This window comes from Schistocerca nitens, chromosome 5, assembly GCF_023898315.1.
Source record: "Schistocerca nitens isolate TAMUIC-IGC-003100 chromosome 5, iqSchNite1.1, whole genome shotgun sequence".
Lineage (NCBI taxonomy): Eukaryota > Metazoa > Arthropoda > Insecta > Orthoptera > Acrididae > Schistocerca > Schistocerca nitens.
Window position 1 is genome coordinate 542,611,634 of NC_064618.1, and position 72,089 is coordinate 542,683,722.

Genomic DNA, 72,089 nt, shown 5'->3' on the forward strand with positions numbered 1-72,089 from the left:
AATTGTGAGCTCTGCTTGCACCCCACGAGCGAGGCCAGCAGCCTTCACCACTTCTGTCAACCGTCTGTTGGAATTGAGGGTGTCCTCAGAACCCAAGCGACAGGCCTCATTATTGACGACTTGAGCAACAACCTGCAATACTTTTTACCCTCGATAGCTACAGGTAGCGGCTTCTGCACATATCGGGTTAGGTCCCTCAGCAAACACAGCTAGTGCACAATGTAATTGTTTTTGGCCCTGATTGTTATTTCCCTAAGAGGTTCCATAAGGTATCTAACATGGGAGCTCCTTATAACTAGTAATCCCTGCCGCCTTTTGCGTGCTCGGACTCTGTTGGTGTGTCCACCCGTCCAGTCACAGAGTCTGGGTAAAGGCAGACGACTAGCCTCCACATTGACTCTCCGCCTAGAGCGATGCCAACGTGTAACATCTCACCACTCACCCTCCAGGAGGAGTTGATCCACCCCGCGCTGGATTCACTGCAAGGTGCTTCGACAGCGGAGTCAGTGGGCGAACAAGCAACACTAGCGTTGTCGCATGTCACTCGCCAATTTCTCCGCTGCCGCCACACCCCAAGGCAGTAGGCTGCAGCCGCTGAACGGTGCCGTAAGCGTCTTCATCTGTTCACGAACTGTAGCCAGCACACAGCAGACATACCACGTATCCATCCTACTACTAGTAACATAAGAATTAAACAATGAACACAAAATAAAATTCTAGATTTCGGGTTCACTAGTCTCCTGGTGCTTCACCAAAGGAGGCTGGCGGCTAATTGAGCTAAGGTCAATGGTTACCAGCCGTCCAAAAATAAAGAAACAAATGACGACTGCCTAAATGTACACATTACCGTAACTGAAAGGCGGTTCTATATCTCTCAAATACAGAAATATGCAATGAATTTGTGAATTAGAACTTTGCAAGCCTACAAACAAGCAACACGAGGAGAATTTAGAAATTAAACTGAGAATAGAAACAGAGATGCTAAATATGCTACTTGCTATCATTCTGATGTTTCTCCCATGAAGGCTGACGGCTGACTAGCTGTGAACGAACGTTACTGCCCATCCAAAACAAATAAGCAAATGACCGTTAAAAAATCGAGAGTCTGTACTTCTCTAATACAAATATACGAAATGCAACTGATAATTAAACTTTGCAAGTTCACAAAAAGACGAAAAGTATTTAAGAATTAAACTGAGAACACGAAAAGAGAAGTTAAATATAGTTCTTCACCGACGATGGCTATTGGACAACAATTTTGTTGTAAAATTTCTGCAAACAGTGCACTACGCAATGACTAGCCTTTACACTGTCTGTTGTGCTCCCTGTTATTCTAATGAAACAAGAAAACATTTATAACACAGTTCTGTAAGCTAAACAATGTGCATCAGCCGATAAATTAAAGTTTTTCTAGCGTTATTATAAATGTGTACAACATTTGTGCTACAGAACCACGAGGGCTATTCCGAAAGTAAGGTCCGATAGGTCGCGAAATGGAAACCACGGTAAAAATCAAAAATGTTTTATTTGCAACAGTTAGATACACCTTGCAGCTACTTATCTCCATAGTCGCCGACCCGACTTAGACGTGTATCGTAGCGTTGTACCAACTTTCCCATACCCTCGCTATAGAAGGCAGCCGCCAGTGCTCTCCGCCAATTCTCTACGCTGGCCTACGGCTCGTTGTCTTGTGCCGAAATGTTGTCTTCATAACCAGCGGTTCATGTGACCAGAGCTGAAACTCAGAGGGAGACAATTACGGGCTGTATTGTGTGTACTCTCACATTTACATTTGAAAACGATGCAGGAGCATCTTCATTGCCCCTGCAGAATGCGGCTGAGAATTGTCTTGAAGACGAAACAGCACGACAGTTATGTAATGTTAGCTGCATAGCTTCAGGGGAAATTTCTCACCAGGCCCCCGTACTTGGCGGCAGACACTATTTTCTAGACATCTTTACGCACTCACTGCGAGCTCAGAAATGAGAAGAGCGACGTGATGCTAACTGGGGTTACACTAGAGACACTACCCAACACATCTGTGCAAAGCTTTATCGGATTTTCATAGTCGTTTCCATTTCGTGACCGATCGGACCTTACTTTCGGAATAGCCCTCGTAGAATGATTTTACGACTTTATTGGTTTTAGCTATTGCTTTAAAGGTTTACGTTAGTGACATGCTGATTAGCGGATATACATTAAAATGAAATCATTTCCTGCTTAGGTATTTATTCTGTTTTCGACTGAGAAATCTTTCGTCTGGATTGATTTTGCTCCATGTTCACTTTCATTAATAAGGTGTATCTTACGACTATAACATTGTCTCTGTTCTATTTGTATTACGGATCTGTATATAACTATATGAACAGCTGTGCCCATGACCGTAAGCGAAGCCTGAAATGTCTTCCGAACTCCTACGATGAAAATCTCTTATAACTGTTAAGTTCAACATTGTACAAGCGTTTAAATTAACGTCTTTCCTGTTATGCTTACTGATTTCCAGTTTTCAACACAGATTCGTGAAACTGGCTCAACTTCTGTAAATGATTAAAGTTCACTATTGCTCTTAGTTGTGAAGTGTGTTACACTATAAATTGAAATAATTTTTTTTTAATTTACTTTAAGTTTTCTGTGACCTGGTGCCTAATACTCACCTAAATCCTTGCAAGCAGTTTCATTGATAAACTGCACATGCACGGTCCTCTGAGGGTGCTGTGTTGTGGTCTCTGACGAAACCTTACAGTGACTTTAGACACACACCAAAGTCGTCGTGTACTCAAACCATTTTTATTACGGAGGAACATGTGTTTCCTGTGCTGAAAATAAGCCCTAATCGAAATGGTCATCAGGCATGGGAGACAGGAATATCAGTTTGGCCGCGGAGCACTCTCCATTTCCGTCAGGTAGGATCCTCTAAAATGGAAGTAAATGCCTGGTTGTACGGCTTCCATAAGAGCAGAAGTACTTATAATAATATCACATCGCTTGCTATGGACATTGAAAACAGGTTCTTCAGTAAGGGGTTTTTAATTGCCTTTTTCCTTGGCTTTTCGAGGGCGTACGACAGTCCGGAATTGAACTTGTCAACAAATTGTATCTGCTGCGTCTCCCGGTGGTGATTATATACAATTTGCATGGGTTTCGGTACCGTATATATCCGCGATCAGGACACTGTGTTACATGGACACCGCGTAGTGTGTCGTGGCCTCCCGCAGGGCGCGATACTGTGTCCCTTAATATACGAGCCTGTACGCAGCCGAGCTAGAGGCTTTGTTCAACGCCACTTCGGTATGCGGACACGTCTCACGCTTTTACGTGACACGCATATGGCTTACCGACGCATGTGAAATGTTGGCCGCATGAGATTTCAAAACTGGACTCACTTTGTCAACTGGCAAATCAACTGTTGCGATACTCACGAGGAAACGGCGCAGTAGCTTCTCATCCGAACTTCAGATTGGCCCATACACATTTCCTGTTTGTTACATGCTAAGTTCCTTGCTGTCTACTTCGACAGCAAACTCATGTAGAAGCGACACTGAATAATTCCTCGACAAGGTTGATAACACTGTGAATATGGTGCCCGAGTATGGGGAGGAATGTAACCGATTATGCTCTTGACTCAGTTTCGATCCGTTCTGTCTTATACGCCAGTATTGTCTACTGCACTGCAACGAAATCAACTTGGCGCAAGCTCGATGTCAACCATTATAGGGTGATTCGTCATGTCCTTCGAGCCGCGAAATCAACGCCCACCAACTCCCAGCTAGTGGAAGAATCTGTTACGCCGTTGTCTGTAAGATGACAGATGTTGTCTGATACTTTTCTCCTCAGTCGATCTTCGATATCTGATTGTGCCTCTCTTAAGACGGTGGTTCGATTCTGAAGACTCACACAGTCACATCATGGACGACGAATGCAGAGAACTCTTTTATTAGTTCGCAGTTACGGGAAATTGTGCCGTCTGTTTCTGCTCGTTCTACAGGATATAAAATTCGTTTTCGTTTTCCGTTTAGTCTATCGTTCACTCCGGCCCCAGTGGTAAATCCATCGTCCGATTTCCGAACTGAGACCAACATCACTCGCGACCTGGAGCATTTTCTCAGCATACAGTGGCCACAGTGCGGCCATAGGTAACGGACGATTCTAAATCTGAGGCGGGTACGCCTTCTGTAGCCGTTCTGGTGGCGCCTACCAAATGTTTGCACTCCAACATGAATCTTCCTTCTACATGGTGGAGCTACTGACCATCAGGAAAGCTATTCACTACGCTACACGGACATTCAAGTTCGTCCTGAAGCTTGCGTACTCTCAAAGTATGCTGCAATAGTTGCAACACCCCGCGTTTGGTACACAGACCAAAAGATATGTTCTGGACGTCTTGGCGGCCATTAGAGACACGCAGACCGTGGGCATTGCCGTCCGATTACTCTGGATTAAAGGACATCTTGGCATTCTTCATAATGAAACTGTTTTCTGCCTTGCTAACAGGAGTATTACAGAGGGCCAGTTGCTCCCAATGTCAATTCCTTATACGGATCTCCCATCGACGATTCGAAAGGCTGCTTATCATTGCCTGGAACTGTGAGTGGCACGTGTCTCACCAATCTCTTCTCGACCATGGTTCGCCTCGGTGCAGCTTCGTAGACGTCACGTGACTTCTATCATTCGCATGAGCCTGGGACACGGGTGTTATCCCGCGCACTTACATCGGTTGAAGATTATCGCGTCTGGAAACTGGGATAAGGGCACAACGGCAGTAGAGGATCATAACCACATCATGTGGGCATGTTCCAAGTACACGACTGCACCATCAGACTTGTATAAGAAATTGATTGTGAGATGTTAAGCCCTCCCCACCAGTGATCCTGATTTACTCCACCGTTCTGATAAATATAACTTGCTCACAGTCTATTTGAAAGCCATCGGCATCCCGGTGTAGTTTATGAGTGGCCGATGTCCTCATTTTCACATGGCTTCAGCCCGGTTCGTAATCTGGTGCGTAATTTTGTGTTTTGATTTGCGTACAGACCTCCATTTGTACATTAAATTTCATTGCTCCTCTCTTGTGGATTTTATGTCACTCTTCTACTGGCGCAATTGTACATAGCACTGTTTGTATTTTGTTTGTCATTTTTGGTTTTTCTTTTATTATAAGTACGTCTACCTGTAGGCTACATTTGTGATATTGTTATATGATGTTATTTGCAGTTTTGTTCTTCAGCTATTGCTGTACTCCTAACATGTTGTACGGTGTTTGCCCTTTCATGCTTGTCTTTTACTATAAGAGTGTATGCATTTTTGTCATAATGTTTGTGTGTAGTGCTGTTTGTAATTCTGCTCCAATATCATTGTCATAACTGCCGCCGGCTGCCTGGTCTTAATCTAATTGCGCATATTATTTTACTTTAAGAGTGCGTTCGTATTCTAATATTGTAATTTTGTGCTATTTCGTTTTTTTGCGATTATGTTTCTTTGGCACTTAATAAGCGTTGTTGGCTGTATGGTCCTTGTAACCGAAACCAAAATAAGGAGATTAAAAGAAACAAAAAGTAGCATTGCTAACGACACCCGCAGGACTCTTCGAGGCACTGGGTCGAGCAGTATCGATAAGCTACGATGTACACTACATCAGTAGCTGTAATAGTTGTATCGTTGGTAGTAGTACTATTAGCAGCAGTAGTGATAACAGTATATAATGTTGTAAGAATTCTAATAGCAGTAGGTATATAGAGAACTGTGAAATTAAACAAGGTAATTAGAAATAATGAAAACCTAAAACTCATTTTCTATCTCAAGAAAGGAAGACCCAACTGCTGGTGAAAAAGAATATTGTAGGAAAACTACGCTGGTGCCCAAAATTAAAGCAACAAAGGGAAATTTTGCGAGGTTGCTTTTATTTTCCCACGAAACAGTGAAAATAGGCATTGTAAAGTAGAAACAATTTAAAGAATACAGTACGTAAACAACTGCAACATGCATAACGGTAGAAAAACTGTTCTTCGCTTTTTCCAGCTTTACGGATTTGCACGGACATTCCGAAAACTGGTTAATGTGCTCAGTGTGGGCTGTGACCACCTCTGGCAGCAATACAGACCTGAAAACCACGGGTCATGCTTTGAATTATGTCATGAGTTTCGTGTTGAGGCAGTAACGCCCATTCTTCCTGCAGAGCTGCTCGATCACAGACATGTTGTGTGGGATTTAAATCTGGAGAGCGAGCAGGCCACGCCATTCGTGCAATATCTTCCGTTTCCAAGAAAACGTCAACCACCCGGGCTCTATGAGGTCGAGCATTTTATTGTCCATCAGTACGAAGTCTGGGTCAACAGCACCTCGCGATAACAGCAAATGAGTTCCCAAGATCTCGTCACGATGCCTGACAGCAGTTCAACCTTGCCGATTCACCCGTACAGTCTCATGAAGAGGCGTCGAGTGGTCAACATAACCCCTGGCCACACAATTATGGATCCTCCTCGATATCGGTCTCTTTCTACAGTGTTTCGTTCCCGAAATCGTGTTTCACGTTTGCTCCAGATCCGAATCCTTTGAGAACCAGTCTCTATACTACATCGGAACTCATCTATGAAAAGAACATTGTCCTACAGTTCGACCGCCAAGTGGCACATTGATGACTTCACTCTAGACATTCCCTTCTTATAGACGCGTCAAAGGTAGACATATAACAGGTCTGCTACAATAAAGTCCACTCTGCCGAAGCCTTCTGCACACCGTTTGCCTCGATACAACACGTCCAGTGGATGCTGAGAGCCCACATGTCAGTTGCCGCGCAGTACTAAGGAGGTACTCTCGTGCCCTTACAGTCAAATAACTTTCCTCTCTGCTGAAATCACACGTGGACGGGTCTGCCCTGGTCTTTGGGATATAGTTTCGGTCTGTATACACTGTTACCATACCTGGGGAACAACAGAGCGCTTCACACTATACCATCAGCCCACATCAGCTTGTGACTGTCTTGCTTCCTTTCTTTCTCTGGCCCTCCACTGCAGAGAGTCTGGTAGGCATCTTCTCTGTGCCATATTGCACCGTCAGTGTATACAGCGATTATGGATGTGGCGCTACCCGGCAATCACTACGGTGTTTCATAGGGACCCTGACGTCATCGTCGGACATCTGGTTCACAGTTTGTATGATTATATGGTGAATTAGTCACAGGACGGGGAGACAGTGGTTTGTTGCTAAATGTTACAGCGACCGCCGTAGAAATAAATAGTATTAGGCTGTTCTGTATATTCAGGTTCGTGTGACGGGTGCATAGTGTACAATAGCGGTTCATTATAATGTATCTCATGGTAACCTGTTCTTGAAATGGAAAATCACAGAATAACGCGGAGCACCGGCAACGGCCAGGTCCTTGAGAATGCTGGGATCGTCGAGCCGACACCGGGTGTGGCGACCGCATCGCCCGGCATCGCTGACGCCGCCGCATTCGTCAATGCTGACGTACAAATCGCATGCTCAGTCTTGCACAGATCATCACCGACGATGGCACTGCAGCCGTGTCGACAAAATACAGCAAACTCCAGGGGCGAATGCAAACTGGAGCCATGCTCTGAAAAATCATTATAAGAAGCCGAGAATAGGGCGTGACTGTCAGAACAGAGACTGGTGAAGAAGTCTTAGGAAACGCATTAATCTCAGACTATTTGGAATTCAAGAGAACGACAGGGAGAATACAGACGAATTATTGTCCTTGTCCACGAGAAGCTAGGTCTGCAGGTGACACTAAGTTTGACAGAATTCATGTACTGACATGTAAGACGCCAGGATCTACAAAACATAGACCAATAATAGTGAAGTTGGTGTCGTACGGGAAAAGGTCTAAAATCTTCAGAGCGAAGAAGAAACTCTCGAAATAAGGTCGATCAATATGAGAGGATCTCATTCTGAGATATTAACTATCTTTAGCAACGCATTTTCGATATTTTGGATATAAAACGTGTAGACAAATGATGGAGGGGTAGTGGTGCAGACCGAATATCGGAAAAGATCAGTTTGTAATGCAAATGAACTCGCAAGCCTGTGTTTTAGGAGCTAAAAACTTGTCAAGTCTAGTTTCTTTTTCTATCGCGCGTCGGCTGTTTAACGACAACTTTACACCTTGCTGGTCTTGGCCACAATTCCTACCTTCTCCCTGAGGACACCTGCCGCATTCACTTCCGGGAAGCTCCACTCGTCTACCTCTTTCCTGCATTTCGCTATGCTTTGTTCTCTCGCCAGTGCTGACCCAGCCTCAAGTGACCAGCAGTGGTGTCTTCGTGCGTTTAGCACCTGAACGCACCAAGCTCCACATCACACACGAAAATCTCCTGTCACCGCCAGCTCTTCTCGACAGGTTCCGTCATGTAGTTCAAGGACATGCATGACATGCATGTAATACTACTGTCAGACACCTAGCTCAAGCCAAGTATTGCCACGAGTTCTGTAAATCCGAATGACTACATATTTCTAAGACACGGCAGATGTGGAGTAGGGGTGGCTCTGACTTATCACCTAATGTGCTACATTCATTCAACAGTAGTGAACATAAACAAGTGGAATATACAGTCATAAATATAAAATCTTTTAACAGAAAGTGTCTGATGTGTGTCCTCCACAAACCTCCTAAAGCAGGAGGGTTTTCCCGCTTTGAAACTGTGCTGTTTCAAGTCTGGAATCGGCATACCAGCATATAAATATAGCTGGTGACACTAAAGAAATGGCTCTGAGCACTATGGGACTTAACATCTATGGTCATCAGTCCCCTAGAACTTAGAACTACTTAAACCTAACTGACCTAAGGACATCACACAACACCCAGTCATCACGAGGCAGAGAAAATCCCTGACTCCGCCGGGAATCGAACCCGGGAACCCGGGCGTGGGAAGCGAGAACGCTACCGCACGACCACGAGCTGCGGACGTTGACACTAACATAAATTTTCTATTCAACAGTCCTCCAGGTGTGAAATATAAGAGGATGCTTTCTTCTTAAAAAGTATCACTACTTCAATTAGCTCCTCCCCATCAAACGAACTGTAATCACACTCTCGTAGATATACTTGTAACAAAATACCCTATAAGAGTAATTCAGATCTCTCAAATATCTGCATCTGGCATGTTTGTCTAACACATAATTCTCATGGCATACTCGATAGAATATCGCAGAAAGAAAACACAGCTGTCTACATACCGAGATTTAAACGCCTGATTTTATCTGGACTTTCAACTGAAGCACAAGGAGTAGTTTAAGGGACGTCTTATAAACCCTTCTTCGACATAAAGAAAATGCTTCGTGGATTTACTAACGAACTTACTAAACTATATGGTAAATGTGCTCTCCTAAACACCAGGAAAATAAGGAAACCTGCACCTCACCTTGGCTAACTGAACAGCTGAAACAGCTCATGAATCTGAGAGACACTGCACACTGGGCACACAAACTGCGACCCACGACTAAAAATCATATTGCATACAAGCAGACGCGGAAAAAAGTCGGTTACGCTGAAAGAAATACAAATGGGGCTTAACATCTGAGGTCATCAGTCCCCTAGAACTTAGAACTCTTGAAACCGAACTAACCTAAGGACATCACACACATCTATGCCCGAAGCAGGATTCGAACCTGCGACCGTAGCGGTCGCGCGGTTCCGGACTGAAGCGCCTAGAACCGCTCGCCCACAATGGCCGGCAACCGGGGCTTCACATTACCTGTAACCACAATCGAACCAGAAAAGAAACACAGAATCACTGGTTACTTCACAGGAGTAAATGGCTTAGCCATGAATAATTCTAAAGTATGTTACTTGCACTACCGTCAAAAAGGCCACCATGTGTATCAGATATGCGTGTAGTGCACACGATGGCATCACAGTCCAAATGATGAACCTTGTTATTGAACCACTACTGCCCATTTAACAGGTATCTTCAACCAGTGCTTCACCACAAAAGTTTTCCATGGGGCCTGGTAAGAGGGGCTAGTTAGGTCACTACTACAAAGGGACATTGAACTCTCTGATTACCGATCTATTTGTGTTCTTCGAGCGCTGTCCAAGGGCCTAGGATACATAGTCCACGACAAGCTAACAAACTACCTAACTACAAACAGCTTACTAGAAGAATATCAATCAGTTTCTGTAAACATTGCGGGACATCTGCCTTAAAAAAAGGTAGCCGATGACCTGCAGCTTGCCATACATGCAAAGTACGCGACTATCATGTGCTTCTTAGACTTCAACAAAGCCTTTGACGATGTCGACATCGACATTCAATTTGAGAAACTTAGCTGCCTAAATTCCTCGCCAGGTGAAGTGCAATGGTTTCGCCCACATCTGACGTCTCACCGGTATGCTTCACGTCTAGTACTGTAAGGTGACAATGGGGCCAGGTAGTATCGCATTATTACTCAGTGAGGTTGCGGCATAGTTGCATCCTCCAGGGTTCGGTACTAGGTCCTGAACTCTTTTCATTCTACGTCAGTGATGTGTCATCCGTTTTGTCCTGCTATAAATACCACATGCACGCTGATGGCATCCAAGTGTCTCTAAGTGAAAACCAATAAACCAGGAAAAAGCTACAGAGAATCTCAGTACTGACATGTGTGCACTATCAAAGTTGGTGTGGGATACAGGGTTACAGCTCCACCTTCCCACTGTTTGGTCATTCTAGACTCATTAACCCGAAAAATCGCAATCCCCGCCATCTTTAACCAAAAATGAGACAAATATCGACTTCTGTCCGTCATCAAAGAGTCTAGGAGTAATAACAGTAGAAAATCTTATCTGGACTGAGCACGTAAATGCAGTATACAAGAAAGTATCAGCATCTCTCTAATCCCTAGAAAAACATAAGAAGTTCTTCCCTCTTGACCTGAAAAACAAGCTTGCACAAACACTTATACTTTCACAGAGCTATTACTGAGATTTTATCATGCAAGGCCTTTCTAAGTTCACGGTGCCTGGAACTGGTTATGAATGCCTGTATTCGTTACATCTGCGATGTTCGACTCTTTTTATCATATCTCAGCACCATATGCATAGGTATCCTGGCTGCGTGCAGAGAACTGCAGAGACTTACATACCCTCTTTTTCTATGTCTTATCAAAGTACACTGTCCATCATACCTCTCCTCGGCGTTAAAGTAGTTGTCTAAACAACATGACAGAAACAGCCGTTCCCGTCACAGCAAAATCCTATTTTCTTCCACTCCATCGTTCAGCCAGTTTTTCGAACAGCTTTTCAGTAGCAGGAATCCGACTCTGGATTGACCTCCCGCAGTATATTAGCTAACTGTACCATTTTCTTAGTACGCACTCGTTACCATTGTACATCCATCGTTCCAACAAGGTCTACCCCGTTTCCCTGTATTCTTATCTGGTGCAGTCTTTTCCCAGAACTCACTATATCTGAAGATATCTGTTTTGTACACGTATAAATTCTTTTTATATATTACACTCTCACTGTTGTTATTATTGTCATTATTATAGCATACACGTAATTCTATACGTGACGATCCAGTGTTGTCAAGGATGTGGCGTGTGATAAGTAATTAAACAGTAGCTAAGTGTTTCTTTTGTAATTAGCTCAGTCTTACATTTTGACTAGTCAACAATTATGCGCATTAGTCGTCTCCTAGCAGCAAAGGGAGTGAAAGTGCAGTAGCAGTTCGAAGGTAAGTTCGGAAATAATGCATTGTCTTCCATATTATCGTTATATCTGATCGTATCTCGTACCAGGTAAGTCGATCGCGCATTGCACCTGATAGGCCGTGCGCATTAATGTGGGATACAGTGTTTGCTGACACACACCCGCTGTGTTTACACGGTGATTTGCAAGCTATTAGGCATTGTCACCATGATATGCAATGGCAATTCTGCTACTGAGCCAGCGATTCAATACTGCTCCGACTTCCCATTGTTGACGGTTGACTGTGTTACAACAGGTTCTTCTTTGTATCAATTGTTCCTGCTGTTTCAGTGTTCTAATTCAATAGTTTTGATAGAAACAGCGTTAGGTATGGCTTTACAAAATCATAGCTTCTCTTCATGGACATTAATCCTGTTTCGTTCATATGATTTAGTTTTCCCGACACTTAAGCATTCCACATACAAAGTAAATAAAAGCAGGATTTCAGTATCTACAGAGTTTCTGTGTTTTCTCCCGATGTTATTAAAGTCGAACCAAAGAGATTTTACACAGAACAGACCAAACATTTGTATTCCATAACTTCGCAAAAAATAGCGAGAAAATATCACAGCTTCCAGACCGATACCTGACTGCACCTGGTACAGAATAATTCAGCCTGCTAGGAACTTCTGTGGCGTGCCAAATTTTTCACCTAGGAGTACCTTTTTCACCCTACGTCCTTAATCATTTGTTGGATGTATTCCTTTAGCTGTCTCTCTCTACAGGTTTTTTTTCCGTCTACAGCTATCCCTGGTATCACGGAATTATTTCCTGATGTCTTAACACATGTTCTATCACTCTGTCCCTCATTTTGTCTTCCAAGTGTTTCTTTCCCCTCAAATTCTGCTGAGAACCGTCTCATTTCTTACAGTGTCAGTCCACCTTATTTTTAAAGTTCTTCTACAGCAGCACGTCTCAAAGGCTTCGATTTCCTTTTCCGGTTCTCCCGCAGTCCGTGACTGACTTCCAGACGCATATTCTCGGAATTTTCTTGCTCCAATCATGGCCAACAATTGATACTAATAGTAGTGACCAGGAATACCGTCTTTCCCTGTGCTAGACTGCTTTTTATGTGCTCCTTGTTTTGTCCGTCACTTCGTATTTTGCTTCTGGGTAGAAGAATTCCTTCAGTTCGTCTACTTCGTGGTCCCAAATTCCGAGGTTAAGTTTAGCGCTAATGTCGCCTCTGCTAATACTCACTATTTTCATCTTCCTTCGGTATACTCTAAATACATACGAGTATTCCATGCTCAGTAGACTGTTCATTTCTGTCATTTGTCGTCACTGAATCTTATCACTGATATTATTTCAATCTGAATTTTTATCCCACTCCTGAACATATGTAGCTTTTTTTTCTGTTGCTGCTTTTGCGATATACAAATTGAACAGTAAGGGGAGTGGGGAACAATGCACCTCTATTTTACACCCTTTTTAATTCAAATACCTCGTTCTTGGTCTTCCATTTCTTATTGTTCCTTATTCACCACTTTATGTTGCCGAAAGCTTTGTAACAGTCGACAAATCTTGTGGACATGTCTTAATTTTCTTACGTCCTGTTTTCATTACCAAACGCAACATCAGAATTGCCTCTGCGGTGTCGTCACTAATCCTAGAGCGAAACTGATCTCCTCCAACAGAAATTCAATTTACATTTCAATTTTTTCCTTAATATCATTCTTGCCAGCAATTTGGACGCAAGAGCTGTTGCCTAGATTCTATGACAATTCTCGCACTTATCTTCTCTTGCTATCTTCCGGATAATGTGGTTGATATGTTTCCATTAGTCTGATGATATTTCTCCAGTCTCACATAATCCACACACAAACTTGAATAGTCCTTTGGTCGCCATTTCTCCCAATTGCCTTAGAAATTCTGTGGGGTTATTACCTATACTTTCTGCTTAATTTCATCGCATACCTTCCAAAGCAGTGTCAAATACTGACTCTAATACTCGATCCCATATGTCGTTCAAATACACTGCTATTTCAGTCCGCAGACTGTTCCTCCCACTCCAATGTACTATATTCTTCTATCCCCTCTCTTATATGTACAGAAGTAGGATACCTCTTGCATTGCTACAGTTGAAACATTTGCTTTTAATTTCGTTGAAGGTTGTTTTGACTTTTCTATATTGCAAATCTGTTCTCCCGACTATCATTTCATTCTCGAGTTCGTCACATTTTGCTTGCAACCAATTCGCCTTAGCTCCCTGCACCTTACGTTGTTCCTTAGTGACTTGTATTTCTGTACTCCAGTCTTTGCCTGAGCACTTTTGTACTGCCTTCGATACTACCGCCACTGTCAACTCGACATTTAACTCATCCCTCTGGCTATGACAGGAATTATCGAAGAAGACGTGACACTGGTTACTCTGGAGCGTAATACACCGATTCCGGCAGATACGTAACAGTTGGCTTTCGGTGTCAAAAAGGGAGACTTATGTATAAAAATAGATTTCTCCTATTATGTAGAATACGGTAATTCTCAACAAGTACTAGTCTAATACACTCCGGCTCCTTGAACTGGCTCCTCACGTCAGCTGGAACCTTTGGTCTGATGATAATCTTACAGGCCGAAACCAGTTACCAGAGTAAAATATAAATACGTTATTCGATTTAGACTGATTTTTATTAAAATAAAATGTTTTTGCCCAAATACGCTTCATTACATCTGTGCCATTATTAATAGGTCTTACGTCTACAGAAATTAATAAAATGGTAAGATATCCTATCAGGTTTCATTGTAGTGCTCTTACCCTCTTCCAGGTGTTCCTCACGTGGAGAAAGAGGAAAGACAACACAGCAACTGTGAACAATATTAAAGATGGCGATCCATCTGAAAGGGTTTCCTACGTGATTATGACCGTACGACGGGAATTAAGACTTTGAACGCGGAGTTATAGTTGGAGCTAGACGCATGGGGACTTCCTTTACAGAAATCGTTAGGGAATTCGATACTCCGAGATCCACAGTGTCAAGCGTGTGCTGAGAATACCAAATGCCAGGCATTAATCTCTCACCTCGGACGACGCAGTGACCGATGGCCTTCACTTAACGACAGAGAGCAGCGGCGTTGGCGTAAAGTTGTCAGTGCTAATAGACAAGCAGCACTGCTTGAAACAACCGCAGAAATCAATTTGGGTCGTATGACGAACGTACTCGTTAGGACAGTGCAGTGAAATCTGGCGTTAATGGACTTGGCAGCAGACGACCGACGCGACTGCCTTTGCTAACGGCACGATATCGCCAGCATCGTCTCTCCCAGGCTAGTGACCATACCTGTTGGAGCATAGACAACTGTAAAATAGTGGTCTGGTCAAATAAGACCCGTTTTCAGTTGGTAAGAGCAGATGGTAGGGTTTGACATTAACGCAAACACTACTAAGACATTGACCCAAGCTGTCAACAAAGCACTGTGCAAGCTGGTGATGGCTTCATAATGGTGTGGGCTATATTTACATGGAATACACTGGGTCCTCTGGTCCAAATGAACCGACCATTGATTGTAAGTGTGGAGGGTCTGAATCAGAGGTTCAGACGGTTCTGTGACCGTGGCGGCAGCAGATTCCTCGACTTGCGACGTAGAGTGGTTGTGCTTTCGGGTTCCGCTGAACAGGTCAGGAGTCCACTACACGCAGGAGGCGGCTGCACGTGTAGCAGGGGCGGTGTGGCGTGGACTCGGTGGTTCTTTAGGTTAGAGGTTCTCGGGTAAACACAAAGAAGGGCTTCAGTCTCATTGAAAGCAGGTCGAATACAGGAAGGACGTAGATTCAGGGACCGTCGGCACAACAGTTGTAAATTGCCGTAGCTGTGTTGGGAATGTAGCAGAGCTCCGAGCGCTAATAAAAAGCACTGATGCTCAAATCTTTGTAACCACTGAATGCTGGCTAAAGCCGGAGAAGAGTTCGACCGAAATTTTTGCGAAGGACCTAACGGCGTTCAGAAAGGATTGACTAAACGCAGTTGGCGGTGGCGTGTTTGTTGCTGTTAGTGGTAGTTTATCTTGCAGCGAAATTGAACGAGATAGTTACTGTGAGCTATCACGGAGAGATGTCATTCCTGGCAACAGGAATAAAATGATAATTGGATCCTTTTACCGACATTCCTACTCAGATGATACATTGCAGAGAGATTCAAAGAAAATTTGAGTTTAATTTCGAACTCTTACAGTTATAGTTAGTTGGCGGTGACTTTAAATTACCCTCGATATGTTGGCAAAAATACCGCTTAAAATCCAGAGATACGTATAAAACATCATCCGAAATTGTGCTAAGCGCATTCTCTGAAAATTATTTCTAGCAGTTAGTTCATAAGCCAACGTGAATAATAAACGGTTGCGAAAACACACTTGACCTCTTAGTAACAAATAATTCAGAGCTAATAGCGAGCATCAAAACGGATACAGGGATGAGTCAACACAGGGTTGTCGCAGCGAGACTGAATATTGTAACCCCCAAACCCTCTAAAAATAGACGAGAAATACGACTATTCAAAAACAAATAAAAATTCACTTTACGCCTTCCTGAGAGACAATCTCCACTCCTTCCAAATTAACAACGTATGTGTAGACCAGATGTGGCTTGAATTCAGAGAAGTAGTATCAACGCAATTGAGAGATTTGTACCCTATAAATTAAGAATCGACGGAGTTGATCCTCCTTGGTACACAAATCAGGTCAGAACACTGTTGCAGAAACAACGAAAAAAGCATGCCAAATCCAATCGAACGCAAAAGCTCCGATATTGGCGACGTTCTACAGAAGCTCGAAATTTACCGCGGACTTCAATACGATATACTTATAATTGTCTCCACAACGAAACTTTGCCTCGAAATCTAGCAGAAAATCCAAAGAGATTCTGGTCCTATGTAAAGTATGCTAGTGGCAAAACACAATAGATGACCTCTGTGTGATAGTAACGGAAATACTATCGACGACGATGCTGCTAAAACAGACTTACTTAACCCAGCGTTTCGAAATTCCTTTACCAAAGAAGACGAAGTAAATATTCCAGAATTCGAATCAACAATAGCTGCTGCCATGATTAACTTAGAGGTAGATATCCTTGGAGTAGTGGATCAACTTAAACCACTTAATAAAAGCAAGTCATCCGGTCCACACTGTATACCAATTACCTTCAGAGTATGCTGATACAAAAGCTCCAAACTTAACAATCATACAACCGTTCGCTAGACGAAAGGTCTGTACCCAGAGACTGGAAAGTTGCACAGGTCACACTAATATTCAAGAAGGGTGGTAAGAATAATCCGCTAAGTTACAGGCCCATGGCTTGTACGTCAATACGCAGCCGGATTTTGAAACATATGTTGTGTTCGAATATTATGAATTATCTCGAAGAGAACGGTCTATAGGCATACATTCAGCATGGATTTAGAAAGTATCGTTCTTGTTAGACACAAATAGCTCGTTACTCACACAAAGTTCTGAACGCTATTGGCAAGGAATTTCATACTGATTCTTTATTTATATATTCCCGGAAGGCTTTTGACACTGTGCCACACAAATGGCTTGTAGTGAAATTGCGTGCTTATCGAATATCATCTCAGTTATGTGGCTGGATCCATAATTTCCTGCCAGAGGGGTCACACTTCGTAGTAACTGACCGAAAGTTATCGAATAGAATTCTGGCTTTCCACGAGGTAGTGTCATAGGCCCACCGCTGTTCCTTATCTACTGAAACGCGTACGTATTCAGTACCAGCGATGGCGAGGCATGACAGAATCTCTGACCAGAGAGTTATTTATCGTTGCTAGTCTGCACTTGACTGCGCGAGAGTTCAGCTGCACTCTGTCTGCAGCAGTAGCCAGTCGGCAGTTGTGTGTGTGGAGTCGGCAGAACGAGTAGTCAGTTGCGAGTGGACGGTTGTACTGAGCGGGCGTCGGCATGCGTCGGCGGCGTGCTCTCCTTGCATCTCTGGTCACGATTCAGGACGAGGTATATTGTTACAGAAGGTAATGAAGCAGCATTGCGCTCAGCTAATAACATATGTTAATTGTAATTAATTTGTTCAAGAATTGCCCCAATAATAATTTTCTTTTAAAGTAACTGTTTTTAAAGAAAAAGATTCATTTCACGTTAAATAATACTTCCCATGCATTCCCTCCAAGAATCAAAATTAAATGTGGGCCAGCATTGCACTGAGCTGTGCCGAAATATAAGAGCAGATATAGATGCAGTTTACTGAGGTAAGAATTTTGGTTTCTCTATTCATGTTTAATTATTTCACAGGGCCGAAGGTCAGCGCAGCTGCCCTTATAAAATTTATCAGGTTCATCTTAACGTTAATTTTGTGGGGACTTAACATTTTTGCACATTTTTATTATCATTGAGTTTTATTACTGTGGGAAGCTAACATTTGGCTCTATTTGCATTTTCATTCAATTCTTTTCATTTAAAATTTTTGCGGGGAGGTTACACTACATAAACAATTTCGGAGAAAATCTGAGCATCCGTTTTAGGTTATTTGCAGATGATGCTGTCATTTATCGCCTTTTAAAGTCATCGGCAGATTTAAAAAAAATTTGCAAAACTATTTAGAAGAGATGTGTGTAACGTGCAAAAATAACCAGTTGACCCTAAATAATAAAAAGTGTGAAGTCATCCACATGAGTGCTAAAAGGAATTCGTTGATCTTCTACATGATAAATCAGTCAAATCTCAAACGCAATAAATTCAATTACTGCCTAGGAATTAGAATTACGAACAACATAAATTGGGAAGAACACATAGAAAATATTGAGTGGAAGGCAAACCAAGACTGCGTTCTATTGGCAGAACACTTAGTAAATGTAACAGTTCCACTAAAGAGACTACCTACACTAGACCTGTCCGTCCTCTTTTACAATACTGCTGCACGGTGTGGGATCCTTACCAGGTAGGATCAACGGAGTGCATCGAGGAATTTGACAGAAGAGCAGCACGTTTTGTATTATCCCGAAATAAGGGAGAGAATGTCACGGACATGATACAGGAGATACGAGATTTGGGGTGGACATAACTAAAACAAAAACGTTTTTCGTTGTGGCGCAATCTGCTCACGAAATTTCAATCACCAACTTTCTTTCCGAATGATAAAACATTTTGTTCACGCCGTCCTACGTAGGGAGAAACGATCATTGTAATAAAATAAGGGAAATCAGAGCTCGCACGGAAAGGCATAATTGTTCGTTGTTTCCACGACAGGGTGGCGACACGAAAGACATCCCGCCGCCTCTTACACTAACCTCACCGACCCTGCGCCGAGGCGTTGCAAACGTTCAATAAAAAAAATCTAAACTGAGTTAGTAATAAAGGAAACCAAAGAGAAATTTAAAAAATGGGAATTAACCTCCAGGGAGAGGAAATAAAAACTTACTGTTTTCCCGGTAATGTTGTAATGCTTCGAGAGACATCAAAGGACTTGCAAGATCAGGTAGAATGTATATGTCGTGCAGCGAGTTTATAATATGAACGTTAACAAAAGTAAAGCAATAATAATAGACAGTACGCGAATTAAACCAAAGAATTCAAAATGAATAACGTTACGAAATGGGAATCTGAATGTAGTAGATGAAGTTTTCCATCTCAGGAGCAAAGAAACGGAAGCTGACAGAAGAGCGTATAAAATGTAGATTTGCAAAAGTAAGAAAAGCTATCGATAAATGAGCAATTTTTTAACATACAATGTAAGATTTCTGATCTGGTGTGAAGTCTTGCAGGGAAGTAAAACGTTCACGGTAAATGGTACGTACATGAAGAGAATTGAAATTTCTGAAACGTTGTGCTCCAGAAGAAAGGAGAGGAACAGAGGGTTAGATGAAATAGGAGGTATTGACTAGAGTCGAGGAGACTGAAATTGATGGTAAGATCAAAAGAAGCAATTCTGAATAAATTTGATTGGGAGGGACAGAAAAAAATTGCACAGATCACCAAGGCTTGATGACAATGAGGAAATTTAAGTGGATATATGATTGCAGTTCTCCAGTAGACATGAAGGGATCTTCACATGTGAGACCTGCTTAGAGAGATGCATTAAATCCGTCTTCCGACAATGTGTGCTCCCTGCCGCCGTTGGATAAGCAGCTGCAGCAGCAAGTCGTTTACTCCTAGCTAACTCATTTGTTACATAGTTTAATTGTTAACTTCTTTGCGTGTTTTTGGTACTTCCATTGTTTAATTCATAAATTTCGGGCGTATTATAGTATTTGAGAGTTGTAGCATCGCGTTTTTGTACCTGAATAGTGTAAAATCGCGTAGTCTCCTTCCGCCGCCGAGCAGTGTGTCAGCAGTGCGCAAGTAGCAGCATTACTGCATTTACTAGGCGATCTTGTATTTTAATAACCGTTTAAATTTTGTGTCGATTTGTTTGCGCTCTCTGTAGATTAGTTCAGACGTTCTTTGCACAACAGTTTTTAGCATGGATAGGGACTGCAACTGCTGTGTTCGGATGCCGACTGAGCTGGCATCCCTTCGCTCCCAGCTTCAGGCAGTGTTGGCTTCGGTCACACAGCTTGAGGCTGTTGCCAATGGGCATCACTGTGGGGGTCCGGATGGGGGTTTGTCGGGGACGGCCAGCTCGTCCCACACATCCCCCGATCGCACTACGACTGTGGTTGCCCGGGATACTGCCCGCATTGAGGCTGATCCCTCACCTGTGGTAGAGTGGGAAGTCGTCTCAAGGTGTGGCAGGGGGCCAAAGACATTCCGGAGGGCTGAACGGAAGGCCTCTCCAGTTTGTCTGACGAACCGGTTTCAGGCTCTGTCTCAGGCTGATACTGATCTTCGGCCTGACATGGCTGCTTGTCCTGTTCCAGAGGTTGCCCCTCAGTCTGCAAGATCCGGGCGGTCGCAGAGGGTGGGCTTACTGGTAGTTGGGAGCTCCAACGTCAGGCGCGTAATGGGGCCCCTTAGGGATATGGCAGGTAGAGAGGGGAAGAAAACCAATGTGCACTCCGTGTGCATACCAGGGGGGAGTCATTCCAGATGTGGAAAGGGTCCTTCCGGATGCCATGAAGGGTACAGGGTGCACACATCTGCAGGTGGTCGCTCATGTCGCCACCAATGTTGTGTGTCGCTATGGATCGGAGGAAATCCTCTCTGGCTTCCGGCGGCTATCTGATTTGGTGAAGACTGCCAGTCTCGCTAGCGGGATGAAAGCAGAGCTCACCATCTGCAGCATTGTCGACAGGACTGACTGCGGACCTTTGGTACAGAGCCGAGTGGAGGGTCTGAATCAGAGGCTGAGACGGTTCTGCGACCATATGGGCTGCAGATTCCTCGACTTGCGCCATAGGGTGGTGGGGTTTCGGGTTCCGATGGATAGGTCAGGAGTCCACTACACGCAACAAGCGGCTACACGGGTAGCAGGGCTTGTGTGGCGTGGGCTGGGCGTTTTTTTTAGGTTAGATGGCCTTGGCCAAGTACAGAAAGGTCAATAGCCTCTACGGGTGCGGGGCAAAGTCAGGACATGCGGGGACCAAGCAGCAATCGGTATTGTAATTGTAAACTGTCGAAGCTGCGTTGGTAAAGTACCGGAACTTCAAGCGCTGATAGAAAGCACCGAAGCAGAAATCGTTATAGGTACAGAAAGCTGGCTGAAGCCACAGATAAATTCTGCCGAAATTTTTACAAAGGTACAGACGGTGTTTAGAAAGGATAGATTGTATGCAACCGGCGGTGGAGTGTTCGTCGCTGTTAGTAGTAGTTTGTCCTGTAGTGAAGTAGAAGTGGATAGTTCCTGTGAATTATTATGGGTGGAGGTTACACTCAAGAACCGAGCTAGGTTAATAATTGGCTCCTTTTACCGACCTCCCGACTCAGCAGCATTAGTGGCAGAACAACTGGCAGAAAATTTGGAATACATTTCACTTAAATTTACTCTGCATGTTATAGTCTTAGGTGGAGATTTCAATTTACCAGATATAGACTGGGACACTCAGATGTTTAGGACGGGTGGTAGGGACAGAGCATCGAGTGACATTATACTGAGTGCACATTCCGAAAATTACCTCGAGCAATTAAACAGACAACCGACTCGTGGAGATAACATCTTGGACCTACTGATAACAAACAGACCCGAAATTTTCGACTCTGTATGTGCAGAACAGGGAATCAGTGATCATAAGGCCGTTGCAGCATCCCTGAATATGGAAGTTAATAGGAATATAAAAAAATGGAGGAAGGTTTATCTGTTTAGCAAGAGTAACAGAAGGCAGATTTCAGACTACCTAACAGATCAAAAGGAAAATTTCTGTTCAGACACTGACAATGTTGAGTGTTTATGGAAAAAGTTCAAGGCATTGTAAAATGCGTTTTAGACAGGTACGTGCCGAGTAAAACTGTGAGGGACGGGAAAAACCCACCGTGGTACAACAACAAAGTTAGGAAACTACTGCGAAAGCAAAGAGAGCTTCACTCCAAGTTTAAACGCAGCCAAAACCTCTCAGACAAACAGAAGCTAAACGATGTCAAAGTTAGCGTAAGGAGGGCTATGCGTGAAGCGTTCAGTGAATTCGAAAGTAATATTCTATTAACCGACTTGACAGAAAATCCTAGGAAGTTCTGGTTTTACGTTAAATCAGTAAGTGGCTCGAAACAGCATATCCAGACACTCTGGGATGATGATGGCATTGAAACAGAGGATGACACGCGTAAAGCTGAAATACTAAACACCTTTTTCCAAGCTGTTTCACAGAGGAAGACCGCACTGCAACTCCTTCTCTAAATCCTCGCACAAACGAAAAAATGGCTGACATCGAAACAAGTGTCCAAGGAATAGAAAAGCAACTGGAATCACTCAACACAGGAAAGTCCACTGGACCTGACAGGATACCAATTCGATTCTACACAGAGTACGCGACAGAACTTGCCCCCCTTCTAACAGACGTGTACCACAAGTCTCTAGAGGAACGGAAGGTTCCAAATGATTGGAAAAGAGCACAGGTAGTCCCAGTCTTCAAGAAGGGCCGTCTAGCAGATGCGCAAAACTATAGACCTATATCTCTGACGTCGATCTGTTGTAGAATTTTAGAACATGTTTTTTGCTCGAGTATCATGTCGTTTTTGGAAACCCAGAATCTACTATGTAGGAATCAACATTGATTCCGGAAACAACGATCGTGTGAGACCCAACTCGCTTTATTTGTTCATGAGACCCAGAAAATATTAGATACAGGCTCCCAGGTAGATGCTATTTTTCTTGACTTCCGGAAGGCGTTCGATACAGTTCCGCACTGTCGCCTGATAAACAAAGTAAGAGCCTACGGAATATCAGACCAGCTGTGTGGCTGGATTGAAGAGTTTTTAGCAAACAGAACACAGCATGTTGTTATCAATGGAGAGACGTCTACAGACGTTAAAGTAACCTCTGGCGTGCCACAGGGGAGTGTTATGGGACCATTGCTTTTCACAATATATATAAATGACCTAGTAGATAGTGTCGGAAGTTCCATGCGGCTTTTCGCGGATGATGCTGTAGTATACAGAGAAGTTGCAGCATTAGAAAATTGTAGCGAAATGCAGGAAGATCTGCAGCGGATAGGCACTTGGTGCAGGGAGTGGCAACTGACCCTTAACATAGACAAATGTAATGTATTGCGAATACATAGAAAGAAGGATCCTTTATTGTATGATTATATGATAGCGGAACAAACACTGGTAGCAGTTACTTCTGTAAAATATCTGGGAGTATGCGTGCGGAACGATTTGAAGTGGAATGATCATATAAAATTAATTGTTGGTAAGGCGGGTACCAGGTTGAGATTCATTGGGAGAGTCCTTAGAAAATGTAGTCCATCAACAAAGGAGGTGGCTTACAAAACACTCGTTCGACCTATACTTGAGTATTGCTCATCAGTGTGGGATCCGTACCAGATCGGGTTGACGGAGGAGATAGAGAAGATCCAAAGAAGAGCGGCGCGTTTCGTCACAGGGTTATTTGGTAACCGTGATAGCATTACTGAGATGTTTAACAAACTCAAGTGGCAGACTCTGCAAGAGAGACGCTCTGCATCGCGGTGTAGCTTGCTCGCCAGGTTTCGATAGGGTGCGTTTCTGGATGAGGTATCGAATGTATTGTTTCCCCTACTTATACCTCCCGAGGAGATCACGAATGTAAAATTAGAGAGATTAGAGCGCTCACAGAGGCTTTCAGACAGTCGTTCTTCCCGCGAACCATACGCGACTGGAACAGGAAAGGGAGGTAATGACAGTGGCACGTAAAGTGCCCTCCGCCACACACCGTTGGGTGGCTTGCGCAGTATAAATGTAGATGTAGATGTAGAAAATCGTCAATTCTGCTGTAGTTGGAAATCTGGCAGAAAACCGAAAGAGATTCTTGTTGTTCTTAAAGTACACTAGTGGCAAGATGCAACCAATATCTTCACTGTGCGATGACAATGATGATGTTATTGATGACAGCACCACTAAAGCAAGTTAGTGAACTGGGTTTTCCGAAATTCCTTCACAAAAGAAGACGAAGAAGACGACTTGGAATCAAGAACAACTGCTAACATGCGTAACTTAAGTCATGTTTCTTTCAGAGTATGCTGCTAAAAACTCCATATTTAGCAATCATATACAACCGCTAGCTTGTAGAAAGATCGGTACCCAAAGACTGGAAAGTTGCATAAGTCACGCCAATACCCAAGGAAGGAAGTAGAAGTAATCCACTGAATTAAAACCTATATCATTAACGTCGATTTGCTGTAGGATTTTAGAACATATACCGTCTTTGAGTTACCTCGAAGAAAACGATTTATTGACAAACAGCCAAAACGGATTCAAGATATATCGTTCATGTGAAACACAACTAGCTGTTTATTATCACGAAGCAATGAATGCTATCCAAGGGGACATCACATTGATTCCACATTTTTAGGTTTCCACAAGACTTTTGACACCGTCCCCCACAAGCGAATTCTAACTAAACAGTCTGCCTATGGAGTACCGTCTCATTTGTGTGACTGGATTCATGATTGCCGTCAGAAACGTCACATTTCATAATAACTGACGGAAAGTCAACGTGCAAAGTAGAAGTAATATCTCGCGTTCCCCAAGAAAGTTTAATAGGTTCAAAAATGGTTCAAATGGCTCTGAGCACTATGGGACTTAACATCTGAGGTCATCAGTCCCCTAGAACCTAGAACTACTTAAACCTAACTAACCTAAGGACATCACACACATCCATGCCCGAGGCAGGATTCGAACCTGCGACCGTAGCGGTCGCGCGGTTCCAGAGTGTAGCGCCTAGAACCGCTCGGCTACTCCGGCCGACCAAAGTTTAATAGGGCATGTGTTGTTCGTGATCTACATAAACGACTTAGGAGACTATCTGAGCTATTGTCTTGAACTGTTTGCAGATGATGCTGTCATTTACCATCGTGCAAAGTCATCGGATGATCAAAACGAATTGCAGAATTATTTAGACAAAATATCTGAATGGTGCAATACGTGGCAGCTGACTCTAAATCGTGAAAAGGGTAAAGTAATCCATATGAGCATTGAAAAGAATACCTAGATTTCAATTAAACGATGAATCACACAAATGTAATCGCTATAAATTCCACTACATGCTTAGGGATTACAGTTATGAATAACTTAAATTGGAGCGATCATGCAGGTAACTTTGTGGGTAAAGCAGATCAAAAACTGCAATTCACTAGAAGGAAAACTCAGAAAATGTAACGTTTCTACTAAAGAGACTGCTTACACGACGCACATCGGCCCTCTCCGGGAGTGTTGCTGTGCAGTTTGGGAACCGCAGGACATAAAAGGGTTCAAAGAAAGGCAGTTAATTTTGTATTATCGCGTAATAGGGAAAGACTTCCACGGACATGGGACACGAACTTTGCTGGTACTCATTAAAACAAAGGCTTTTTCCGCTGTGGCAGGACGTCCTCATGTAATTTCAATCACCAACTCTCTGCAAAGTCTGAAAACGTCGTGTTGGGTTCCACCTAAATAGGGAGAAACTATAGGCATAAGAAAATAAGAGGAATCAGAGCTCGCACGGAAAGTGTTCGTTTTACGTGCGCGCTGTTCGAGAGTAGAACGGTAGAGAAGTAGCTTAAAGGTGGTTCGCTGAAACCTTTGCCAGGCATTTAATTGTGATTTATAGAGTAATCATGTAGATGTAGAAGTAGATGTTCTTGATGATATTTATATCACAACATCCTTTCCATTTTAATCGTTTCAGTGTGATTCATATTTGGATACTGTGGCGTATAATTGGTATTTTGAGAGTGTATGAAGTAGAGTGCGTAACTATTTCAATTGACTAAGGACTGATCTTGCTTGGTGCAGCGATACCAACTAGGGTTGCTTCAGTTCCAGTTCGGGGCCAGTAATTACAATATGTATAACACAAATTTAGTTTTAACAGCCCCACTCGTTAATTGCTCAAGTATTATTTACATATAAATGGAATTTTTTCTCATTTATATTGACCTATATACGTACATTTTTGCAAGAAGTGCGTTTTACAAGCGCAGATGGTGAGTTACAATGTGAATATCTTCACCAGGGAAATTTTTCTCTCAGGAATTCACGAAACACGGTAATGAAATAGCGTTTAAATCTTCAATGCTATGCCTTCCTTACTGCCTAAGTAAGAGAGAAATGTGTATGATATAACGTCCTATTCCAAAAATGAGGGCTGATGAGTTAGCTACTGATTTCATTAATTTTGTTCCTATATCTGTGCAGAAGAAGACTCACCACCTAGAACTTTGGTGGAAGATCTGACTTGGCGCCAATAAATTGAATCAAGTGTTAGACAATTTTATTTCTTTTTACTATAACTGATGTGATATTCCTCTGTGCAGTGGTACACTATACATAAAACAAACAAACATACTGGAGACAATGATACGAACTAACTCGTGTCTACTTTCTTATGTAGAGACGAAAATATGAAATAATCTTAAATAAGCTGATGTGCCAAAGCATTACGTCCACCTTGCCATGCCATTATGGCATTACTGAATGCCTCCTGGCAGGGCTGCTATTACGTATCGCGGTAAGGAAACTATATTTGATTAGAAATATCCAGACACTCCTATGTATTGCGGAATCAACTACTACCTGCTAGGGGAGGTGGACCCCCAGTGCAAAAGCAGACAGGGTTGCTGTGTTATCAGTAGGGAACATACCAGAGTAATGGTTGCTCGGGAGCGGTCAGTGACTGTGAACGTGGACGTCCCGTTGAACATCGCCTGAGTAACAAATCTATCAGCGGCATTTACAATCTTCTAAATTTACCAAGTCGACCGTTGATGATGTTACTGAGAAGTGGGAGTGCGAACGAACAAATACAGCTACACCAAGAACTGGTATTGGCTCTACTTCATGTACTCATGGATCGTCGACAACTGCAGTGGGTGACTTAAAAAGTCGCATGAGATCATTCGTGGATTCCAAAGTGCCACCGGTAGTTCAGTTCTCACAGGGAATTAAAATATACGTAGACACGGCGTTTCAAGTTGTATGTGAAACAAACATTCGCAAACCAATTGTTGTTTGACATACAACTTGAAACGCCATGTCTAAGTGCAGCAATCACTCCAGGAAATTTGATGATGGATAAATGCCGAACTTATTTCTTGCTTGGTGTTTGACTTTTACCATTGTGACACTGTTGATGCATGTATATTGGTGGGTTATATTCCCAAGCCAACCTTGTGCTTAACGCAGGTGAAGTTCACCAGCCAACCGTTCTTGTCTCCTTTCCAGCTATGTTTTCCGTCCCAAGTGACGGTTAAGCTTCTACCATTTCCGCCTCGTGGAGTGATTTGAAGTTGAATCTCAGGTAGCCGCTGAACTTGTTTACAATCAGATGTAAGTGGGGGTGGTTGCGATGGCCAGTTACGTTCTTATCCTTTGCAAACTTATCACAGTTATTTTCTCTACGCTGTCATCCTGTAATCTGATGACTTAAGTTTTTACTCGTTTTGCTTAGTACTTACTTCTCTGTTCATCATGCTATCATTGTATGTTGTGCCTTAGGCGTGTACCCACTGGCTGCTTAGAAAAGGAGGAGTGTGGTGAGCAGAGCATTGGGCCGGTTTTATCTAATTGGATGGTTTGGTCTTGTTAAGTTAAGGTCCTGTTGACCTAATTGGTAAAGTTACTTTTCCTGAGATGTGTTAATCAAAATCTTGATACGAATGATGTTCTGTCCTTATTTTTCCCGGTCGTTCCGCTGCCAGGCAACCTTACGTCACTAGTGCGTACCAGATACCTGTTCCTGAAGAGAGGTTTTGTTAAGATGTGGGCAGACACAGACAAATATTGACAACAAAGTGAGCCTATAATGGTTCTGTTTCTACCAATGGGGTACGGAACCTTAAAAATACTAATTTTTCGACCAAAAATGTTTTTACATTGCTAATAAATGGGCCACTCTACCTCGCTTTTCCATAGAGAAACAAATAATTTGAAATGGATTTCCGTCGATAATTTAATGAACTTTCTATAATGAAGAAAGAATTGTCTTCAGAGCCAATAAAGCTCCATAGAAACTACGTGTCCATTTTTCCACGACTAACGATGTAACTGAGCTCATGAATATGAACGTTCTTAAAACACAGCAAAAAATGGTTCAAATGGCTCTGAGCACTATGCGACTTAACTTCTGAGGTCATTAGTCGCCTAGAACTTAGAACTAATTAAACCTAACTAACCTAAGGACATCACACACATCCATGCCCGAGGCAGGATTCGAACCTGCGACCGTAGCGGTCACGCGGTTCCAGACTGAGGCGCCTTTAACCGCACGGCCACACCGGCCGGCAAAACACAGCAACGGTTGCGGTTAGTAATTAATTTCTTTAGATAATAGTCGTATAAAATGCAGTAAAGCGCAACATTAGCTTGATGAATTGCCGAAAGAAGCTACAGATATACCGAATCTCCTGATCTACCCCTAATAATTACGGAAATGAAAAGTAGCGACGCCATCGTTTATGTAGTATACATGAGACTTGTTAAATAACTCGAAAACACATAAAATAGAATTGTTTCACTGGAAGATTTCATAAGAAAAGAACACAGGGTTCAAAATCTGTAGCATTTTGGGAGGTTCTCGTTCTTTGTTTCACTTTCTCCACCCTCTTTTACTCTTTTTAATTATTTATTTTTTAATCTAACAGAAAAAACGAAAGGGGAAAAAGCGCTTGTTATCTTGAATGCTGATGAAATACATAACGAACCTTGACACGGGAAAAAGCATTTCAGTTCAGCACGAAGTACGGTTTATCGCTTAAACGTATGGTATTAAGATAAACAATCCTACGGATAAGGTATAAATTCAGTTCTCTCTCCCAAAGATACGAATGGAATCTTTGCTTTTAGTTACATGTGATCATAGGTACACAGGCTAGCAACACAATTTACTTTTCAGGGTCTTCGTTTGCTAAATAGTAATGCGGTACTGAATCTAGCAAGTTAAGTGTTTTTAAGTAACGTAATCCACTAACTTAAATGAACCTATTACCTGAAAGCAGAAGTGTGCTTTTGTGAAAGAGAATAATAGTCATAGGTGTATGAGAATTTGTTAATCGATGAGAGTGGCGAATACCGTTTATATTGGCAGGTATAGGAACCATTAGCTTACACCCCATAGACACTATCGTATTCTATTCCAAATGAGGAACTCCGAAGGGCTTTATACGAGACATTTTGAGTTATGTCTGACAAATCCATGTAATTTGATTTTCTAATTCCAACATTCATAGCTAGTTCATTGTGATAGGCACAGTATCAGCATGGTGTTAGTAGTGAAACTGTATCACATAGAATACATATGCTTCTAGAAAATCATGACGTTGAATTTGCGTTTCAATTTGAGGCAGGAAAACAATGAATCAGAACAGTCATTTATATTACTTTGGTGGATAAGTTCGTAGCACTTTGGCTTGCATTTTTGTATACCGGTTGCTGTAGGTTCATTAATGGACAGTGATTTTATCATTTTTATTTAACTGTAGCTACTTGGGTTTACATATCAACATTTTGGAGATATTGACTGCAGCTGTCTACGCTAGAAAATGCAGTGCCAAATGAAGAAATCGGAATATTTCAGACATGTTCTCCTGTTTGAGTACAATAGAGGCTTGACAGTAGCAGAGGCAGCCACAAACATTTGCGTCGTGCATGGGGATCACGCCAGGGCATGGCAAAACCTTGTTTTACCGTTTTGAGGAGGATCGTTTTGGCATTAGTAACTCCGCACGTTTAGTAACATCTTGGGGGTTTAATGAAGATCGTTTAAACTCATTAATTCACAACGATCGACGACAGTGTATTCGAGAAATGCCAAGTGTGATGAACTGTGATCATTGACCATCGTGCGACATTTGCATGCAATGAGGAAGGTTCAACAATCAGGTGTGTGGATACTTCAAGCTCTAAGCCAAAATCAAAAAATTTAGTGGGTGGCCATATGTGCATCTCTGCCTGCTCGTCATCAATTGGCTTGTGAACTACACCGATGATTCATATCCTGTACCGTTACTGTGACAAGAAATCGTGTCTTTATGCTAACATAAGGGAAAGAACGGACTGATTGAGCCCAGTCGTAGCAGCAGTCTCCGTACGAAGACCTGCCCGCATCCAAAAAAGATAGTGTTAGCACCTGGTGTACTGCGAATTGGTTTCCGTGCTGCTGTGATCACAGCTGACATTTTTTGTCAACAACTGAGACCCACCAACAGTGGTTCTTCCCGCGCACTATTTGCGTCTGGTAGAGGCAAAGGGGAAAGTGACAGTCGTATATAAAGTACCTTCCTCCAGATGCCCGTGAGGTGATCGTGGCCAAGTATGGACGTAAATGTAATGGTAAGAGAGAGATGCGCAGTATGGGCTCAAAAAGGGATAATACATTGATTTGCAGGATATGCTGGGGACAACATCGAAGAAGGGCACGGCCGAGTTCCTTCCCTATCCTTGAAACAATCCGAGTTTGCGTTCTGTCTCTAATGACCTCGCTGTCGACGGGACGTTAAACTTTAATTTGACCTCCTCTCTGACATAGAAGAAAGTAATGAAAACATGCAATGACAGAAAACGGTAAGAAATGTGGGACAGGGTAGAACCAGAAGGGATAACCAACCAGCTTCTTCCTAACACAAACGAAAGAAAAGAACGTCGTACTTCTCACCCATCAACGGAGTGAAACACTTTCTTTCGACACATGACCCATATACTATCTATTTACTAATAACACTTTTGTACCAAAGCTACCAGTGGATGTGAAACAATAGGCTACAAGGGCCACACTGCCTGGGAGTGTGACATCAGACAAGATGTTACAGACCAGGACGGAACGTCTTTGGTGACACACAAGTCTGTGGTAGAGTAAGGAATAAGAAGATATGGTACAAGCAGAAGTTACTGCAAGGCTTAACATCTGCCTCCTACGGGCTGCAAGCGTAAAAGATCAATCTACAGACTTAAGGAAGCCATCATTACAGAAAGAGGCACCCAGGCAGAATACTCAATTACAACGTCCTTCCCGACGCAGAGAGGGAGCGAGCGTTGCGGAGGACCAGACTGGGTTTCCGAAGACAGTGACAGCCATCTCTATCTACACAAGAATCCTATTCTTCAACGCACGAGGGACTAAGAATACAAAGTCACAAAAACAAGTTTAGCTTTTTGCACCAAAAAACACAGTGTAGAGTTGTGTAGTGCTGCGTGCTGTAGTGTAGTGCAGGTGTGGGCAAATAGCAGCCCGCAAGTACGTGCGTCCATTGCGTGCACGACAGGACATTTCCTGTAGGATGGCCACGTCGACGTGGTTGCGCAGAGAAGATACTATTGGCGCAGCTTGCCTCTGTGTGGTCGAGATAGGACGACCGTAGAAGCATTCTCGAAGTAAAGAAAGTGAAGGCGATTTCTGTGTCCTCTTAGTCAGGAAAACAAAAAGTGCTCTGAAAGTGTTTTTATTGTTAAGATTAGGAATCATGTGTAGCATTAGGACGCGGCCACAAGAAGATTTCATTACTAACGATATTGGGCCTCAGTTCAGTTTACTCCCTCATGCCATCACAGCTGATACTGTCAAGGAAGCTGAGACGCTGCAGCTGGAACACATTTACATGCAGGCAGATCTGTGACACTGATTGACTTTTACAATCTGTAGAACTGTTATTGTTGTGTGTCGGAGATGCAAGTCTAGCACGTGCATCGCTCTTTGCTTTCTCCCCGGCTTAAGGGGCTCCGGAACGCCCTATACTTGCAATGTTAAAATAACGCTTATAAATTACATCTTTCCTCACAAAGTATTTGAGGTAGGAAGTTGAACTTTTTACAGATTATTTATTGGAATATGGGCTACAACTTAACACAGGGATTTTACAAAATTTTAGTTCAGTTATTAAAGATGATTTTTTTTCAATTGTAATGAAAATTCACAACATTTTTTTGCAATTTTTTATTTATATATTCAAAAATATACAGTTTTTGGAAAAAAGTCTGTGTTAAATTATGCAGAAGGTACTGTGTAACATTTACTGAAAGTTTGAAACAAATATGTTTGGAAGATCCTTAGAAAACATGTAATTAGTATGAGAAAATAAAAGTTTTGCGAATCGAGCGACAAAGATTGGATTAACTTTTTAGTGCATTCCAGGTTCATAGGATGGATTATCTTCATCCTCTGCAAACTCCTCCTCCAGCTTCCTCTTGTTCCTCCTCCTGTTTACTCTTGCTTGTATTGCTAGACTCTTTACAGCCCTGTCTGCAGCCCGAAGGCGTTCCTTGTCTAAAGCAAGCATCGCTCGTACCATGTTAGAACCTATCTTCATTCCCATATTTCTAAATACCTTGCACCTTACAATGTTGCCATCATTGAAAGTCGCAACAGCATCATACACACCTAAGTGAAGTGTTTCTATTCCAACAAATACAGTCTTGGGGATTCTCGACCATATAACACTATTTACACTTTCATTGGGGTTTTGAGTTTTTCCGTGAATACACTTTTTCAACAGTTCAGGTGCTGCTAAGTCTCTGAAAATAGGTTTTATCACCTCCATTATTGCATGGGGCAGACTATGCTTATGAGTGTACACTTCACCAGTTAGTAATCCTTTGTTATATTTACACCAACTGTCTTCTTCTTTGGGACACAAGCTATGTTGGGAATTTTCATCGTCTTTATTGTTTACAGTAATAACACATACGTTTGGCTTTCCAACATTTCTCCTTTTCTTAAAAGCCTTCAGAGGATTTCTAATAACTTTACTTTTACTCATTATTATACTTCAACAAAACAGAGACTCAAGAAACAGAATTAATTACGAATATTTTCGAGATAACGACAGAGTAAATAAACATGAAACAATCGAAAATCACACCAGCGATATATATTGAACCATCACAGGTTAGCCAGAACACATACTTTATCTCACATCACTAAAATGTACCTGATGAACACGGACATTAATAATAACACCATTTGACAGCAGTTTAACAGCGCCACAGTGGGTCACGCCCATGTAGAACACATTTCAAAAAAAATTTAAAAATAGTTGTAGTCTTCGGAATTGAATAAATTACATATCTATTAAAAGGTAATAGTCTGCAGATTCAGAAAACGCAAAAAAGTAAAAATTGAACTTTTCGTGATTTTGAGCCTTTCCGGAGCCCCTTAAGCGTACGGTGTACTGATGAAAGACAAGCGAGTGCAGCCTTCGTTGCTTTGACACTGAGTATCAGACAAAACTAAGTCGTACTGATATGAGCGGGTATAGTGATCGTTGCTTTGAAAAAGTAATATCTGTAGCATATAACTCATATTTGTTTAAAAGAAGAGCTTGTTTTGACAAAATAGTATGTTATCCCTGAAGTTGGGCACTGGGCACAGGGAAAACGCCGACACAGTGAAACGAACCAATTGAGAATGCAACTGTTTGTTAGTTTTGTGATGGGTCGCCTAAATAAGACAAATTAAAGAATCTTGGAAATTAAGTCACGACTGATATTAAAAATTATTTATTTGTTCTAATGATTGACCTAAACTACAATGAAATTAACAATGAGTAAAATTCTGACTAATTCATATTAAATTACAATATGACGCTCACACAATGTGAGACAATAATAACTGTGGAAGAGAGTATGGAGCTGGTGCAATAACATCTGCTTATCTGGGTAGCTCATATTATCAATTTCAAATTTACTGAAAAACTCTAAAAATATCACACAAATCAGCAACACAAATTGCGTGGCAATGTAAGCGAGTAGTGATAATGGATAACGTTATTGCATTTGCGCTTCTTGCATTCCCTTAAACAGCTACCACGCACCGACCGGCTCCATAGCGTCGCCGGAGATGGCATCCTATCTATCGGTTCGGAGCAGAACGTCCTCCCTCGATGGCCCAGAAGATAATGCCCCAAAATCCGAGTCACGGCGCTCAAGTTCCTGCTCTATAAAATAAGTATGCATTGGGGGAAGGCTGTTCGAATGTGACGGGTGAGAATAGTTGCTACGTTCATGGAAAGCAGATAAAGGCACGTGTAACTTCTTTGCATATAAGACGCTCATCTTCTTAACACGGCAGGGGAAAGCACACGTAACCTCTCCTTTTTCATACAATACGCACATTTTTGAACACGAAGTTGCATTCGGTCAAAGCAGTGTTTCATGATTGGTCAACCTCATGCACCAAGAACTCTGCCTGAAGCAACGCAAAACTATTGGCTTGACCAAATAGTTTGAGCGATCACAGCAGACTCTCCGACAATGGCAAGGTGATGCTACCGTGCTCGAATATTGCAGGTGCGGAGACAAGAAAGTACATCATGGTCATTTACTGTCTGGTGGCCGTGTAATGGCAGATAACGTACACTGATCCCAGGAGTTCAGCACTAGTTAAGCTTTCAATAGCCTTGGACCCGGTTATTGCTCAAGTTCTGCAAATTGTCTAGTCCACCCTCCCTTGCTCCCGCCAAAGTAATTTGTTCTGATGAGATTTACGTCCTCCCTTTTTGCTGATAAAGGAGGGTATGGAGATGTTTCCAGTGGCAAAGAGAACAGGGACGACTTCTTAGATACACCGATCGAGTACGCTCACCAGCTAACAGCAAAACAGCTGCAGAAAAATGAATGACGAATATAAAATTTAAACACAATTTTATCTTACATAAGGTAAAGTCCACTCCTCCAAAAATTTTCAACGTATTTAACTTACTTCCTACTTTTCTGAACCGAGTTAAAAATAGTGTCTTCCCGCATCAGGTTACTCTGCCCGTAGCTAGAATTTGTTTCACAATATTATCAAAGTTTCACTCAAATAATTTGATTGAAAATAAGGACAGGAACTGTGCATGGGGGCTTAATTATATGTAATGAAAATGATTTTGATTTCTTGCTTTAGCAGCTGTCTGTCCGGTTACGAAGTCTCGTAAACGGTTGGCCCTGACTGTTATTATTACGCTATCTGACTGCTTAGAACAACAGCAAGGAATGAAATGGAAATTTTCATTAACACAATTAATTAATTAAGTCCCCAGCAACTATAAAACCAACGCAACAACAAGCACAAGAGTAACTGTTCTGTGTGTGGGAGTGTGACTCAACGTACGCATCTGGCACGGTTCTTCTTCAACAACACAAGAATTTTTAAATAACATTTATACTGAATTAATTAAAGGAAATAAAAATACCATAATTACTCAAGAGAACCACAATTACACTCTAATCCAAGAACACAAGCCAGATGCTTTGTTGACTGAACCTGTAATGACGCATTATTTAAAACATGGAAATAATGAAAAATAAATCAAGTTTCGTTACCTTCATATATTGATGACAAGCACTCAAATTATTACAATATATCTCCATACCGACTCGCTATTACAACATCTCAACAAGAATTTTTCAGTATCACATCTCAGCAAGCACTCCCTACTAGCACATCTCAACACGAACTGACTACTACGAGTCCTGGACAAGCACTGACTACTACGACATCTCAATAATGACTTCCCGTGGAGGCGGCGGAACAATGCTCTCTAGCGATCTCTGGCGCTGTGGCTCAGTGTAGCCACCTTTCATATGCCCTTCCTCCACGGCTAGAATTTGATGGTATTTTTGCCAGCATTGGTGGTGAAAATACCACCAAATTCGTCAAAAAAATACAGACAAAAATAAAAGATAATATTAATACGTAAATATCATATAACTAGATAAAATTTTGGCTTTGCACTGACCTTTCAATAACCTATTATATAGAATACAGTAAGCAATACAAATTCTTTCATGCATGTGACTTTACATAATAGTTTACACAAGTATTATGTGGTTAAACAGTTCAATCAATAGCGTCAGCAATGACGAATATGTGCAGGTAAGAGTCTCTTAACTTTTCACAAACAGTAATACACAAAAATCAGTTTACACAAATATTCACATAAACGCTTTCCATAGCCCAAGAATAAGAAGTTGACAGTTCCAGCAGTAGCACCCAGCAATGGTCAACAGGTGCAAATACCAATAAGTAACATTTTTTCAATAGAAACAGTCCATCAGTGGCACCCAGTACTGTTGAATAGGTGCAGACACCAACAAGTAACACCATTTCAGTAGAAGCAGTCCATTAGTGGCACCAGCAATGTTGATCAGGTGCACACAGCGACAGGTGACTTCATTTCAGTAGAAGCAGTCCATCAGTGGCACCCAGCAATGTTGAGCAGGTGCACACAGCAACAGGTGACTTCATTTCAGTAGAAGCAATCCATCAGTGGCACCCAGCAATGTTGAGCAGGTGCAGACATCAACAGGTGACATCTTTTCATTAGAAGCAGTCCATCAGTGGCACCCAGCAATGTTGAGTAGGTGCAGACATCAACAGGTGACATCATTTCGGTAGAAGCAGTCCATCAGTGGCACCCGCAATGTTGAGTAGGTGCAGACACCAACAAGTAACACCATTTCAGTAGAAGCAGTCCATGAGTGGCACCAGCAAAGCTGAGCAGGTACACACAGCAACAAGTCACATTTCTCAGCAGAAGCAGTTCCATAAAATACACTGTCACTGATCACACTGTTCATCAGAGTTTATAAGCAGAAATTAAACATGTCCTAGTGGCACCAATCATGTAGAAAAGGTACAAGTAACAGTCCATAATTTTTTACAATCACTGATCACACAGTTCATCAGCAGAAATTAAACATGTCCTTGTGGCACCAATCATGTAGAAAAAGTGCAAGTAACAGTCCATACTATTCACCATAACTACTGAGACAGTTCAGTCATGAACAATAGTTTGAATGCACATACAATTTCTTTAACAAATTATTATCAATGCTCTTACACTAAACATACAAATCATAATAAACACACAAATGATATCAGTTAATTGTCACATTAACTATTACAGTACACAATAACAGTTAACCTATAATATTTATGGGTGTCAGTGCAAGCCACAACAAACAAGTGAAATAATATTTAGGAGATAGGTTGGGATCACTTCTCTGGGATTATAAAAGGAAAACACACAAAACACACTCACTCATCTTTCATCCACATTAGTGCTACTGTGTAATTGAATAGTGTTAACTGTGTAATGCAATTCTGTCAAAATTTTATGTTCATCATGTGTATCAAGTAGTAGTGGCAGCAACGTATAACAGTCAATAATAGTTAGTCAACATCATAGTCATCATGTCAAGACCAATGTTTGCCAAGCCAGATCAAAATGTACTGTTGCTGAACAACTGTCAGTGAGTCAAGATATGCAAATACTTCCTCTCTTCAAAAAAAAAGTGTATACTGCTTATTGATTTAACAAAGTGTGTGTGTAGGCAATCTTCTTTCTACTTGAGTGTTCTAGTCTGCCATCTTCATCCTCCTTGTTCCATATGGACCAACAAAAAAAAATATGCTCCTCACTTACTTTACCTCTTATCCACCAAAACTCCAATAATCATCACTTAATCTTAATACTTCTATAATACCTCATTTACCTTACCTCTTGTCCACGAAACTCGAATAATCATCAACTTCACATAATCTCAATACCTCAATAATACGTCGATACATATAAACCTCAGCACCAATATCATTTCACTTCCATAACAACTCTTTCCTCTAGTCAGTCTCCTCGAACAAGTACAGACAAAATCCTAGTGCAACTTCAATTCAGCATCCCATGCAATCCGAAGACACATTGTCCACACACAACCTCTGTGTATTCCATCTGACCCAAATTTTCTACTCATTATAAATTATAAGATACATTTTGGTTCCTTGTCCATCATTAAATAAAAGAAATGCATACATGACCTCTAACAGACTTAGTTCGAATAACTCTCAGTAATTAAGTACGATTACGGAGTGTGAATAATCATAATATTTCACAGTGTGTACACCACTTCAAGAATCATGGCAGAAGCAATCATGTGGAGTATTCCTTGTGTCAAGTGTCACTTCCTATTTCAATTGCTCACGAAAAATGCAGTGTAATACTGTCAATGGTCTAAACCTAGTTTTGGTCTGTCATGTCGTTAGCTTCCTTCCTATTAGCATAAATTTATACAGCTTCCATAAAACCGCAGCTCATGTGACTTCTATGACTTTCTTTTACTAATGTCGTTCGTCGAATTATAGCAGTTCATTTTCTTATCTTAAAAATATAAGGCACTGAGCGTAAGCAAAACATGCAATAGCGAGTAAATATACCAGTAGAGAACAGAATGTCAACAAGTGGATGCAGCACAATCCCTACAACGAGGCTCTGCCAAGTGAACAATCTATAATTAATACCACAGTGTAACCTAAACTCTATATTTGTACACAGTATATCAGCATTTCTATATACTAGATTGAAGAGTAGTTATGACAACAAAACAGAAATGTGTAAATATGCAATCCATACGCACAGGAGCAAACATGCCTTACACAATAAACAGGTCATTAGAATCACATCGACATAAGCAAATAAATGTTCATATGTAATCTTAATAAGTAAACATGAAGGCGCAAGCAGATAAATCACAAAGTATAACTTACATATCTAACCACATCAGCACAATTAATCAGGTGACAATTATAATTTAAATTAATAAGCACAGCAGGCACATAATAAAAAAATATGACATCAGTGAAAAAGCATAGCAGCCAAGCGATGCCTAATATACACAAATAACAACCCTGTTCATTAGTCAATCACTGTCAAAATCAGTTAATGTGCGCAAGCACGTCGCTTCACAAGTAAATTCATAGAACATGAAATTAGCACAAAGTATGAGTCACGTAATCGCGAGCAGCAAATTACGTCTAAAGTACGTACCTAAGTGGAATTATGTTACCTGAAAAATAAACTCAATTAATCGTTACCTTTTTTTTTTACTTCCCTTTTTTTTTTTTTTTTTTTTTGAAATTACATTCTTCCTGAAATTTTCTCCATAGCAAGTCCTCTTAACGTCGGACACGCACAGAATTTACCTGAAGGTCTTAAATACTTTATACAACCGTATCCTGAAAAATACTGAACGTTAATAACATAATTTTTGAAATCACCATAGCTTTATACAGAATTTAGTCGGAGAAATTAAACTGTGTATTTGTTTACGGCTGTCAGTGCATTCGCACTGAGCGCTCGATCAGCTGTAGGCGCGTGACGTAGGAAGTGATTGTTTGCGGTCAACGACTGCCTTGTGCGGCGCGCAGACTGACTGTTGCTTTGAGTATGTGCCGCCGCCAAACACAGCGCGGTATCCTTGTATTCTCTCCATGTTTACGTATAGCTATTAGTTTCTCACAAGTATGTCATTCCACAAAAATTTTAACGTTTGATATATGATGTATTCCTTTAGAGCGTCGAGATTTAAGAGTTTCTACTTCAACAGTGTTATCATGAATAATTTTGCGAATTCTATATGGACCGTTATAAAGCAGAAAAAATTTGCGACATAAGCCTTTTCCTTTATGAGATAAACGATGGGACTTAATTAACACCTTTTGACCAACTGACAAGATTTTTAAACGACCAGGACGTTTAGCTGATTTCTCTCTTCTTGCAGCCGCAGACACAATATTTCGTAGAGCCAGGTTGACAACTTCAGAATGCCGCAGTTTCCGTGAAGGCGGAAAAGGAACGATTTCAGAAATGCGATTTGTTGGTACTTTATTTTTTAATATCAATAGAGGCGGTAAAGAAGTTGAGTCATTAGGAAGTTCATTCAGAATGTTTTGAAAAATATGAAGATACTGATCCCAAGTTCTGTGATTCTGATGACAATAAAGACGGCACAATTTATTGATTTCCTTCATCCATCTCTCTGAAGCATTAGATTGAGGGTGAAAAAGTGAAATGAAGATTGGTTTAATTTTACGACGCCGTAGAGTACGAAGCCAAATTTTAGAGCGAAACTGTGATCCATTATCTGATATAACCTTATCAACATGACCCACTTCTTTAAGAAAATGTTTGATGAAAGCGTTAGATACTGAACGAGCTGTTTCTTTGCGTAACGGTGTAAAACACACATATTTTGATGTCAGTTCCACTGCTACGAAAATGTACGCAAAACCATTAGTAGAACGAACCACTGGACCGAACAAATCGACTGCAGCCATGTCCTTTAATTTCGCTGGAATGATAGGAAACAACGGTGCTCTGTGAGAAATCGTTGGAGGCTTAGCCATTTGACATAATTTGCATTTGGCAAGAACAGATCGAATACGTTTTTCCATATTACTGAAGTAACAATTTTCTCGTAATTTATGAAAGCATTTTCTGGGACCAAAGTGCGCATAACTGAAATGTGTGTACCAAATCAATTTATTGACCCACTCATCAGGAATACAAACTAACCAAACAGAGTTGTCGACCGATTTTCGTTTGAAAAGAATATCATTGCGAACTAAATAATACTGTCTGATCGCTACGCTTTCCTTTCTCCTCCACTTCTCCTTAATGTCCTTCCAGATTGGATCCTTATTTTGCTCCTTAGCGATGTCCTGGAGCGAAGACGAAATAAAGTTCTCAAACGCAACACCTTGAATGTACATCAAACAATAATGGTTTTCTTTGCCGTCCTCTTCAGCACTTTGTTTCAAACCCATAGGTGCACGTGATAAAGCATCAGCAACAATATTTGAAGATCCCTGTATGTAAACAATACTAAAATCAAATTCCTGTAGGTACAACGCCCATCGTGACAATCTGCCGTGAGTTAATTTTGTTGACATAAGAAATTCCAGAGCTCGATGATCGGTGTAAACCTTAGTATGTCTGCCAAACAAAAATGTGCGAAATTTTGTGAAAGCCCAAACAACAGCCAAAGCTTCAAGTTCCGTAATCGAATAATTCTTTTCGGATTTAGAGAGAACACGACTTCCAAATGCAATAGTCTTCTGTACTACAACGCCGTTTTCTTCTATCTCTTGAAATAAATGTGCACCTAGGCCTTTGTATGATGAGTCCGTCGCCAAACAAAAATCTTTAGATAAATCCGGATGTGAAAGAAGTGGAGCAGCAACTAAAGCATCACGAAGTTGTTCAAATTCTGACTGAGCTTCCTCATCCCAACACCAATTAGAATTTTTTCCAGATAGTTCACATAAACGAGGTGTGGCCAAATTGTCCAATCTAACAAAGCGTCTAAGAAAATTACAGACACCAAGGAAACTACGAACATCACGTTTTGTGGTAGGAACAGCATAATTACGAATAGCATCTAGTTTCTCTGGATCGGGAAGAATACCTTCTGTAGAAATAATGTGACCGAGAAATTTCACCTGAGAACGACCAAATTCTGATTTTTCCAAGTTCACTGTCATGCCAACTCGTGCAAAAATACGTAATAATGAATCCAAAATTTTGTTATGCTCACTCCAAGAACGTTTAGCAATAAGAATATCGTCAACATATGAAGTAATATTGTCACGAAGATAAGCAGGTAAAATTTCATTTAAGCTACGAACGAATGCTGCTGAAGATACAGTAAGTCCAAATGGTAATTTCCGAAACTGGTAACAGTTACCGAAGGATAAAAAGGCAGTATATTTTCTACAATCAGGATGGAGTTCTATTTGCCAAAAACTTGCGCGCATATCAATCGTGGATAAAACTTTAATTCCATGGAAATGTTGAAGAAGTTCATCTAAATTTTGTGGACGGTCAGTTTCAGGAATAATAATATTATTTATCTGTCTGGAATCCAGAACCAAACGAATTGATCCATCCTTTTTAAGAACAACGTGTAATGGGCTGGTATAAGGACTGACTGCTGGCTCAACAATGTCCTGATCTAACATGTATTGAAGTTCATTCTTAACCTTGTCTCTGTAAGCCAAAGGAATAGCATACGTTTTTCCTCGAAATGGTGTGTGTTCTTTAACTTTAAATAAATATTGTAAGCCTTGTATAGTTCCTGTGTGATGACTAAACACTGTAGCATGTGAAGTCAAAATATGGTGCAGCTCTTCTCTTGCAACGTCATCTGGCACTTCAGGTTTTTTAACCTTTTCATTAATTAATTCTTCGCTACTAATTATATCCTCCATCGCGTCTCTGTATCTATTGTCATTGTCATGAATAAACACACTGTCGTCATAATGCTCAACGAAAGCATCAGAAGTAAGAAACCTTAAACATTTTGTATCTGATTCAGATCTTGCTAAACACTCGAAAAATTTCAAACATTTCGGCATTCCGGCAACAGTCAAATTCACACTTCCTTCTTTAAAGTTCAAAATTGCCTTATGTGCGTTAAGAAACTCCATACCTAATATAATCTGTGTACTGAGTAATGGAACAATAATAAAATTAGCAGAAAATTCGTATCCTTGACAAATGAAATTTAGGTTGGTCTGTTGTTTAACTTCCACACCTTTTCCAGAAATCGCTCCTCGAATTGTAGTTTTAGAAATAGGTAACACAGGACAGGCAATAGTTCTTTCACATATACGAAAAACCGATTCACTAATGACGTTCAATGGGCTCCCAGAATCTAAAACTGCAGTGAACTTATTCTTACCCACACATACTTCAATAACAGGATGTAAAAATGCGTCTACATTATTTTCCTTTTCATCTAGCAAAATGTCTCTCATGTCTTCCAGGCGTACGTAGTGTAAAGTCGTAGTGTCATTACTTTCTGAACCGTCTATATTGCTGCCAGAAGCCGAAGCTGCTAGTCATTGTCGATAGTTTGCGTCACGTCTTTGATTATTCCCGACATTTCGCGGATCAATTTCTACTATTTCCACTTGTCTCTCTGAATTTCTGTCACGCGGAGGATGCCAATTAGGTCCTTCCTGTCTGTTAGATGCAAATTCTTGGTTGTGTCTGTTATTAAAATTTCTGTTTTCCTGTCTGTCTGCATAATTACTTCTTGTATAATTTCGACTGTCACTTCTGAAATTATTGTTAGACCTACTACCCTGGTTATTTCTGTAGTAAGAGTTTCTATTATTGTATGAATAATTTCTGTCTTGATGATACCGATTACTGTTTCCGTATGATTGATCATTCCGGTACGAATTACCGTTATTATAATTGTCTGTGTAATTTCTGTTAGAACGTCTGTTATTGTCATAAGGCTGGTATCTATTGTCCTGTCTGTTACGTCTGTCATTCTCAAAATTACCCATATAACGCCCGTTCCGATCACTATCCCTTTTCTCTGAAAATCTATCGTAATTACTGTTACTGAAAAAGTTACAAGAAGTCCCGTCGTCGTTGTCATACTCAAGTTCTTGTAACAAAGTCTTGAAAGTCTCAATGTCGTCTTTACATCTTCCAGCTAAAGCAATTTGTCTTATGGATTGTGGCAGCTTAGTTAAACAAATGCGAATTAATTCAGTCGGGCTATAAGGGTTGGAAAGGAACTGATTCTTTCGAATCATGTCTTCAAAATATTCCGCTGGCGTGCGGAACTCAGACTGTTTGAAATTACGCTGCATAATAAGACTGTGTTTGACTCTGTCTTGCGTGTTTTCGGACCAATATGCCGATAGAAATGCATGATAAAAATCATTTAGGTTATTACAATCTCTAATGAGTGCGCGCATCCGCGTCGCCGGTTCGTTTTCTAAATATCCACACATAAATTCCAGTTTGTGACTTAATGGCCAATTTGGTGGGAGTGCATACATAAATTGATCTAACCATGCACATGGATGTATGTCATTTTTAGAATTGCGGAAGATCTTAAATTTCCGAACAGTCAAAAAGTGTTTATAGTCAAAGTTTTCGCCTCGTGGCGACAAAGACCTACCGCGTCTGTCCCAGTTTGAATGTCGATTATTGTCAAGTTCGCGCGCCTGGCGCTCTCTTGTTGCGTCCCGTAAATGAAACAAATTATCTTCTTCAAAGCCCTCTGCTATCTGTGATTCTAAATTTCTTCTGCTGTCTTTTCCTACGATTTCACCTTCGATTTGTTTGACTTGCTTTCGTAATGCCTCTACTTCCCTTTTAACGCGTTCATTAAACTTTCCCTGATTTTCAACATGCTTATTTATGTTCTGGTACTCTTCGGTTTCTGCAAATGGTAATGGAGCTGTATCATCTGAATCTCTATCCCCATTTAAACTAAGATTTGTCAATTTATCTGAAATCTCCTCAACTCTTTCCGATAAGTCACCTAATTGCTCTTTCTGTTTATTTACGTCTTCCGTAAGTGTCGCGACTCGGGTTTCAGTATTGTCACATTTAGTAGTTAACTGTTCACACTGTTGCGTTAAGTTATTTATTCTGTCATTTGGTACGGATTCCTCGATTCTCTCAAATATTTCTTCCTTATCGTGTGCACGTTGTAAATTTAACTCTGAAAATTTTTGTACTATCACGCGATCTCTTTCTTCCTGTTCTCGAACCTGTTCCCTTTGTCTAATCTCTACTGCAATTAATCTACTATTGTGAGAATTCAAAATCGGTTGTACTTCTTCTCTGATTTCTTTCTTTAACTCATCTTTCATATTTTTGAAACATGTCCCTATTCGTGAGTCTAACCGTGTTTCCATTGTTTCCATCTCTGCTTTAATTGTTCCTATTTGTGATCCCACTGTTTTTAATTCCGATCCCAACTGTGATCCCAGTGAGTCTAACCGTGTTTCCATTGTTCCCCTATCTGTTTCTAATTCAGATCGTAACTGTGATCCCATTATTCCCATCTCTGTTTTTAATTCAGATCCTTGTGAGTCTAACCGTGTTCCTATCTCTGTTTTAATTGTTTCCATTCGTGTTTCCATTGTTGCCATCTGTGTTACCATTGTTCCCATTTGTGATCCCAGATTTAATATTGCACCCATCAACTGCTCCATAGTAGCCGGTTCGCAATTCTTTTCGCCCCTAACATTTCCCGCAAAACCAGTTTCCTTCGTCATAGCTGTAAAGCTATCTGTGTTCGATACTATTCCAGAATCTTCTATCGTTAATCTCGTATTCTCTGAATTTTCTGATTGAGAAAAATTTTGAAGGGGTTCTGGACTATTTTCCCGACTTATTACATTGTTTTCCACTTCATTATTCATCACACTGTTTTCCTCTGTTGGCGAGTTCGCCATGTTAACAATTTCGTCATTCTCACTATTCATCATTTTTGCCTTTTTCATTGATCGCGTAATCATTTACAAAATATACAAAACTCGTCACTATATGAAAATTGCACACAATGACACTTTATCTCCAACAATCATTCACTCGAAATGTTTCCCTCAAACACGATTAACGAACAATTGAAATAATTGCACTAAATCGTCAAACGCGTATACAAGGCAATAAAAATTAAATTTTGAAAAATACCATTAGAAGAATGCTAATTACCAAATCTACACATGCAATATAGACTACAATTACTAAACTACAAATTACTACAACAATACTACTGTCTACACAATCAGAAGAATTCCAAGGGACGATCCGAAGCAGCGGTCGCCACGTGCATGGGGGCTTAATTATATGTAATGAAAATGATTTTGATTTCTTGCTTTAGCAGCTGTCTGTCCGGTTACGAAGTCTCGTAAACGGTTGGCCCTGACTGTTATTATTACGCTATCTGACTGCTTAGAACAACAACAAGGAATGAAATGGAAATTTTCATTAACACAATTAATTAATTAAGTCCCCAGCAACTATAAAACCAACGCAACAACAAGCACAAGAGTAACTGTTCTGTGTGTGGGAGTGTGACTCAACGTACGCATCTGGCACGGTTCTTCTTCAACAACACAAGAATTTTTAAATAACATTTATACTGAATTAATTAAAGGAAATAAAAATACCATAATTACTCAAGAGAACCACAATTACACTCTAATCCAAGAACACAAGCCAGATGCTTTGTTGACTGAACCTGTAATGACGCATTATTTAAAACATGGAAATAATGAAAAATAAATCAAGTTTCGTTACCTTCATATATTGATGACAAGCACTCAAATTATTACAATATATCTCCATACCGACTCGCTATTACAACATCTCAACAAGAATTTTTCAGTATCACATCTCAGCAAGCACTCCCTACTAGCACATCTCAACACGAACTGACTACTACGAGTCCTGGACAAGCACTGACTACTACGACATCTCAATAATGACTTCCCGTGGAGGCGGCGGAACAATGCTCTCTAGCGATCTCTGGCGCTGTGGCTCAGTGTAGCCACCTTTCAACTGAATGATTTGTTCTACATTAGTCTAGGACTATGAATGGTGGGTTACCTTATTAAAGAGTGGTGAAGGACATGACTATGTCTAAAAAGGCACGCGCACGCGCGCGTGCGTGTGTGTGTGTGTGTGTGTGTGTGTGTGTGTGTGTGTAACTGAACGAAATTGAGTACATTCATGTGTCCATTGAAAAAAAATTCTCTTCTTGTTCTCTTTGTGCACATTAAAACTGGAATCCTTTCTTACCGATTCTTCTAATGGTTCGACTGCCAACTCAGTGGCTACGAGTTTTCCAGCTTGGCACCTGTCGACCCCAGAGTTTGTCGAACTGAACTACGCCAGATTAGCAATTTTTTAGAACATTTCTCTTATCTTGGAGAACAGTCTCCTTTTTACTACTTAAAAATGCACGTGCACAGTCACAATCGCAAGAAACTTCTGTTTTTCATTTTCTTTGGGAAGTTATCAGTTTTGGTCTATTTTAGACCATCTTCGAACCTACCATCATGACGATAGACGGCTGCGGTAACCGGAGCAGGCGCTACGACACCACGAATGCTAACGTATCAGAGTTCTATCAGCTGGTAGTGATATACTGTCTCTTGTCTGCATAAAATAGTCACAGATGGACAAAGACTCGAGAACGGTAAGACTCCTGCAAGCTCTTAAATGTATTTCTTGGAAAGCTTGGTCCTCGTGGGAGAGTGGGGAAATACCTAACTATCTGTTATCGATGAAGAACTGAATATTTACGAGCGGAGTGCTTTCAGGCGCTCTGGATGTCTGAAAGTGCACCTCGGCTAAGTAAAATAAGTCTCACGTAGGAAAAACATTGAAATAACACATCCCGCAGAAACGAGATACACTCCGATCTTTATTCTAGTCTACCTCTACGCTGATCCGTCTGCTCTGACCCCCACAGGCGGGCAGCAGTATCTGTACTTGCTGGCCTCTGCTGGTGCATGCAGTTATAAACCGTTATCGCTCGCGTTTGTTTTACTTCTTCATGTAAATCGTCCGAAGGTTGTTCTGGTTGAGGTTTCAGATGCTCCAATGTAACAAATAACAGCTTTGTGTGTAAAATTGTCTTTATCTCTTTTATTTGCGAACATCTACCTGAATAAAATGCATCGTTGACAATGCTGTAGGTACACCCATGGGTATTTGAAACCTGTTTCGGAATGTACACGCACACACAGCCATTGAGGGATTCCTGCTGTACAGACGGTGGAAGAATAAATGTTGGAGGAATTTTACACAGGTCACTTGCTCCTCAAGGAATAACACTGTGTGTATGCCAAAAGCGTTGCCACTCTTAGCAGCTCAACTTCTGTAATGTTAGTTCATTTATTCAAAGGAAAGTGACTGAATAAACAGGAACACTCATTTGCTGCTTGAAGTATTACCATCATGTATTCTCCAGCTGTGATTCTTATACTTGCTACAACGAATATTGTACTGAGAATAGTAATGTAAAGGGCGTAGTCTTACTCTTTTAAAACATACAATGTGACGGCAACAGTGCAAATAACGGATATACTACTAAAATCAATGAAATCTCTAACTAAGTAAGTGTAAACCCACACTCGTGGTATTCGTGGACTACGGTGGCAGTTCACGTACGATGTTGAAGCTGTGTTTGGTGGTAGTACATGGCTTACTTTGGCTGTTGTATGGGGCAACCACGCAGGTTTCGGTGGCCTTGAAGCTTTTCCAGACTCTAACATTTTGGCTTGGAAGACAAGGAGTATAACAGAGAGGACAGGACTCCTTGCTAAGATTCCTTATGGGACTATGGTGACAGACGAGCCATTTACTCTATCTACAAGAAGAAAGAAGACCCTGAATTCAGACGGGTATCTGTTCATATGGGATTACTACAATGGGTACTGAATCTAGAACACTGAATTTTGCTTTGAATATACCACAAAATAAGCACTTAACACCATCCAATAGTACTTAAACATACATTCAGCTAGCTTGTTACACACATTATGGTGAATAGAAGACTTTGACAGTCACATAATGCTAGTAGGACTCACCAACAATACGGTAAACAATGTTAGGCGAACGTTTTGGAATGGATAAATGTGTTTTTCTTGTGACTTGTTAAAATGTGTCTTAGGAAGAGAGGTACGTAATCCTCGTACAAAGCAAGCAACTACTAAAAAACGCAATAGCAACGATTATGTTACGCTATGAGTGAATACTGGCCTTGCTTCTACTGGAAGATGAAACACTGTAATAACATGAAACAACTGTCGAAAACATAATCTTCCACCAGAACGCTAAATGTGTCTTTACCTCAACTAAGCATCTTATAACCAGTCTCATCTTTCCTATTTCTACTCTTCCCTCCCTCTCCTTCTCCTGTAAGTAGGGTGCACTGCAGGTGCTCTGCCATGATTGCTGTTGGGTAGAAAATGCTACACTATTTCCGGTCTGTAGCTGGACCCTCCCGTAGGTAGGGATACTGCTTTCTCAGGCCTGTACAAACATCTCGCTGATCTTCCACAAAGCGATTCACGTCCTGACTATGCTCTGCTTTTCTCTATGTTGGGTTGACAATGATACACTGTTTCAGGTCCACAGAAATCAAACATTTCTAGGAAATGCCGACCCTTGCAAAAATAGCGAAATACTTCACTTCGGGGGCTACAGTCACCAGAGTGGCCGTCGCCTGACCAGCGACCATTGAGGTCGCTGCCGTTGGAGGTAGTCGCTACTCAATACGTTGGCGCCGACACAACATTATCACGGACATATAAGCAAAAATCTCCACAGTCTGTGCATAGTCCATAGTTCTCTGGACAGAAAAGGAAATACAAATATCCTAATTCTAACTACCAACTAAAGGCAACGAAAAAAATTTTAAAAATCTGATTACCACAGTACTTAGAGCAGCAGAAGACTACTAGAAACAACAAATGTGACAATAGATGCCTCTTTTTCTGTCCACTCATCACTAACACAACTACTCCCAGAATCTCACGTCCCTGTGAAATCCCTGTCTCTTTACACCTCTTTGTGACATGCACTCTCTGCAACAACATGGTTAATTATTTTTATCAGCTGTATCTGAGATTGTACTTTTACTTTATCACATTCAAGCACATTTAATGACATTCGATCTCTTGCTTTACAGAGAGAAACAATAACTATTGTACGCATTAGATCTAAGCTATGCAGTATTCCTGTTCCATCTGAAATATACACAAATAATTACCTCATCCGACACTCATATACAACGTCACAGGAAACACAAACAACTCTTTTTACACAAATTTTTCTTTTCTGCATGACCTCTGTCCTTATATTTCATCTTATTCCAAGAGAAGTTTGATATGGCTTATGTGAAACATACCAACAAATTTCCTAGATTTGATAGTTTATAGCTCTACCAGAGCTTGCACCCGTGGTCTAGGGGTAGCGTCGTTGATTACTAATCAAAACTTTCCTCGGTCGGCGGTTCAAATACCGCCATTGCTTAAATATTGATTAATAATCAGCACTGGCGGCCTAACACTTCCGATATAAGAAGTCACCCTCATTCTGCCAACGGCCTTGCCAATGAGGGCGGAGGTGCGCACAGATGTTCAGGGAACTCCCCTGTCCTAGGGCTGGGGAAACTGCCCCTAAAGGTGGAAGAATCAGCAATGACGAACGGCATGAGGATACTGAAGGCAATGGAAACCACTGCATTGAAGACACGTAACGTGTCTCCACAGGACATGTGGCATGTAATTGAAAAAGTGTCATGATGATCTCTCCATAGGCAAAAGATTCCTGAATAGTCCCCCGTTCGGATCTCCGGGAGGGGACTGCCAAGGTGGAGATGACCATAAGAAATAATCAACGAAAGGATAACGTTCTACGAGTCGAGACATGGAATGTCAGAAACTTGAATGTGGTAGAGAGACTAGAAAATCTGAAAAGGGAAATGCAGAGGCTCAATCTAGATATAGTAGGGGTCAGAGATGTGAAATGGCAAGAAGACCAGGATTTCTGGTCAGATGAGTATAGGGTAATATCAACATCGCAGAAAATGTTACAACGTGAGTAGGATTCCTTAATAAGAGAAACGTAGGATAGATAATGAGCTATTCTTATCAGAATCGACCGCAAACCAACACTGACAACACTAGTTCAGGTATACATGCCTACGTAGGAAGTTGAAGAAGCCGGCCGAAGTGGCCGTGCGGTTAAAGGCGCTGCAGTCTGGAACCGCAAGACCGCTACGGTCGCAGGTTCGAATCCTGCCTCGGGCATGGATGTTTGTGATGTCCTTAGGTTAGTTAGGTTTAACTAGTTCTAAGTTCTAGGGGGACTAATGACCTCAGCAGTTGGGTCCCATAGTGCTCAGAGCCATTTGAACCATTTTTGAAGTTGAAGAGATAGAGAAAATTTATGAGGATATTGAAAGGGTACTACAGTACATAGAAGGGAGATGAAAACCTAATAGACCTGGGGGACTGGAATGCAGTTGTGAGGGGAAGAAGTCGAAGAAAAGGTTACACGAGAATATGGGCTTGGGGGAAGGAGTGAGAGAGGAGAAAGACTAATTGTGTTCCGTAATTAATTTTAGCTAGTAATAGCGAATACTCTGTTCAGGAATCACAAGAGGAGGATATATACTTGGAAAAGGCCAGGTGATTCAAGAAGATTTCAGATTACATCATGGTCAGGCAGAGATTCCAATATCAGGTTCTGGATTGTAAGGCGTACCCACGAGCAAGTATAGACTCAGATCACACTGTAGTAGTGATGAAGAGTAGGATGAAGTTTAAGACATTAATCAGGAAGAATCAATACGCAACTAAGTGGTTACAGAAGTACTAAGCAATAACGAGATACGCTTGAAGTTTCCTAAGGCTATAGATACAGCAATAAGGAATAGCTTAGTAGGCAGTACAGTTGAAGAGAAATGGACATCTCTAAAAAGGGCCATCACAGAAGTGGGCAAGAAAAACATAGGTACGAAGAAGGAAACTACGAAGAAACTATGGGTATCAGGAGAAATATGAGTACTTCAATTGATCGATGAAAGGGATACTCAGGAATACGGAAATACAAGTCGCTGAGTAATGAAAGAAATAGGAAGTGCAGGGATGCTAAGACGAGATGGCTGCATGAAAAGTGAGGAAATCAAGAAAGAAATGATTGTCTGAAGGACAGATTCAGCATCCAGGAAAGTCAAAATAACCTTCGGTGACATTAAAAGCAAGGGCAGTAACAGTAGAACTGCAACACCAATTCCAATGCTAAATTCAGAGAAGAGCGGATAGGTAGAAAAAACAGATTGAAAGATTCTATGAGGGGGCAGATTTGTCTGATGTGATAGAAGAAGAAACAGGAGTCGATTTAGAAGAGATAGGGGATCCAGTATTAGAATCAGAATTGAAAAGAGCTTTAGAGGACTTAAGATGAAAAAGGCAGAAGGGATCGATAAAAATCCATCAGAATTTCTAAAATCAATGGGGGAAGTAGCAACGAAACGAAGATTCGCGTTGGTGTGTAGAATGTATGATTGTGGCGACATACCATCTGACTTCCGGAAAAATATCATCCACACAATTCCGAAAACTGCAACAGTTGACAATTCCAGGAATTATCGCACAATCACATTAACAGTTCATGTTCAGTAGCTGACAAGAAGAATATACAGCCGGCCGCGGTGGTCTCGCGGTTCTAGGCGCGCAGTCCGGAACCGTGCGACTGCTACGGTCGCAGGTTCGAATCCTGCCTCGGGCATGGATGTGTGTGATGTCCTTAGGTTAGTTAGGTTTAAGTAGTTCTAAGTTCTAGGGGACTGATGACCACAGCAGTTGAGTCCCATAGTGCTCAGAGCCATTTGAACCATTTGAAGAATATACAGAAGAATGGAAAAGAAAGTTTAGTATGTGCTAGATGACGATCAGTTTGGCTTTATAAAAGGTAAATGCACGAGACAGGCAATTTGTCGTTGCGCTAGATAATGGAAGCAAGACTAAAGAAAAATCAAGATACGTCCATATGAAAAAGCGTTCGACAATGTAAAATGGTGCAAGATGTTCGAAATTCTGAGAAAAATTGGGTGAAGCTATAGAGAGAGACGGGTAATAAACAATACGTGCAAGAGCCAAGAGGGAGTAACAAGGGTGGACGACCAAGAACGAAGTGCTCGGTTTAAAAAGGATGCAAGGCAGGGATGTAGTCTTTCGCTCTACTTTTCAATCTGTACATCGAAGAAGCAATGTTCGAAATGAAACAAAGGATCAGCAGTGGAACTGAAATTCAAGGTGAAAAGATATCCATGATACAATTCGCTGATGACGTTGCTGTCTTGAGTGAAAGTGAGGAAGAATTACATGAACTGTTGAATGGAATGAACAATGTGATGAGTAGAGAATACGGACTGAGAGCAAAACCAAGAAGGCGAAAGTAATGAGAAGTAGCAGAAATGAGCACAGCAAGAAACTTAACATCATGATTGATGGTCACGAAGTAGATGAAATCAAAGAATTCTACTACTTAGGCAATAAAATAACCAATGACAGACGGAGCAAGGAGGACATCAAAAGCAGACTAGCAATGGCAAAAATGGCATTCCTGGCTAAGAGAAGTCTACTAGTGTCAAACATAGGCCTCAATTTAAGGAAGAAATTTCTGGAAATGTGGTTATCTTATGGTAGTAAAACATGAACTGTGGGAAAACCGCCGGCCGCGGTGGTCTAGCGGTTCTGGCGCTGCAGTCCGGAACCGCGGGACTGCTACGGTCGCAGGTTCGAATCCTGCCTCGGGCAAGGGTGTGTGTGATGTCCTTAGGTTAGTTAGGTTTAAGTAGTTCTAAGTTCTAGGGGACTTATGACCTAAGATGTTGAGTCCCATAGTGCTCAGAGCCATTTGAACCATTTTTTTGGGAAAACCGGAAGAGGTCAGAGTCGAAGCATTTGACATGTGGTGCTACAGACGAATGTTGAAAATTAGGTGGGTTGATAAGGTAAGGAATGATGAGGTTCCACGCAGAATCTGAGAGTAAAGGAATATGTCGAAAACACTGATAAGGAGGAGGGATAGGATGATAGGACATCTATTAGACTTGAAGGACTGACTTCCGTGGTACTAGAGAGTGCTGTAGAGGGCAAAAATTGTAGAGGAAGACAGAGATTGGAATACATCCAGCAAATAACTGAGGACGTAGGTTGCATCAAACCAGTCAGGAGACAGATAACAAAAAATTTAAAAATTACCGGATTGGCATGTGCACTCTGATTTGCATGGCTCTATTATACACGAAGAAAAATTTATTTCATATTTTCTTTTATTTTTTGGAAGGAAGATGAGGAATTCTACGTGTGTCAATGTTCCACACTATAGTTGATATTACGCATGCATAGCTTCTATCCTCATCATCAGCGAATCCACTTATCTTGAAATGATACCAACAACACTCATAAAACACATCTGTGATCTGACGAAAAGTAGTATTTTCTTGTAGAGCCCGCTGGCCGTTGGTGGCCGTGCGGTTCTAGGCGCTTCAGTCTGGAACCAGGCGACCACTACGGTCGCAGGTTAGCATGGATGTGTGTGATGTCCTTAGGTTAGTTAGGTTTAAGTAGTTCTAAGTTCTAGGGGACTGATGACCTGAGATGTTAAGTCCCATAGTGCTCAGAGCCATTTGAACCATTTTGTAGAGCCCACTGTCGAGACTTTCTTGAAACGAATCTTCCAGCGTAATTGGAAAGGATTTCTTTCGCTATAAAGATGGTTTGTTCTTTCAGCATGATGGCACCTATGCACATTCTAGTCATTAGGTGACCCATCATCTAACCCAAACACAAACAACTTGGATCGGCAAGAATGGTCACGTTCATTGGCCTCCGGGTGGTTAAAATGCGAAATATGCAAAGAAAAACGGACGCAAGAGACGAATTGATCGTTAGGAATATGAATAGTGCTGCCCTGATACAGGAAAACCAGGACGATTTCAGAAGAGCTGCATGTGGTGTGCCCAAGAGAATTCGTAAGTGGGCTACACTGAAGTCAAAGGTGGAATGTTTGAAAATCATCTTCAAATTAATCATCTGTCATTGCTTAACACCATGTGACACTATTTACTTTGGTTCACTTAACAACGAATAACGTTTGACGTATATTATAAAGCGTGTTTTATTGGAAGTAATCTATACTGACACATAAAGACACCGACAGATGTCGTTTCGATTCGTTATATGGCTACCAGTTTCGGGGATTCAGTACACCATCCTCAGGCCGTAACTGACGTCATTCCATTGCCACCTACATCTGTGCACTGGTTTCTGGAGACAGTAACAACGATTTTCTGTCTCCAACAATTAATTACCAACTGTAGTCGTTACAGTCTACGGAAACCAGTTCACAGATGTTGGCCACTGATGGAATGATGTATACGATTGGAGTTAACTCTCTCAGCGTCAGTTAAGGCTGAAGACTCACTGAAATTGTTAGCCATATAATAACATCAAAAGAATCTTTGTATGTGGTCCATTTTACTACACAAGTCTGTTTTCTTCCGAGTCTCCACCCAGAGTGACACAGAAATTTTACATTTCGTCTCTCCTCCACATGAAGTCCGTGCAAATGCTCATACTCAGGTGATTCATGTGGTAAAGATTTGGACGTGATTATGGCCGCACGACGAGAATTAACAGACTTTTAACGCGTGATGATTGTTGGAGCTAGATGCGAGGGACATTCCATTTCTCAAATCGTTAGGGAACTCAAGACTCCGAGATCCATGCTCGTCGAGCTGTTGCACTACGTTTGGTAAAAGGACGTCAGACATACGAGGAGGTGGGGCTTGAGGATTGTGGTAATGTGCCGCCAAGACTAGTCGTGTGAAACAATAAAGACATTCTCAAGATACAGCTGTGGTGATACTTTTTCTCATATGTACCACGACATTTGTCACTTCACTGTAAATTAACCCATGAGCTTGCTTCCCGATTCCCAGTCCTCGCACAGTGGCGCCCAGATGAAGCCAAACCTCCTCCACAAGAAAAAGAAATAGTTTTAACAAAACCATCTAATAGCTTCCCACGTGAAACCCGTGAATCGATTATCTTTCGGCCAGCCCTGCTTCATTTAGTTTGATTGGAATTGGATGTCCTTTCAGCGGAAATACCGACTCGTAAAGTAACTAATGTTGCATTGGTCCTGACGCGTGTTATTGTCCCCCAGACCGAGCTTTCTAGGAGTCCCCAATTCCACTGGGCGAGAGCTGCCGTTCTAAGGAATTTTGGTTCCACGCATCATGGTCGGCGCCGTCATAGACAATATACACTCCTGGAAATGGAAAAAAGAACACATTGACACCGGTGTGTCAGACCCACCATACTTGCTCTGGACACTGCGAGAGGGCTGTACAAGCAATGATCACACGCACGGCACAGCGGACACATCAGGAACCGCGGTGTTGGCCGTCGAATGGCGCTAGCTGCGCAGCATTTGTGCACCGCCGCCGTCAGTGTCAGCCAGTTTGCCGTGGCATACGGAGCTCCATCGCAGTCTTTAACACTGGTAGCATGCCGCGACAGCGTGGACGTGAACCGTATGTGCAGTTGACGGACTTTGAGCGAGGGCGTATAGTGGGCATGCGGGAGGCCGGGTGGACGTACCGCCGAATTGCTCAACACGTGGGGCGTGAGGTCTCCACAGTACATCGATGTTGTCGCCAGTGGTCGGCGGAAGGTGCACGTGCCCGTCGACCTGGGACCGGACCGCAGTGACGCACGGATGCACGCCAAGACCGTAGGATCCTATGCAGTGCCGTAGGGGACCGCACCGCCACTTCCCAGCAAATTAGGGACACTGTTGCTCCTGGGGTATCGGCGAGGACCATTCGCAACCGTCTCCATGAAGCTGGGCTACGGTCCCGCACACCGTTAGGCCGTCTTCCTCTCACGCCCCAACATCGTGCAGCCCGCCTCCAGTGGTATCGCGACAGGCGTGAATGGAAGGACGAATGGAGACGTGTCGTCTTCAGCGATGAGAGTCGCTTCTGCCTTGGTGCCAATGATGGTCGTATGCGTGTTTGGCGCCGTGCAGGTGAGCGCCACAATCAGGACTGCATACGACCGAGGCACACAGGGCCAACACCCGGCATCATGGTGTGGGGAGCGACCTCCTACAATGGCCGTACACCACTGGTGATCGTCGAGGGGACACTGAATAGTGCACGGGACATCCAAACCGTCATCGAACCCATCGTTCTACCATTCCTAGACCGGCAAGGGAACTTGCTGTTCCAACAGGACAATGCACGTCCGCATGTATCCCGTGCCACCCAACGTGCTCTAGAAGGTGTAAGTCAACTACCCTGGCCAGCAAGATCTCCGGATCTGTCGCCCATTGAGCATGTTTGGGACTGGATGAAGCGTCGTCTCACGCGGTCTGCACGTCCAGCACGAACGCTGGTCCAACTGAGGCGCCAGGTGGAAATGGCATGGCAAGCCGTTCCACAGGACTACATCCAGCATCTCTACGATCGTCTCCATGGGAGAATAGCAGCCTGCATTGCTGCGAAAGGTGGATATACACTCTACTAGTGCCGACATTGTGCAGGCTCTGTTGCCTGTGTCTATGTGCCTGTGGTTCTGTCAGTGTGTCATGTGATGTATCTGACCCCAGGAATGTGTCAATAAAGTTTCCCCTTCCTGGGACAATGAATTCACGGTGTTCTTATTTCAATTTCCAGGAGTGTAGATTACCTGCTGACCAACGGCAGGCCAGTGCCCCCTGCTCTGAGTGGACTATCTCTGAGTAGTTCCCCTATCTCACCAGGGACTCGGCCGCATCCCATGTGTGGCCTTTCCTTACTGCCCTCTGTGGTTCACCGAACACGCCACAGCATCGTGTAGCTATTAAATAAGGAAGGCGCTACTAAATATACGGGAGGAAGAAGTATGCAGATGAACGTTAGTGGCTCGATCTTTGCAGTCATCGGCATTCTGCGTTATAACTGGAGACATATCTACCAGTCGTTACATTATTCATATGGATTTTGATAAGGTGGTAAAAATAAATTGATATATGAAACCTATCCGTCCAAATATATGAAACGTATCAATCTAAACTTGACTGATGCACGTCAAGATGTATTCCAGTCTCTATCTTCTACTGCAACTCCTATCCAATACAGCTGCCTCTAATACCATGGAAGTTATTTCCTTATGTCTTAACACGTGTCCTATCATCATATCCCAACTTCATGATGTAATATCTTTTGTATGAAACTTTCCCGATTCTGTGGAGGTCCTCTTCATACCTGATTTTATTAGTCCACTAAAGTTTCTATAGAACCAAAACTGTAAGCCTTCAGTTGTGTCCTTTTCTGTTTTCCCACAATCCACCATCCATTAGCATGATGTGCTCGAAATGTAGATTTTTAGAAGTTTCATCCTGGAACTAAAGCCAGTATTTAAACTAGTATACATCTTTGGGCTAGGAATGCCGACTTCACCTGTGCTAGTACACCTTTTACCTTCTCCTTTTCTCGTCCGTTATGTGTTATTTTGCTTCCAGGATAGCGCAACTTCTCAAGTACGATATCGTTCTGATGGCCAATTTTGACGTAAAGTTCATCGCTTATTTCATGTCTACTGCACCGCATTACTTCAGTATTTCTTCAGTTTATTCTCAATCCATATTCTTTAATCATTAGACTGTTCATTCCATTCAAGACCACGTTTAATGGCACTTCACTTTCGCTGAGGATGACAGATCGACAATCAATCTTATCATTTTTGAATTTTGTCCCCAATCTTGCTTCTTTTTTTATTCCCGTCATTGCTTCTTAGTTGTTTAGAATGAACAGTAGGTGAGAAAGACTGCATTTCCATCTTATAGGCTTTTTGATCTGAGCAATTCGTTTTTCATCTTCCAGTGGTACTGCTCTCTCTTGGTTCTTGTACATGTTGTATAGTACCCGTCTTTCTCCATGGTACAGTCCTACTTTTATCATGAATTCGAATACCTTGCAATATTTTACATTGTCGAATGTTTTTTCCATGTCGACAAATCCTATGAAAGTGTTATGATTCTTCTTAAGTCATGGTTACATTAACAAGAATAACGTCATAACTACCTCCCAGTTGTCTTTACCTTTTCGAAAGTCATTATTACTGGCAGCTAAAAGATATTTTCTCTTCTTCTCCACTCTTACGTATATTATTCATTGTTCTCAGCTGCTTGGTTGGATGAACTGCTAAGCTGATAGTGAGATAGTTATCTGCCCTTCCTCTCACACGTGATCTTAGTCCTGCTGGAAGCAAACGGTTCGAAGTTTCTAATGATGCTTGGTTACGCAACAGGTCCAACATGTGCCCGTTCCTGAAGGCTGCTCGGTCGGCCACTGCTGCTCAATCGTCGATCTTCACGTGCGCCTGTGCTACGCGTCGTACAGAATCTTGTCTATACGTGTGGGAATGTTACACAGACTAGAGTTGAAAGCAGCGACACTCCACCGATACACAACTTGAGCAGGAATCCGTCAGTACTTCCATCGAGCTGCCCGCAGGACCGCAATGTGAACGCATTAAAATATCTGAAGCTGTTCAACAGGAGTACGTACTCGTCGGTGGAAAATGGTTGTGCCCTAGAATTAATATCGCAAACACAGTTCATCTATAAACTGAACACAGTCACTACCTGCAGAGCCAAAACAGAGGGTGCACAGACAGGCATCTAGTCATCTGATCGCCAATGACTATGAGAAACGAAGCATTAACTCTACAAACCCCACGTTATGCATTTATTATACCTAGGTACTACTAGCGCAGTCCTTGAGAGCATTACATTTTTGCTGGAAATATACATTACGAAACTAAAATCTCCCACAGCATTTATCTGTCTTTATGTGAAGGCTACTACAAAGATTCGACATAAAACAGGATTTACAATCAGAATATACGAAAACGGGTAAACAAGACGAAATGGGAACACTGGATACACTGGGCTAGTATATTATAAAAATTCTACTGGTACCACAATGAGAAATGATAAATAGTATTTGGTACGCACTAGGGCTATTCCACAATCAGTGCACGTTAATGATAGTATAAATTAATAGTAAAACGTTATTTGTATGTCTTATGAGAATTGTTTCAAAAACTGCAGATGGAGGACTGTAAGTACCATCTAGACAGAACAGAACAGTTTGCAAGAACCAGAGTTTTGTATTACAGCTACATGTATGGACACATCGATATTGAAACATGTAAATAAAGTACGAACGTAGTAAAGTACATTTAGAGACTGAGCATTCCAACTTCAGCAGAGCAGCGCGTGGGAATATAATCAGTGAATTAAGGTACGGTCTTCCCCTGGCATTCGAAGTACCGGTAGCATTAGATTAGCAGCGCTAGGAGCTAAATCTTGATGTTGGCACTTTTGAAAAATTCTTACTGTAGCTTATACGTTGCTACATCGTTAGGTGCTAACAACACATGGAGGCTGCTTGGGACCTGATGACCAAGAATGCAGATTACTTGCAAGGACTTATATGTGATGTGTGTTCGAGAACAACTAAAAATATATCTCTCAGTCCATCATGGACAGGGAACATCGGCTGATTAAGTAATTGTCAATGTCAATGAAATTCACCAACAGCCACGTAACTTAAGGCTACCAGTTTCAGTATTTCACTATGCCATCTCGAGGCTCCATATGCATCTCTCCAAATCAACACATATGTCATGCATCTATATAGATAAGTTACACGGCTGTTGGTGATTTCATTGACATTGATAGTTAGAACTATATGGTTTGGATACTCTTCTTCTCTGCAAACACATAGAGGGGTGGCGCTTAGGGTGAGCAGATAAAGGTGTTTGCTGAACTTCCCAATATTAAAGTTCAGCCTTGATATAACTGTTCTGAAGCTCCTTGTTGTCTGTGTCCTATTATATCACAGTATTCTTGAATGATGGGATGAACTAATGCTTGGTGACTCCCTTCGATTTTAGATGTCCTCGACCACCCTGTCGCCAGTCCGAGAACAATGGATTTCTAAGCGTGGGTATCAGATCTGCGAGAGGCAATTTATCATATTTAATAGCTCAAAGTAGAGATGCATGCTTTGCTAATGCATCAACATGTTATGAAACTTCCTGGCAGATTAAAACTGTGTGCAGCTGCAGTGTGAAAATTTCACTCTGGAAACATCCCTCAGGCTGTGGCAAAGCCATGTCTCCGCAATATCCTTTCTACCAGGAGCGCTAGTTCTGCAAGTTTGACAGGATAGATTCTGTTAAGTTTGGAAGGTAAGAGACCAGGTACCTGGGAAAGTAAAGCTGTGATGAGGGGTCGTGATTCGTGCTTTGGTAGCCCAATTGGTAGAGCACTTGCCCGCGAAAGGCGAAGGTCCCAAGTTCGAGTCCCAAGTTTCATATCAGCTCACAATCCCCTGCAGAGCAAAAATGTCATTCTGCATCAACTTGTTCATTTCCAGGTATCGCAAAGTGGCCTTTCATTTATACCATCACGATGTTGCGACAGTTCCTATGCGCCGAAACACAACGCCTACAATTTCTGCAATTATGGGGTTGGTACAACTACTGTGATAGTTTCTAATCATTTGTAGGCCTGTCACCCGATTATTGTGTCTGCTGTGGACCTCTGTGCCAACGGCAGGTCTTCCAAAATGGCAGTCAGCTCGGCTGTCACACTACTGGAGTCTGGATTCAGCTTGTGTAGTCCTTGTTGTATGTTTCTAGGTACTGAATAAGGACTAAGAGCGCCTTCACTATACTTGGACCAAACTGTATTATCGGTAAGCACGCATCGTGACAGTCAGACAGGAATTCCATTGCCGTTGCGTTGTTTGGGTCCTGGTTTTGGCAGGTTACACTAATGTTGGCATCAATCCGCAGAGTCGACGTTTCGTATGGCCGTTGCAATGCAGCAAAAGAGGAATTTTCCACACTTGGTGACTTAGTGTTTGCATCTCCTTATAATCAGCCGCGATGGGTGTAAGATGCTTATTTATGGAGTATCTTCCGCATACATTGTGAGATGTTAACTCCCGGATTTTTTCAGGCTGCTTATATTCGTCGAAATAGTTGCAGGAGGAATTTCTTGCTAAGGAATATTTATCGCAACGTTGACGCTGGTTCATTCTCTTCAACCAGTGTCGCGTTGGGGTTGACACGAACGCCCGAGTAACTGTACGCAAGGTTTTGTACAACATAGTGCCTATCTTTGGAGCGTGCTGTCTGTTGTTGATCTGTAGCTTAGTTGTCTGGAATCAGTGTGTGTCCTTAGTAGGGACGTATATAAAGACATCGCTGTCTACCGATCACAGCTCTACCAGTCGGAGCTCTGATGAGATTGCAGGCTTTTTCACATCTGGTAATGATGTGCCGGATCTGAGGAGCCCATATTAGCTTATCGTCGACAATCATCTCGATGTAAAGATATATTTTACCAGTAGCATTGCTTGGAAAAATGGAATATTATGGCGAATAAAGATAATAAAAGTAGACTTGCTGTCACAGATTTCGAAGCCATCTTCTGCACACCACTCATGCAGATGTATGAGCGCGTTCTGCATTTTCAGATGACAGGACTGAAGAGTGCTGGCTTCGGAATATATGCGTATTGTAATTTTTGGACGTCGATGGCAAAGAGATCACGAACGTCTCCAATACTGAGACTGAATAATAATGGAGCCAATACCAATCCCTGCGGGAGTCCTCTGCTACTTTCCCTGGGTCCCAGTGTAGTTCCGTGTTGCTAAATGATTTTCTTTCTATTGCTGAGGAAGCTTACAACGTTATACAAGACTAGTTTTGGAATCTGCAGTTTCTGCAATTTTTCCCCACGGCTGACGAGACGATGTAGTTGTATGCTTTAGTCAAGTCTATGAACACAAGTTCCGTACAATTACTCCGAGAGAAATTTCGCTGTCTGTCAATAACTATCCGTAAAAGGATTTAAAATGCCCATTTTCTTTTTATAAACCGAAGTTGTTCTTCCGGTAATTGTTTCTTGTTTCTACGCTACCATTCTAAGCGCCACTTAATAATGATTTCCATTACCTTCGCCGAACATGGTAGTATACAACTAGGTATTGTCAAATCTTTTCCCGATTTGTGGATGGAGAAGACACGACACTTTTTTGGGTCGAGTTACTTCCGTAAATTTTAAGCAGCAGTTTCCCGTTGGTAAGATGTGGCGTAGCACTGCGTAGTCAGTATAATCCGGGCCAGGTGCAGTACTTGGAAGAGCGCAATCTGGAGTTGTTCCAGCGAAGATGGCTGTGTAATGACTGTGTCACCCTTATCATATCCCTCCTCGTCTTCCTTGTCCTTTACGTCAGGTGGAACTATTGACAGTCGGTCGCCGTGGTCTAGCGGTTCTAGGCGCGCAGTCCGGAACCGCGCGACTGCTACGGTCGCAGGTTCGAATCCTGCCTCGGGCATGGATGTGTGTGATGTCCTTAGGTTAGTTAGGTCTAAGTAGTTCTAAGTTCTAGGGGACTGATGGCCACAGTAGTTAAGTCCCATAGTGCTCAGAGCCATTTGAACCATTTTGAACTATTCACAACGTTCCTACGGCGGTGGAGGTGTGTATATGCCCTTTGTCAGACAGGTTTTAATGTTACGTGTTACATTCCAGACCCTGGTTAATGGAGTTCCCTTTCAGATTTCAGTGCAGAATTTGTACCACGATTTTCTTTTTTCTTTTTTTTATGTGAATATTTTCTTGGCTGCATTTTGTACTTTCTTACCGACAAAAAGTTCGTATCATTATATTTTCTTAATCTCTGTCGTCATTGCTTGAGGACGCGTCACATTCTGAATCCCACAGACAGGGCCATGGCTGATGAGTAGTCGGATTATGTCCTTTTTGAGCTGCTGAGACTTCCGCTGCTTCATTAATAAGTGGTACCTAGACCTCAGAGTCTCATTTGGGATTTCCTGTGTCGATGATGGATTCCAGTTTGTCTTCCAGTAGTGTTTCGTATAGATTCCATTTGACATTGTTTGTATTTCATTTCCGGTTGATAGCGTGTTTGACAGTATCTCCACCGCGCAGGGTAGCTGCGCGGTCTGGGGCGCCTTGCCACGATTCGCGCGGCTCTCCCTGTCGTAGGTTCGAGTCCTCCCTAGGGTATGGGTTTGTGTGTTGTCCTTAGCGTAAGTTAGTTTAAGTTAGATTAAGTAGTGGGTAAGCCTAGGGACCGATGACCTCAGCAGTTTGGTCCCATAGGAGCTTACCACCAGCTACTAAGAGTATCCCTATGTTGTGACTTTTTAAGTAATTTGAACCTAAAACACCTGGTATCGCTTCCCATATTGTACCGTTGACAGGGCAGGAGATGCTTTACTCATGTCCACTACCGTCGGGGCTTCATTTTGTCGGACTATTCTCGTGAGTGAGGCATAATTTAGTACTATGTGGTTTTCCGAACCTAGTTCATCCATTAGCGTTTCTTCCATTGCGCTGGCATTTCTGCAGCCCCACAGTGCATGCTGGCAGTTAACCTCACCTAATAGCAGAGGAGGTTTTCCGAGGGAGGCAATGATTGTCGTTAATTTCTGTTAGGAAAACTTGTCGTTAAGTGCTTTGCATGCTGAGATCAAATTCAGATGGAGGCCCTCGATGTGCTATTGGATACCAACCATTTGCAATGGGTCAACCTGAGAGCCTGTATTGACAACAGAACAATGCTACACAGCTGCACCGATGTTCTCTAGTGACAGAGCAGTTCGGGAGTGCGAACGGTTCGTGCGATTTTAACCATGTATCGATGACGATACAAATGTCTACTAGATTTTCAAGTAGAAAATGCCGAGGGCTATCATTGTTTGCCTTGAGCGATGTTGTGTTCCACTGAATGATTTTATAGGCCGTTTTGGCCGGAAGGAGTGGGAAAAACATATTTTGGAGTGACATCCGGAACGGATCTGTTTGTAATACTGTAATGGGCCCATTAATAGCCTGCTGGAACGGGATATAATTCATCATCGCGACATTTATACTTAAAATGTTGCTAACGAGGCAGTTACCAACATCAGTCTGTTTGCTGCGTCTGTGAAATTGTTGGGGATAGGGGTTGGGACACTTTGGAATAAGAGGAAGGAAGGGTTCTGGTTGGTACATTTGGTCCTGTAGTACCAAGCCTTGGTGGGGTCCTCTATGTTCTATAGAATTCACGATTTTTTAGTGGAGTAGTTGGGCATTCTGTGTTAGAAGGGGGGGCGGTGGTATCGGCGGTGAATTCACTGGAGCTACCTTTCTGACGTCTGCGGCATTGTCGTCATGAATAGGGTTGATAGCTGCATATCATAGTTGGCGGTACTGACAGTGGCATTGAGCCTCTATTGAGTCAGGAGGGCCGGTAGTTCTGTATAGTGCCTCGTAATGTTTGGGGGAGAAGTAACTGCATTCACATGAGGCCTGTTTCCAAACACCGCTGCCGCTTCTCGAAAGACAATATTTTTGACACATACAGTTTGGTTCATTTTATTGTGTTTAAGATACATTTGGCAGGTTCGAGGTAGGGCATCACTTCTGTGTGGCCTCTCACAGTACGCACACCTTATGTTACTTATGTACTGTTTGCTGCCATGTACATATCGCAAACAATTATGGTATTGTAAGATTAAGAGTAAATACACGTCCACTGGATAGCGAACGCAATGAATATAAAAAACTGTGAGAGCCCCTGAGATTTAAATGTCAAAACTCAAACTGGAGATGGCTTTGTTACACTTTTCCCGTTCAGAATTACAAACTTATTAAATCTCATCATGGTAATAATTTCGAAGCAAGAACTCATTCCTGTTACTAATTCATCCTCCGTAAGGACGTTTCGACAACATTGATAATACCTTGTTCAGTTGTGAAGAACATTGGAATGTAGCCCTCCAAATCTGCTTTGCCTAGGATGGCATTGACTGTTAATCCTGACACAGTTTTTAATTTGACATAGTTTTTCCCTCCCGCCGTAATATTGACTATGTGCTTCAATAATGAATCGCAGTCCCGCCTAATGATTTGCCTTTTGCCACAGGGTGGAGCCTGCCTATGTTTCTGTTACTTTGAACAAATGAGATGAAAGGCCCTTTGTCGATAGTTGCATTTAAGTTAGCAGTGCAACTTACATGTTGTTTTGTGATGGTTCCTTCCTGGGTGGCGTCGACACATAGCATTTTCTCCATTTTGTCCGGTTGGTCGTTTAGTTCTTCCTTCTCTGTACAGTCCAGTTGGCACTCTGCGGAGACTGCAGGTATCTTGTTGCAGCTGCGTCGACAGGTGGAACGTGTTAATGTGTGTCTGCGTGGTAGGACGCGATGATTGCATCGTTAATCGCTTCACTAACGGATGCAAGAAGTGCTTCAGTGTTCACTGCGATATTGTGCGGCTGGTTTTGTGAAGTTTGTGGACAGGCGAGCTGCAATCATCATCGTCCATCGTGGTGATAGGAACGTTACAAAACTTTTAATGATTCAGCACACTCTATGGAAGTGTAACATGTGATTCTTGTCGTCATCTTTTCCGGAAAAAAGAACGGGCCATGAATGTTTTCTCGAGGAGCGGCGCCAGACACATGAACCTTTGGAGAGCCCCTCACTTGCTCGCCTATGGCATTTGGCTGCTGTGTTCCTCATATTATGTGGTGATTCACGTTTCCACTTTCTGTATTAATGGACACTACACGTGAAGGCAAACCGTTCACTCTCCTTGCCCAGAACGAATTCATAAAATAGCTTTTCTTGGTTTTGATCCACAGCTTTGATAAATCGCTGACATGTCATATTGTAACACGTTAAGCTGCTTCACGTGTTAACAATATGTCACATCTACGAATTCGTGAAAGCCTACGCACTCCTACGCACTACTATGAAGGACTTGCAGGAATTGATGCACAAACGTAGTACAAAACACGCCGGACCCACACATGAAAAATAAGTGATCTCTCAGCAGTGACAACGGCTAGACGTCTGTGGACTACGAGTAAAACTCGGTCAGTTCACTGTGCGATTTAAATAAGCATTAGCGGACGACCTGTGCATTCCCTTCTCATAAAAAACCTTCGTGTTGAAACTGATGGTTCCATAGTCGGACGTTTGGAGCTGTGAGAGGGTACAGTCCCATGCTGTCAACAGAAATCACGCCGCACAGTTATAATTGAATTGCACTTATTGAAACGGAGATAGCAAAACGCCCTTAGTGGGTATCTTATCGCTCTATAAAGGTATACATTTCCATTTCCATACATGTTCCTGTAAGTAACCACATAAATCTGGGAGTCTTTATAAGTATTTCTCTTACCTTATTATGGCGCTTTGTTCGTTATATTTAGTAGTAAACGTCAATACATCCAAATAACACATATGTCACAACATAAATGTTTCGATTTAGTTGTATATATCTTCCCTACAAGAGAGCCTGTTTTCGACTATCGAGCGCGAACACATCAGTGGTACGGAGATGTTGGAAAACAACGCGGATTGTTTGGTGTGTTGTGGCTGGTGTGCTGGTTTTCGTCCGTGAAGACAAGGATGGAACATTCAAATTAATATGTTAATATGTGCATTGTATCGCGGAAGCTGCAGAAAGACAGCGATTAATACTGCTTTAACTGTTAACTGTAAGGCTTGCTTTCAGGCATCGATGAAATAAGACAGTTTTGCCGTGTGCGATGGATGAAAATGGTGGGTCACTAGTGAAACAACGTATGTGCTCGGTATCCTGTTTGAATACTTCGAGGAAGTGCTTCGATGTGAATAAGCCTTGATCTGTGCCGTGTGAATCGTTAGACTGGCGCTGTTTCGCGATCGCCACGGGTTAGGAAATTGTATAGACAAATATACTCCGTAAATACGTCAGTGCCTCGTATTTCCTATTGTGCACACTCTGAAACTGCAATTTATCAGCGTTAACCTCATGGCGACAACAGCGAGAGTACAAGAGCCTTCTCGCTACCGGCGACGGATGGGTAACGGAACTGGGGACCTTATTTTCAGCTCTAAATCGTCGAACATCAGCATCCCCCGTCATCGCCTTCATATTATCTCGAACGGGATCCCAGGTTCGATTCCCGGTGGTGTCAGGGATTTTCACCTGCCTCAAGATGACTGGGTGTTTGTGTTGTCCTCCTCATTTCATCATCATTCATGAAAGTGGCGAGATTGGGCTGGGCAAAGGTTGGGAATTTGTACGAGTGCTGAAAACTGCGCCCCACAAACCAAACATCATCATCATCATCATCATTATATTATCTGGAAATCCTGCAAACAGACAAGGTGCAGCAAACGTAGTTTATTTTATTTTATTTTTTAAAGTACTGTTAAATGCGATCAGCCTCTCAGTTGTAAAAGTAATGTATTAGCTGTTTTCTGCTTTAAATAATTTGTTTTCGAATCATAATAATGTGAGTGGTCGATCTACGACAATATTATCATTGCAACATTACTAACATGTAACTACAGCGTTGCTTCACGTTCCTCCTTATAATTGTCTACTACTTAGTGAAATAACAGTCACACCTGCTCTCACACACGCAATGTATTTGAGATATGTAGCACACAAAGAAACAACTTTCTGAAGTGAACACTGTTGCAACCTACAGTTGTAAGACGTGCGGAAGTTCCTATCTAACTGGCAGAAATTGCAGCCGGTGTAGTACTGGAATTTTATAGCTGGTTTACACGTGTTTAGGGCTGTTTTGTTCACAGTATTAAACATGTTGCATGGTTTGGGAGGGTCAGAGTATTTTCAAGTACATGAGTGTATTTTTGGCAGCATGCATACGTGTTCTTCAACAACATTGATACTATGTACTCCAGGGAACGATATTTATTGCCAGAGAATGATGGTCATTTAATTTTCAAATGATCCTGGCTTTTCCATGATTGAATGAAGGCACAGGGTGAGTAGGTGAGTACTGTTATGTTGCATTTGAGTTGCATAGTAAATTCAGTTACGTTCTATTGGCACAGAATCCTAGACGTGGCGTTAATGACTCTTAACTAACACACTTAAGTTCATTCAGTTTAACACAACGAGATTACATCAGAAAATGATTACTCGGTCGTTCACGCTATTTGAGTTTAGGTCGACCATTCACGTTGTGTTATAACTTGACACACATTCGATAATGAATGGGCAAGCGAGCAAGCAAGCAAGCTAGCGAGCTAGTTTCACAAAGGAGATCCCTACAAGCACCTTACAACGACGCCAGGTAAACTTTCAGTTCCGATGTGTAAAATAAAATTCTTCAATGGCCTCCGACTTCTTTTGTGGAGAAGGCAGACTTTCCTGAAATGCGACGAATGTTTACGGAACACCTCGTCCTGTATTTTGCAATGTCATTTCACAGCCAAATAAACTCCGTCCACAAGACGTGGTGGGCACCTCGGTACCGTCCGACTGCCATGTCATCTTCCGCCAGTGGCGTCATCGGATGTAGATGCTCACCCGGCCGTTGTAAGTTTGGGTGACCTGGAGCCGCTACTACTCTGTCAAGTATCTCTTCAATTGGCATCACAAGGCTGGGTGCACCTCGTTCCAGTCCTCCAGCTAAGCAAAAATCCAAGCCAGTAGAGGGGGTCGCACCAGCATCCTCCGCTTAGGAGACAGCCACGTTGAGACCTAAGCTATGGGACTGAACTTCACAGCCAAGTACCAAATAGGATAACAGCTATGTTGGGTGTTTTAATGTTCTCTGCAGGTGTACTTTTGTGACTCTCGTTATTTTGAAATGAGTCTTTCAGGGAACCCAACTATTATAGAAACTAAATGGTTTATTAATTTGTTTCCCGTGGATGCGGATTCGTACACGTCACCTTACTTCTGCAGGCAGCGCTCTTAAGGAGTGAACTGTTCAGACACGACCCACCCTCATAGCCTTTCTTCTGCCAGTACCTCATCTCCTACCTTCCACACTTGACAGAACTTCTCCAATACATCTTGCTTGTCTAGAACTCCTGGAAGAAAGGAAATTGTGGAGATATGGCTTAGCCGCAGCCTTGGGGATTCTTCTTCCCAGAATGAATCTTCGACGGTGCAGCGGGTTGTGCTCTGATATGAAACTTACAAAGTAGACATCACAAACGCCGAGATGGCGGAAAGGGAACAGTACAAAAAAGGTGCAAGCGTGCTGCTACAGGCCAGAGAGTTTTAAGTCCTGGAATGTTCATCATCATGTAATTGCGTGGTACAAGAAAAACCCTGCCATACTGAAGGAGTGGATGCAGCTAATGCAGAGTTGTAATTATAGCATAAATTATTTTATTGGGACATTATTATTTGCTAAAAAGCGACTGCTAGTCGACCACTTAGTTTGACAGAAAAAACCACTGCATACCAGTTTCAGTTTCATTTGTTATAGTACTTCCGACCTAATTGTTTGCATGTTGTAATTTAATGTTGCTATGAATTCAGTCCAAACATCCACGAGAGCAGAAAACTTATTTCAGCTACAGTTCAGTAAAATGGGTGCCAGGTCGCGTGAACTAGATAAACACTTGTTTCAAAGAGTGACACTTGAATAAAAAAGAAGCAACACAATAAGAAATAACAAATACAAGTATTAACGCTCTCAATGCTAGGGGCGAGGAGGAGGGTGATTTGTTTGTGCCCACCTTTTCAAAATTTTGTGATCTAGTCAGTTGCATTAAATTTTTGATACGATATGTTGTTTGTAACGAATTCCTCTACCACATTTCACATATTTTTCAAAGTTTTCAGTTAAACTGATGCAAAAAATGCTACTCTCTGTATTAGATGTTACTTTTCCCAGTGAAAGTCGTACTTAATATTTCCACTTTCAGGGTCTTACTAACAAATCAGTATCCCTATAAAATGTATGTTGATGGTGAAAGTCAGTAACAATGAACGAAATTTAAATTTTAAATTTTTTTGTTGTGGTAATATAGTCGGTAGTGTGTGTTATTGAAAGTGGACTGACATTCCAAAGAATATACTAAAAGCTATTTCTCAGGTTCTGAAACCTACTTATTCATCAGAACCTCAATAAAAATTATGTTGTTAGTATAATCAAACAACCAACGAACTGTTTATCTTGGGTAGGCGGAAAATACCGCCTCCCCCTTTGGTATTACGTGGTACAGAAAATGCCACGGCGTTGGTAGGACTGTGACAGAAAAATTTAACGTAGGTAACATTTTGATGAATGACGCTTGATGTTTTGCACGATATACAATGAAATTTAACTAACTTGGCTGTCTCTTAGTAGTCAGTGATATTGGTACCAAAACTGAATTAAGCAGGAACATACGGCTGAGTGCAAATAACGACTGACAAGTTGAACCGTTCCTTTCTGAATGGAATTTGTAAAACTGCCCTATAGCGTAACGAAGGAAATGTTATTACAGTAGATTTTGTTGGAACTGAATGAGCGTCCGTGGCCCAACCCATCGTATTCTGTGCCCGTTGGCGGAAGGATCCTTGCCAACATTAGGCAGAAGTAAAGTAGTTCATAATCGTTTAGCGCTCTCTCTGGCTCCTGGCAACAGTATGGGATATGGTGGACATATGTGGATCAGGGGCCATTTTCGGGGACTTTACCTTAGTGTTGTGCACATGGCTCAAGAGGAACGCAACGGTACCACGAGAGGCAGCCACCACACAGTCACATCAATTGCATTTGCCTGGCACCTTTTCAGTTGAGAGCACTGGCCTCCAGATGGAATTCGTTATTTAGGACCACTTCCCGCACCTGCACCACGTCCATCGACTCGTAGTATTCGTCCACCGATAGTGATAGTAGGAGTCAGAGAGAGCGCTGTCGCCAGTGGACTACTTTTCTTCTGCCTAGCACTGGCGAGGATCCTTCCGCCAACAGGCTCAATACAGGACATGCCGCAGACAGTCTCTCCGTTCCTACAATGCCAACAGCTCCTGCAGTGCAAACGTTTCCTGTATTAGACTACAGTGCAGTTCCGCAAATTCCGCGAAGAAAAGTACACTTCTACGTGCAGTTACTATTTACAGTTAACCACAAGTGTCTGTATAACATTAGCTTTATGGATGAGTTCTTAGTGTTTATCATAAGTTATAAAACCCGTCTTTATTTAGCAATAATATATTGTCCTTCACTGTTTACAACAGTCTGCCAAAGTTGCGGTAACTTTTCGATTTCGTGATTGTAGAAAGTGAAACGTTCCCTTGGAAAAATTATATATGACTGTGCTTAAACTGACACACAGTATTTTTAGCGCAACGCAACCTGACTTTCAATAATTCCTACAAAAGAATGGCCCTGACTGACATTAACCTATACCTTTCACAAATCGCTTACCTCACAATTACTCGAACTACTGCAATACAGCGAGCGCCACTACTGCCAGCTAAATAAAAGGTTCGAACTACTGAAGGCACTAATTACTGATAGGCATAGTTAGCAAAAGAAAGATTTTGATAGAGAACAAACAATGTATTTACCTTAATAGCGTTCAAAAGTCATAATATATATAGCAGTTCATGACATCCATTCTTACAAATGTACTGTTTCTGATGGACACACGTCCAGATCATCCGCTCTCAAAAATCCGCAATCTCACTTCCCCACATCCACAAATGCTGGCAGCTCACCTCCAACTGCGCAACGCTACGCGCTGTTAACAGCCAACAGCCCAACACTACAATAGCAGACAACAATGCAAACCAGCAACACACTGCACACAGTACAGCCAGTGATTTTCATACAGAGCGCTATGTGGCGTTACCAATATAAAAAACTAAACAGCCTACTTACATAGCCCCCATGCTCCCCACAAAAAATTTTACAAATA